Source organism: Camellia sinensis, chromosome 4, assembly GCF_055761805.1.
Source record: "Camellia sinensis isolate YWXY chromosome 4, ASM5576180v1, whole genome shotgun sequence".
Lineage (NCBI taxonomy): Eukaryota > Viridiplantae > Streptophyta > Magnoliopsida > Ericales > Theaceae > Camellia > Camellia sinensis.
The window spans coordinates 218,754,086-218,826,174 of NC_138964.1; the positions used below are offsets into that span (position 1 = coordinate 218,754,086).

The following is a 72,089-nucleotide window of genomic DNA, read 5'->3' on the forward strand; positions in this document are numbered from 1 at the left end:
GTCCATAAGCTGTATGCCAAGTTTGGGAAGTGTGAGTTCTGGCTAGGAGAGGTCAAATTCTTAGGCCATGTGGTATCCGGGGAAGGGGTGTCTGTTGATACATCCAAGGTAGAGGTAGTGCAAGATTGGGCACAACCTAAGAGTGTTTTTGAGATCTGCAGTTTTCTGGGATTAGCTGGGTATTACCGTCGGTTTGTGAAAGATTTCTCCAGGCTAGCTTCGCCGTTGACTAGATTGACGCGAAAAGGGGTCAAGTTTGTGTGAGGTGAGAGTTGCGAAAATTCGTTCCAAGAGTTGAAGGTTAGATTGACCACCGCTCCGGTTTTGATTATTCCGGAGAGAGGGTTGGGTTATGCAGTTTATTGTGATGCCTCACGAGAGGGTTTGGGTTGTGTGTTGATGCAAGAGGGGAAAGTGGTAGCTTATGGCTCACGTCAGTTGAAAATACACGAGAAGAATTACCCTACACATGATCTAGAGCTGGCAGCAGTGATCTTTGCCTTGAAAATCTGGAGGCACAACCTTTTTGGTGAGAGATTCGACGTGTTCTCGGATCATAAGAGTTTGAAATATCTGTTTACACAGAAAGACTTGAACTTGAGGCAGAGGAGGTGGATGGAGTTCATTGAGGACTATGATTTTGAGTTGCACTATCACCCGGGAAAGGCCAATGTTGTGGCCGATGCCCTTAGTAGAAAATCCATTAGTGATGTAGCTTGTATAGCCATCCGGGAATGGGAAATGTTGGGTGCACTTGGCGAGTTTGATTTGCTTCTGGGTGAATCTGTTGAGGCTGCGGCCTTGTTTTCTATTGTTGCGCAGCCTACACTTGTGACCCAAGTGTTAGAGGCACAGAGAGATGACCTTGAGGTAGAGTCCTTTCGAGAGAAGATCTCCAGTGGAAAGGTTGAGAAAGGTTTGACGGTGTATCCTGACCTGAGTGTGAGATACCGAGACCGTTTGTTTGTGCCGGAGTCTTTCCGAGAGGAAGTACTCTGAGAGTTCCATCATTCACGCCTTGCGGTGCATCCGGGAGGCACTAAGATGTATCGAGATTTGGGTCGCCAGTTTTGGTGGTGGGGCATGAAGAAAGATGTGGTTGTTTTCGTATCGAAGTGCCTTACTTGCCAGCAAGTGAAGGCCGAGCATCAGAGGCCAGCGGGTTTGTTGCAACCCTTGCCTATTGCCGAGTGGAAGTGGGAGCATGTCACTATGGACTTCGTTGTAGGTCTTCCGAGGACTCAGTGGGGTAGTGATGCCATTTGGGTGGTTGTAAACCGGTTGACTAAGTCGGCGCACTTCATTCCTATGCGCGTGAGAGATTTGGTAGATCATCTCGCCGACTTGTATATTCGGGACATAGTGAGATTGCACGGGGTCCCAGTGACGATCGTCTCAGATAGAGATCCTCGTTTTACTACTAGGTTGTGGCAGAGTTTACAGAGTGCCTTGGGCACTAAGTTGACCTTTAGTACGGCCTATCATCCTCAGACTGACGAGCAGTCCGAGCGTACTATTCAGATCCTTGAGGATATGCTTCGAGGTTGTGTCCTTGACTTTAGTGGGACGTGGGAGAGGCACTTGCCCTTGGTGGAGTTTGCCTACAACAACAGTTTTCAGTCTAGCATCGGTATGGCACCGTTTGAGGCCTTGTATGGCCGACCGTATAGGTCTCCAGTGTGTTGGGCCGAGGTGGGTGATACACCTCTGTTGGATCCGGAGTTGGTTAGGGAGACGACGGAGAAAGTTGAGCTTATCCGTAGGAGGCTTGTTACAGCCCAGAGTCGTTAGAAATCTTATGCCGACCGTAGGAGGCGACCTTTGGTATTTGAGGTGAGTGATCATGTCTTTCTAAAGATATCACCTAGGCGGGGATTGATGAGGTTTGGGAAGAGTGGGAAGTTCTCTCCTCGGTTTATTGGTCCTTTTGAGATCCTTGAGAGGATTGGCGAGGTTGCCTATCATTTAGCTTTGCCGCCGCAGTTGTCTGGAATTCATGACGTGCTTCATGTGAGTATGCTTCGGAAATATGAGCTGGATCCATCCCATGTGTTGGATTGGACTGACTTAGAGGTTGATGAGGATGCTTCATATGAAGAGAGACCAGTTCGGGTCTTGGATAGGCAGGATCAAGTCCTGCATGGCAAGACCATTCTTTTGGTAAAGGTTTTGTGGAAACATCATGGAGTGGAGGAGGCCACTTGGGAACGTGAGTTGGAAGTCTGCGAGAAATATCCGGACTTGTTTGTTGATATGTAACCATGCATTGGTAATTTTGTAATATCGTTGAACTTTAAGAATATTATATGTGTCTTAAGTTGTAAAACATTGTGAATGTTTGGTTAATGGAAATTTGTTATATCATTGCATGTGTTCAATGTATTATAGAAATAGAGATATATCATGAATGTTGAATATGGTATAAAATTGTGAAACATGTGTATAGAAATTATTGAATTTCGGGAAAAGCATGTCGTTAATACATATTGAGATATGTGGTGAATTGCCTCTTGAATAGAGATGGAATGACCGGTAATGGGTCGAGTTGTTGAATTTCGCCTGTAATACTGTTGGGAATTGAGAAAATCTTGTTTTTGAAAAACCTGTATTTAATTTCGGGGACGAAATTCTTTAAGAAATGAAGGTTATAGCGATTCCGATTTTACCTTTCTATACTTATTGCTTTCCGGACTTGGGTTCCGTGATGTTGGTGGTTGTATACCTTGTTGTCATCTTTTAATTCCGCTTGATTAAGTTTTAGGATGTATTTGGCAGAGTTGTTACAGGTTGGTTAGACTTTGGTTTCAATTCTTGTTGCCCAGTTTTTAAGAGGTCCGCTCGAGCGGGACTTCTTGCGCTCGAGCGGAGGTTGCACACCCCCAGTATGTTGGTGCTCTGCAGAACTTCTGCAAGCATGTTTTTCACGCTCGAGCGGGTTTCTTTACACTCAAGCGGTCGCGCTCGAGCGGGTACTCGGGCGCTCGAGCGGGTGGTACTTTTTGGGTGTAAGTTCTGGGAGGGGGAAATCTACGCTCGAAGGGAATGGTTTTCACGCTCGAGCGGATGTACTTTATTCTTGTGTCTTGGCGCTCGAGCGGGACTTCTTGCACTCGAGCGGACCTAGTTTTTTGTTCTTGGCGCCCGAGCGTTGTATTGTCCGCTCGAGCGGGAAAGTCGTATATCAGTTGGCTATAGGGCATTTTCAAATCACTTTCTCTCATTCTCTCTCTCTTTTACTTTTCCGTAAAAGCCATTAGAGAGCACCTCACACTAAAACTCAAACTTCTCTCTAAGTATTGATCTAGTAGGAGTTGTTCCCTCTCCTTTAGCCTTTGTAAAAGTTGGGTTGATCGTCGAGGGCTACATTTTGATCCGAGAAACTTGTGATTTGGAGCAACTTCGTTTTCGTCTTCTCTTCTCTTGGGCTCCGAATTTGAGGTAGGGATTCCTACTCACTATGGGTTTTGACCTAGATTTTTGAGCATTTTGTTAAATGGTTGATTTTGGGACTTAGGGTTTCCAAAAGTATAAATGGGGTGTTTGTCATTTTGATTCTTAAATATGTATTTTGGGTTTCAAAATTGTGTTATTGATGTTGGTTGTTGATATATAGACCATTGGGTCAATATTGAAAAATGGGGTAGAAAACCCTAATTGGTTGTATAAATTAATTAGTATGATTAATTTGGAAAAATTGTGGCTATATGGAATTGAGTTGGAAATAATAAAATTGGTTCATTATATGGTAGAATAGTGGAGTTAGATTTATTAATCACTCGTTTTTGAAAACATTGATCTTTTATCTATTGGAGCTTTTATTATCTGTTTAGAAATAATTGCTTAGGCTACCGGTGGAGGGTAGTTTTGATTGTTGTAGACAATGCATGATGATTAGGCAAACTAAAACTAATCAATTGGATATGTCATAGAGAATGACGGTTGATAGAATACATTAACGTTATGTATTGATTGATTGTGTATATGACCCATGTGTATATACGTTGTGTGTGTGGGAGGAGATAGGGGATGCACTCCACGATTTAGGGGAAGATAGGGGATGGACCTCTAAACCGGATGTTGTTTGGGTGGAGATAGGGGATGGACTCCACTGATACAGCTCATATGCTTATCAGATAACGTGTTGATACAGCTCATATGCTTATCTTTGGAAGTGTTAATATAGCTAATATGCATATCTGTTAAAATGTGGATACAGCTTGTATGCTTTATCTGTTGAGATGTTGATACAACTAGTATGTTTATCTATGGTAAAATGGGAAACGTTTAATATGAGTCACTGTCTCATAAAAATGGTTGGCCAGGTTCTGAGCCGTTGATGTAAATTGTGAAATTGGTAAGAAATGGAAACTGAAATGAAACGTAAACATAGTGGTTATGAAATGGAAATGGGTTATAAATTGGTTTATGGAAATTGAACATTTATCAATTGCTAATGTCTTAGTTATTGCTTATACTGTGTTTAGCATATTTTCTACTGGGCGTTGGCTCACCCTATATGGGATATTATTTTCAGGTACAGGTAGCATGCCACCTCCAGGGACATAGCTTGGGAGGCTAGAGGCAGACAGACTGCTTTGTTATTTGCTTTCTTTTGATGTATTACCTGTAAATTCAAGCCAAGGGCTTAATATGTATTGAGTTCGCACTCTTCTTTCTGTAACCAAGTGTTAACTTGGAAAGCTGTAAGCCCGTAGGGCATTTGCTTTTGTTGTTAACATGTAATCGTTTTGTAAGGAACTACTCTGATAAATAGAAGAATATTTATCTTTTATACAAATGCATGTCTAAGTTGATGGGTTTTAATGTTATTATTTTGAGGGCGTTACATATTGAAAATAATGCTTCAAGTGCTCGGCGTTCCATGGATGCGGGAGGTCTCGGCCGTCCATGTCCTGAAGTCGGTAAGTACCTGGACGAGGTCTGGCTTTAACAACATAGGGTCCCTCCCACTTGGCTGCCAACTTGCCCTCAGCCGGATTTTTGGTGGCAAGAGTTGCTTCGCGTAGAACAAGGTCTCCCACGGCGAACTCCCTCAGTCAGACTTTGCGGTTGTATTGAGTTCTCATTTTCTGTTGATATAAGGCCTGTTTGATAGCAGTGGTCTCTCGGAGCTCTTCAATCAGGTCTAAGTTGGGTCGATGCAGTTCTTCAGTGAGTTCTGGATTTGGGTGTAGAACCCTCGAGGTAGGCAGACCGATTTCCACTGGGATGACCGCCTCAGTGCCGTATGTTAAGCGAAAGGGGGTCTCCCCAGTGGGGGTTCGGGCTGTAGTACGGTACGCCCAGAGTACATTTGGTAATTCCTTAGCCCAGAGTCCCTTAGCAGCATCCGGCTTAGTTTTGATGATCTTCAGAAGAGAACTGTCATGACCCGAACCCGCCCCTATGGGTTAAGGACATAATCGGCCAGTAATCCTGAGATTACCTACGGCCTCAAACCAAAACAGACATAACTCATCAGAGTAAAGGAGCCAAACGGAAGCAAAATTTAAAACTTTATCCATAGAGCCGTGCTTATATGCACATCAAAACAAACCATACTCATATACGTTAATAACCCACATCAAAAGTACAGTGCCATAAAATTCTTTACAGACAGGATCATACAAACTAAGTCAACCCATAACAAATTATATACAAATATGCACAAAGCCCTTGCCAACGTGACAAAATACAATACATAACAAAATGGCAAGGTTGGGTCTCGTGCGTGAGACACAAGGGCTGACTCTCTAAAACCTTTGTTGTTCCTGACGGACTTCACTGGGGCTGGGCTTGGACCTCCCTTGGCTCACCTACAAACACATGAATAAGCGTGAGCGATAGCCCAGTGAATAATATCAAATACAGAAGTTACATAAACAATATATAGAACAACATGCTCCAAACGGCCTTGGGCCCAACTCATATTTCTACTTAACATATATGCACTTATACACAATTTTGATCAAGCGACTGTAGTTCCCAATATACTGGCCTTTGGCCCATTCAGATTTCCATTCATGTCAAAACAGCCTTCGGCCTATTCAGATTTCCATTCATGTCAAAACGGCCTTCGACCCATTCAGATTTCCATTTATGTCAAAACGGCCTTCGGCCCATTCATTTCTGTCAAAACGGCCTTCGGCCCACTCATTTATGTCAAAACGGCCTTTGGCCCATACATTTCTGTCAAAACGGCCTTTGGCCCACTCATTCGTGTCAAAACGGCCTTCGGCCCACTCATTCGTATCAAAACGACCTTCGGTCCGTTCATTTGTGTCAAAACGACATTCGGTCCAGTTCTTTAATTCACATATTCCTCTTTAGACTTTACTCTTATCTCTTTAACTCATTTATAATGCTTAACATATGCCTAAGAGTGCTTACAAGTGAAAGAGAACGGAAAACGAAACACAGAACAAACATACAAAATTTCAGAAAATAGGGTCCCCGCTCGAGCAGACCCAAGAGGCCTGCAAAAGTACTGGTTACCTCAAAATTACGCTCGAGCGTGAGTTAGGGCGCTCGAGCGGAAGGCCTGTCTACAAAAGCTCCCCGCTCGAGCATGAAATATCCCGCTCGAGCGAACATCCAACTCTACAAAAAGTGCTAGGAGCACGAAATTTACACTCGAGCAGTAGTTTCCCCGCTCGAGCGGACACCAAAATTCTGGAAATTCCAGATTGTGTTCTTGAGCTCCCTTCAAACATTCCAACCACATTTCTTGCATAACATGGCTCCAACTTCACCTATATTTGTACTAACATGATATAAATACCAAAACACATCATCATAGAGCTCAATTTCATGAATTAACCACATGCATGTCCTAAATTGGCACTAAACTTAACTCCAACATAACAATTTCATACATTCAAGCTCATATCTTCATAAATTGTACATGCATATGATGAATTAGCCACATTCTCAACTTAGACAACACAAAAGGTGATCAAAACATGAGTTTCAACCAAAACTCTACATGAATCATGTATTTCAAGCTTATATATGCTATTTCAAAACAATTTCTTACATACATGCATATATCAAGCTTTAATTCCAACAAAACCAACTTAACTCATGCTCTTGGTCACAAACAACCCTTGAACACACAAGATCACACATTAATTTCATGAATTCAAGAATCAATACTTACCTATAAGCCCAATCTATGGCTAATTCTTAAACTAAACTCCAAATCTCCAAGCTTGAGTCACAAATTACACAATTCTCTCCCTCTCTCTCTTTCACAGCCGGCTCTCTCTCCCTTTCTCAAAGTTTGGTCAACCAAAATGAATACATAGGAGAGAATGGGAAGTGTAGTGCCCTTACCCAACAATTGCCACTAACTCATAATAATAATAATAAATAATTGGGCACCAATTTACCAATTTAATCAACTTAATCTGGTCCGAATCAATTTTTCAATTAAACTTCACCGTAGACTCTAAAAATTATGCCAATCACAATGGCGTAATCGATTCCAGGTTCTGTGGCCGATAAGGCCCTCATTTTAATTTCCAAAATAGATTATTCAAACAGATATTCCTACGGTGAACAGATAAAACTTCAAAATCACATATATTCACATAATGGCACACAAAATCATATCAAAACATATAATCACATGCGTATTTGGGACCAATTAGCATAATACAGGACAGAGGTGTCACAAGAACGGTTGGTAACCTCAACTTGGCCATTGGCTTAGGGATGACCTGGGGAAGAGAAACATGGTTGGATTTGAAGTTCGGCGCAGAATTTCCTAAACTTGGCATTATCAAATTATTTTTCGTTGTCAGAGACGATGGCTTGAGGGATGCTAAATCGACACACGATCGACTGCTAGATGAATCTAGTGGTGTTCCGCTCGGTAATTGTGGCAAGGGGTTCCGCCTCCACCCATTTAGTGAAGTAATCAATGGCAACAATTGTGAATTTGGTTTGGCCTCGGCCAATGGGCAATAGGCCAACTAGGTCGATCCCCGATTTGGCGAATGGGTAAGGGCTGCAAAGTGTGATCAACTCTGTAGGAGGAGCATGAGGGATGTTGGCGAAGCATTGACACTTATCACATTTAAGCACGAATTCAGTAGTATCTTGGTTGAGAGTAGGCCAGAAGTAACCAGTGCGGAGTATTTTGTGGGCTAGTGACCTGGCACCCGAATGATTGCCACATATACCCTCATGGACTTTTCTCATCACGTAGGTCGCTTGAGCAGGATTGAGGCATCTCAGATATAAGCGTGAAAAATCACGTTTATATAAGAGACCATTGATAAGAATGTAGTTGGACGACCGGGCCCTAACTTTGGCAGCCTACTATTTGTCGTCTAGCAGTTCTCCCGTTGTCAGAAATAGAGATGTTGGCCACCCATGGAATAGGTTCATTTTGGAGGAAATGAACTTGTTGTTGGTTTGGGGAAATGGCAGGGTGGACCAGGTACTGAAGGCGGACACCGTGGCTGAGGTCTGACTGGTCGGCAGAAGCTAAATGAGCCATCTCATCTGCCTTGGAGTTTTATGCCCGAGGGATGTGCTTGATGTGGAAAGTGTTGAAGAGGCGAGCAAGGGGCAGTGCAATATCCCTGTAAGCCCGCATTGTGTCTTCCTTGGCATCGAATTCCCCTATGATTTGTCCGACAATGAGCTAGGAATCGCTGAACGCTTGGATATGGCTAACACCAATATCTTTGGCTAGGCAGAAACTTGCTATCAATGCCTCATATTCGACCTCATTATTGCTTGCGTCGAACAAGAAACGAAGAACACATTTGAAGTAACCACCCTCGAGGGTGGTGAGGATAAGACTAGCCCCACTGCCTTCTTTGCGGGATGATCCGTCGACGTTGAGGGTCCAAGAGTAGGGGTCTTCTGCCTCAGTCTGGGGTTGCGGAGGTGGTGGGGCCGTGGTCGGAGTGGGATTAGTGAATTCTAAGATAAAATCGGTGACAGCCTGCCCTTTGATCGCCGTTCGAGGTCTGTAGGAGATGTCAAACTGGCTGAGCTCGACTGACCATTGCATAAGTCGGTCGGACAACTCTGGTTGTTGTATTATTTTCTTCAACGGTTGGTCAGTGAGGACGACAATGGGGTGCACCTAAAAGTAAGGTCGAAGTCGTCTTAAGGCTATGACCAAGGCTAAGGCCATTTTTTCAAGCAATGGGTAGTTCTGTTCTGCTCCCCTAAGAGCCCGACTGATGTAGTAGATCGGTCGTAAGACAGAGCTTTCTTCCCTGATGAGTGCTGCACTGACTGCGGTGTTTGACACTACTAAGTAGAGGAAAAGGGGTTCACCCGTGATTGCCTAAGAAAGTAGGGGGGGTTGGCCATGCACTGCTTCAACTGCTGAAAGGCCTCTTCGGATTCTACCGTCCATTCAAAAGTTTGCCGAAGAACTTTGAAGAAGGGGAGACATTTGTCCGTTGCGCGGGAAATGAAGCGGTTGAGGGCGGCAACTCGGCCAGTAAGCCTCTGAACCTCTTTAACCGTTCTGGGTGACTGCATTTCAATTAAGGCCTTGATCTTTTCGGGGTTAGCTTCGATGCCTCGCTGACTGACCATGAAACCCAAGAACTTCCCAGATCCTATGCCGAAGGCGCATTTCTCCAGATTGAGCTTCATTTGATACTTTCATAGGGTGCTGAAGGTCTCTCGGAGGTCGGCTAGATGATCAGTGGAGAGCTTGCTCTTGACTAGCATGTCGTCAACATATACTTCCATGTTCTGGCCTATCTGATGATGAAAGACGGCATTGACCAACCGTTGGTAAGTGGCTCCATCATTTTTCAACCCAAACGGCATGACACAATAATGGTAGGTTCCCCGGTCGGTGATGAAGGAGATGTGCTCCCGGTCAAACGGGTGCATCAGAATTTGGTTGTATTCGGAGAAGGCGTCCATGAAGCTGAGCATTTGATGGTCGGCCGTGGCGTCAACGAGCAAATCTATGCGAGGGAGGGGATAACTGTCTTTGGGGCAAGCTCGGTTAAGGTCTGAGTAGTCGACACAGAGTCTCCATTTACCATTTTTTTTACGAACCAAGACCACATTTGACGGTCACCTGGGGTAGTCCACGTTTTTGATAAACTGTGCCTCAAGGAGCTTATCTACTTTGGAGACGATAAGAGTGTTGCGCTCCGGGTGAAAGATGCGCTACTTCTGGCAAAAGGGTCGGAAATGGGGGCCCAATGCTGAGACAATGGGTTATAAAGGAGGGGTCAATACCCGGCATGTCGGAGTGGGTCCAAGCAAATACGTCGTTGTGCTTAATCAAGAGGGCAGTAAGGTCGGCCTTTGCTTGGGAGGATAGTTGGCTGCCAATTTTGGCAGTTTTTTCTCGGGTTGGTGGGGTCGATAGGGACCTCAACAAGCTCTTCCACTGGTTCCCCTCTGACCAGCTCGTCCTCGTCTCTAACGTCGAGCCCTTCAATGATCATAGCCTCCTTTAGCTTGACCTCTTTAAGTGAGGCGACATAACATTTCCTAGCCATGGTCTGCTCTCCTCTTACTGTGCCGACTCCCAGGTCGGTGGGGAACTTGACGGCAAGATGGAAAGTGGATGTGATAGCTTGGAAAGCATTTAGGGAGGTGCGACTGAGGATGATATTGTAGGCAGAAGGACAGTCGACGACGAGGAATGTAAGTAACCTTGTGGTCTGCCGTGGGTATTCTCCGATTGTGATGGAAAGATCGATGGAGCCGATGGAGGTCACTCAATCTCCAGTGAAATCGACTAATGGGGTTGGAGAGGGGACAGACTTTCTTCCCCAATCTTGAGCTAGCGGAAGCAATTTAGGAAGATGATGTCTGAAGAACTGCCGTTGTCGACAAGAACCCGTCTGACCTTGTAATTGGAAAGGAGGGTAGAAATGACGAGTGGGTTGACATGGGGGTAACGGATGCCTGTGTAGTCGGCGTCCGTAAAGGTGATAGGCTCCGTCCACTGCTTGGGCTGTTTGGAGGATCAGTCCAATGTGGGAACTTCTTTGTCTGAGCCCTGCCTTATTTTTCTGAGTTCTGCCCGCTGAGCCGAGCGGGATGGTCCTCCACAAGCAAGGCCGCCGAAAATAACTCTGATTTCTCCAATAGGTGGGGCGAGGTTCCTGTAGAGGGCGATCATGACCTTGGTTAGGTTGAGCTGGTTGCCGGGGAGGGGTACGTCGGCTGTTGTTTTTGATGGGTTCAGTCCTTTGCCTCTGTTAAGGATGAGTTTTTGTGAATCGACTGAGGCGTCCCTGACGTATCAAGCCCTCGACCTGATCTTTGAGGTTAGCACACTCCTCTGTATTATGGTTGTGGTCCGGGTGAAAACGGCAGTATTTGGACTGGTCTTGCCGATTGGAAGGAGACCGTGATAGCTGAGGCCATTTTAGAGGGTAGTCTCGTTGAATCTGATTGAGGACTTGTTCCATGGGAGAATTGAGGGGTGTGTACCGTTCGAACCGGCCGGGCGGTCGGGTTGGTGCCGACCGGTCAGCTCGGGGGGATCGGTCGGTATACTGAGGTGTTTGGTTATTGTACTGGGTGTTTCTGGTTTTTGAGTCCTTTCTCTTCTCTCTGGGGGTCAGGTTTTTGGCTGTAGGGTCTTAGCGAACGGCTAGGGAATCTTCGGCGTTCATGTATTTTTGGGCTTTGGAAAGTAGGGTTGCCATGGAGGTCGGGGGTTTTTGGAGAGGGAGAAAAGGAAATCAGATGATCGTAGGCCGGCCATGAACACCGTAAGGATGACCTTGTCATCGTTTTCCGCCACTTGCAGGGCTTCAGTGTTGAAGCGGGTGACAAAACTGCGCAGCGACTCCCCCTCAGTCTGACGGATATTGAGGAGTTGGGTTGCCAGACGCCGCTAGTGCTGGACTCTAATAAAATGGCTGAGAAAGGAGTCACTGAGGTGCTGGAAAGTGGAAACAGAGTCTGCTGGCAGTTGACTAAACCAGAGTCGAGCCGACCCATTGAGTGTTACAGGGAAAGCCCGACACATGATTTCGTCAGGGAATGCATGGAGGATTATGAGGGTTCTGTAGGTCTCCAAGTGATCAACTGAGTCCGATGTACCGTCAAAAGAGTCAATCGTGGGCATTTTAAACTTGGGGGGTAGAGGCTTGTCCCTGATGGAGGCAACGAATGGGGAGTTGGCTGTGGTAGATGGTTTATGCTGTATGTTCTGCATAACTCCTTGGAGCTGGAGCTTCATAGCTCGGAGTTCTGCATCCCAGAGAGGAATGTTGTCACCACCAAAAGGCAGCGGGGGCTGGACGCTGCTGGCCTCTCCTTCGGGGGTTGCTGCCGGGACTGATAAATGCGGGGCTCGGGGTGGCTGGTTTACATCCGGGGAAGGGGCTCGCAGGCCTTCCAAGTTTGGTGGATGGGGCTATTGGATAGTGTGACTTGGGGCTCGTTCTTGGTTGGATGGGATATCTGGAGGTGGTGGAGGGGGCATAGGAAGGTTTCTTTGGAGTAGAGTGTTAATTAGGGCTTGGTTTTGTTCGGCCAGGCGATTAATGCTATTGGTGAGCTCGGTGAAATACTGTGGTGGGTTGTTTGGATTGGGAGGGTCAGCAACATTGTAGTGAGAAGCCATGGATCTAGTTGTGACCATCCACCTTCGTAGGTGGTAAGAAGGGATTATTGGGAAAGGGTCTCCAGCGACAATGAGCACAACTGCCGCGTAGAGCAAAAGGTTCCCACAGACGGCGCCAACTGATGATACAGCGTGTTCCAGATGGAACGGGTCGAACTGATCCACGCCTATCAAACCAGTGTCCGAATGACCAAGCCCACCAGAAGACCTGCACAAGAGTTCAACGGGGAACAGGGAATCTCCCAGCGAACTCTCTGACGAGCAAGTTAGAAAGAGAAGTGGAATGTGGAGATAGATTAGAGATAAAAAGCTTAACCTTCTTCTTGTCTTCGACGTCTGCTTATATCCTCTGGTAATCATTTCATTGTCCCTTCCGACCTGTCGCCATGGCCGAAAGTCTATACTCTAGCTTGCCTTGTTCATGGTGAGGCCGTTCTGTCTCGACGGGGAGGGCTTATCGCAATAAATACTGTAAGGGCCTTCATTAATGACGGATGTGCAGTGCAATAACTTTGCAGGATCTTTATCTGCTTAAGTGGCTTGTCCTTCACTGGCCATGTGTCTAGGTGCCATTAGTTCTTGATGCCATGTCAAGCTCCAGCAACGCTAGGCTTTAGTATTTGAATTATGTATTGGGGCCTAAGTAGTGGGCTATAACCTTTATGGGCTTGCCCATGTCAAAAATAATTGAAGAGTTGAAGTTCAATTTGGAAATAATCTATTTAATTTTGGAAGGATTATTTTTCTCTTGAATTATGTTCAATTTCTTAACATATTTTATGAATTTAATTAAATTGATACAATATGCAAGATTTAAAAACAAAATGGATATAATTAAAATTACAGGAACCAACTTGACACCAGAAAAGAATTATGAGGACTACAGGTGTAATTTTTACAGATCAGGTGAAGACAATTGATCATTGAATTAATCTTAAACACTGAGGGGGGCTGTTTGTAATATTCATTTTTGTCAAGAATTCTATGTGCATCATTCTATTCACAAAACTTTAAAAGGAGTTGAGGACAAACTATCCCCAATCGTAGTAACCTCAGTTCCCATGGATTCTGGTGATGTAGATCAGTCCTTTGCGAAAGATAATGCTGACATGGATGTACAGGTGGAGGATGAGCTGGACAAAGAACAATTCAATGGATTATTGGTTTGAAGATTCAAAGGATGTCTCACTTAATGACATGGTTATTATTAATCGTTTTTTTATTTACACAAATCAATTGTAAAATAAGATATAATCCTCTCATATGGGCGTAGATTCATATATGAGACTTATGTCTGGTTATATGATTCATTTATGTCTTTTTAAAGTTTTTCTATTATTAATGTACCAACCACCGTTGATGGTGAGCAACCTGTTGGGTGTAGATGAGGAAAAATTATCATATAGCTCTACCTCATATCTTACGTGGTGTGTTCTTACAATTCTATTAGTTATATACCTATTATTCTCCTATATATTATATAAAACAATCAATAAAATTAAAAAGATACACAGCCTAATTGAAATTCCTAGAAGACGGGATAGTAGATGAGGCTTTTTAAAGTCGGACTTATGAAAACAGGGGATATAATGCTCTGCTTTATGGGGTTTTGGTTACAGCTTGATTGTTTGTTGACAAAACTAGGTAATTTAATTGATTTTCAAGACTTGTCTGATCATGCCTATAATCATCGTGAGGGATAATGCTATGGCTACACATTCCTCAAAAGATATGTTACATATGTATGTATTTTTGTGGTAAATATTATGTTATTTATTTATTTATTTATTTATTTATTTATTTATAAATTACGAAAATTTATGTTTCAGAAATAAAGTTACACACATGTGATAATAATATTACACATTTTTTGGTTAATGTTACACATTTTATAGTTAGAAAATATTTAGATAACAAAAAGTGTAATATTATCACAAAAATGAGTAACATTATCACACAATGTGTAACTTCATTTTTAAATCATAAATTGTCATAATTTTATTAAAAAATTATGAAACATTTGCAACAAAAATACATAAATTATACCATAAAAATATATAACAAGTGCATATGGTTCATACCTTTGAAGGGGTGTATATCATGGTGTCCCTCATGGTGACTTATGTTGAATTTTGGACAAATTTCCTTTCATGTTTATTTATTTATTTTTTTAACTTTTTTTTTTTTTTTTATATTCTAGGACTCAGACTTTGGCCTAACCAGTTTTCTAATTTTGTGTGGTCTTGGCATGCTTGGGGCGTGTATTGTGGTTTGGTGACCAAACAATGTTCCCTATAAATTGAGGCGTAGGAGGCCTTTGAAGCTAATTAATTGATTTTGAGTAATAGAATTTTAGAAAAATTAGTCTCTTTCTATATTCTTCTTGTTTTCCTTCTGTTTTTCGTACATTCAACATATGCTTCCATGCCTCTCTATTGATTGGATTTGACTTTTTAGTAGTTTTTTTTTAGTTTTATATATATATATATATATATATATATATATATATATATATATATATATATTGTAGAATTTAAAAAGTTGATGCATTTATTTATTTATTTATTTTTATTTTTTTTTTTGATAACCGAGTGTCTGACCTAAATTAAAAATTGAGGTGGTAAGTTAGTGGTGGTAATGATTGTGTGAAATAAAATAGAATTACATAATAATTAAAGTTAAATTTTAGTTTCTTAATGACATCCCCCCCAAAAAAAAAAAAATAATAATAATAATAAACAACATCCCATTTACCTTATTAATTGAAAATCTTTTTAGTAAGTATCCATCTTTTAAGTTTCAGTGATAAAAGGGAAGAACAATCCACGAGTTAAAATCTAAATGAATAAAAACTAGCAATTAAAATTAAAAAAATGTTATAAATAAATGAATTTCTCACATGATATTCATATCTAGTGATAAAAAACCAATAAGAAATCTGTTCATATATAACATATAAAAGTCACATATGACAACAAATTTCGGAGTATATTACGGGTACACCATAGACAACATGTACATGAGCCTTGAATCAAAGACCACCAATACCTCCTATATGAGTATTAATCATACGAATAAATGGTAGCAGGTGATGAATATATGTAAGCATAGTTTTTTCAATATTGCTTATGACAAGCCTCTGCAACTGGTACTGGTGGATCAGACAAGGAGCCATTGACGACGAAATTCGCAACAAATCGGTTTGCAGCCTGCGTGCAGTGAATGCCATCCCAGTTGATGTAATTTTGAGGATCCTTACATGCAGTGCCAAGGAGTGTTTCATTAAAATCAACCTGGCCACATAAGTACCCATTCCCACAACAGAACTTGAATGGATCACCAAAACCTGCCAATCACATCCCCCAAAACCATTGGATATATCTACTTTCATGCATGTAATAACTAAACAAAGATCTCACTATTACTAATTTAGTTGGCTAAAATTCTTACACTAAAAGATCAAAAATTTAAGATGCACAAGAAAGGTTTCTTGGAAGATTTTTAGGGTATATGAGACCAAACAATTCAACCTCATGCGGTAACTTGCACAGGGGTTCCATGAGTTCAACAGACATGACCAATTCATTGGAAGACCTCAAAACCAAAACTAAAAACCCTTCTTATTTTAAGAGAGACATGTATTAGATTGAGTGTTAAAATCTGAGACCAGACAATCTAAATCCTTGTGTAGAAAGGTTTCAAAGGCTCAAGAACACTGATCGATTAACCATATATGAAGTCTTTAAACAATACCCAAATCCCTACCCAACACTATGGTGAAAGTGGGTTAATGGATGGTGCAAAAGATGCCAAAAATTGGTATAAGAGCCCAAGTACGGTTTCTTAGGAGATTGTTAGGGTATGAGACCAAACAATTCAACACTCTTGTGGCCGACTTACAAAGGGTGCCAAGAGTTTAAGAGAAACTGACCGGTCAATTGTAAACAGGGACGAATCTAAGATTTTATGACCATAAGGGTCAAAAACAAATAATATTTTTTCACCATATAGACAAATACACATATGTACAATACGATATATAAATTATATATATACACATTAAAAAAAATCAAATGTCATAGTAACAATCTCTAATAGGATGAAAAAAAATTTTAGTAGAAAATAAAAAGAAAATGCAATATGGGAGAAAAATGATATATATATCTTTTATAGATCATTTTATTTATGAAATAAGATATATATATATATATTTAAAAATGTTATGGCAAACATAATTTTTTACAGAAATAGGGGGTCATGCCCCCCATAGTCTTTACCTGGTTACATCTCTGGTTGTAAGACCTTATAACCAAAGTTAAAACCGTTCATATTTTAAGAGAGATGATGGAAGTAGAAGATGCAACGATCCTAAGGCCTCATTTGAAAACAGGTTAATTTAGTAACTTTTTGGTTATTTGGCTAAAATATGAACTAAAAAAACTAGTATGTTTGGGATGACTTTTTGGCTTTTTACGAAAAGATGTGCAAAAAGTAGAGAGAAAAGAGAATCATTGACTTTTTTGTATGGATTGTTAACTTTTTGACTAATTTAATAACTTTTGGACTTTTTAACTAAAAAAGAGGGTTCCCAAACGAGGCCTAACAATTGGGATTTGACATTGGAAGCTAAAATTGAAGTCGTGAGTTTACCATATTTTTTTGCATTGACTATCAGCTTGTGTTTAGCTGAATATATGTCGACATATGTAATTACTGCATCTGGGTACTGAGCCCTTAGCCTGGAAACCCTATCCTTGAGTAGTTTATTGTACGCCTGAGAATTCTCATCCCATTTTTTATCGCACCCATTTTGATCTAACACACATCCTGGCTCCTTCTTGCAGTTGATGTGACCAAAGGGTCCGCACCCATTTGGCCCTGTATTATGTATCCAAAAGTACTTTGCTCCATCCCCAAGTAGCCTCTGAAATTAACATTGACCATGAAACACGTGTTAGTTTCAGGGAAAGCGTGCTAGTTTCAGGGAAAGTGATCAACAAAAATATAAAATTTATAAAAAATTTCATACTTAAATAATTTGGTAATGATAATCTTAAAAGATGAATGATATACAAACGAAAAATCTATACAGGGAACTTAATGAGTTGGCTGGATTTGAATGCCCATCATTTTAGAACAAACAGTTCATTGAGATGCTTTTAATTATATAAATAACATTCCCACATCATTTTGGTGCAAAATTTTTCGTGGAATAGCATTCTCCATCTTAAAAATATAAGTGACACTGATGGACCTTTAAATAAAATGATAAAGAATCAAAGTTGCCACGTCAATTTTGATCAAAATTTTGTATAGATTTTTTGTTTGTTGGTGTAAGCACTATTCTAGTTTCAATCCTCATACAACAATGCTATATATATACTCAGAGAAAAAAAAAAAAAAAAAGAGTTCAGAAGGTGAAATGTGTGGATCAAGTTTATTTTGAATGTGATATGTATGTCAAGGCAAGTTTAAATCTTCACCGTGCAGTCAAATTCTTGACATTTTTCTTAGATACATTTTGGTAAAAATTCAATTTGATCTGATAATTATAATCATATGATTTCATCATATTTGTTTTGAAATAAATGGATGAAAAGTCATTTTTTTGAAAATAAACATAATCAAATTATGAGACTATATTTATCGTATCAATCTACTTTTTAACAAATAATTTGCATTGAATTGATTGAAACATTAAAATAGGCCTTAAGATGAGCCTACTAGATTGAACCGGACATATCTATTTTTTTACGAACAAAAAGGAAATTTACTTTTTTTTCTTCAACATTTCCCATCCTCAAATCAGAGAAAGACTCTTATACACACTCCTTGGAAATGTGTACCATAGAATTCTCAAATTAAACATCAAATGGTTACATAAATTCAACTTAGAAGTTAGAAATGAGTCGTGATGAACTATTATTATATCCCTCCAATCCAATTACAGGCAACAGATTGGAAGTTGGCTTACCTGTAGGGTATTGGTGAACTGGTCCATTGTAGTAGAGATGGTAAGATTGTTAAAATCATCATTACCCCCAATGTCAATGGTGTATAATGCCTTTGAAAAGACTTCGGGCTCTGGGAATTTGTTTTCAATTGGCGGGTTATTCTCTGAATGCCGCAAACAACCAACATTTGTTAGCATTATATATATTTATACTTAAGAGGTAAGGGTGTATATTGCGTGTGTAGCAATTAGATCAATCATAAAAATTATTAAGTTTAAAACAATTGAAATGAGTATTTTAAGCATAGAAAAATCATAAGGAAACTTTAATGCAGAGATCAATCCCAATTTCATATATTGCGTGTAATTATTCTATTCAATATCTGTAATTCTATACTTGAAGCATTTTACATGAATCAATTGAGATCCTCCAAATTTTAAAGTTGTTAATTTGAGTTAAATTGATTCAATTTCATATCATCGTCTCAATAGTTAGCAAATAATAATGATAATAATTCATTTTTATTTATTAAAGCATGTTGTATGTGTCACAGTGGTTCTAAAATTTTTAATTTTGTCAATTTCATTTCTAATTATTACAAGACTATGTTAGGAATTAAAATGATACTGAACACACTTTAGGGACAATACATGTTCTTTTAACTGAAAGTGTACAAAGGTTGTGTTTGTTTAGGGGGGATTAGATCATTTGATTAGACTAATATATCTTGGTTAATCCTGAATCTTATGGTTAGATATAAAAGTGAACATTTTGATTGACAGTTCTTCCAAACCACATATCCTCCATAAGAACGGTGGGATACGAAATGGGGGAAATGAGGGTATCCAAATTAGGTGGTTAAAACACCAAAATACTCTCAAACTGATTATTACACCATGTAATCCATATACAACAACATATGGTAATTAAAATTCTATTTATCCCTTTAATCCGAGGACATTCCAAATGTGAGATAGTATATATAATTCTAAGAGATTGATAATTCGAAAATTATATTAGTACAAGACTAATAATCTCAAATAAGCAACCATGGGTTGGGTAAGGAAAAAAAAGAGGTGGAAAGAATGAAACAAAAACTCACTGTTATTGAGGAGTTCCTTGTGTAGGGCAATGGCACGCGACTTAAATTGTAAGAATTGAGAGACTTGAACGCCTAGGTGGTATGGAGTGGTTTTTCCCATAATCACATCCGAACTGATCCTCGCTCCTCCTGTTGCAAAATTAGCACCATGCTTAAAATTTGTCCCTATTGAGTCCACTGGTGCATCCAAGTATGGCAATCCCAAATTCTCAGCTGCAACAACACAACACAGACAAAAAAGGCGATAATCAGTAGCTAGTTCGTGAGGAGCATGATCAATGACACTAGGATGGAGACACGACATGAGCATGATTTCAAATGAGTACTTGGTCAAATATCTTAATTAAAATCCGCTATTATCCAAACAGACTGTTATAGTTTAGGGTTAATTGGTGAAAAGCCCATACTTATGGGTTCATATGTTATTTGGTCCAAGATTTAATCTTTTTTGGTGATTCGCCGGAAAAGTCATTAATGCCAGAAAAATCATTGAAAAAGTCACCAACGTCAGAAAATTGATCAGAAAAGTAGCCAGAAAATTGCCCATGGCAATGGCGGCCAGTGGCGATAGGTGATATTGGATAGATAAATGACATTAAGACAAATAGTTGGACAAATCTGTGATATATGTACAAATATATTTGAACAAATAGACAAATAGGTAAGATTTTGGCATAGATGTGTTTTTTTGGGCTAACAACGTATTTTTGACCCAAAAAGATTTATTTTGGACATATTGGCCCAATTATTTCAGAAGTGAACCTCTAACCTAACTGTCTTATAGTTTACCTATGTAATCTATGATGAGACGACCATCGCTGCTCCTTTTAGAATAGTTGCGAAAACTCATCCCGTTGGGTGCCTGGAGAAAATTGAAAGTAGCTGAGGATGATCCAGTGTCGGAATGAGAGTCTCCGAAATTGAATATTGCAGGAAACTTGCAGTTTCTTGAACCATTACTAGTACTATTACTATTATTACCGTCAGCAACCACCAATGTGAAAAACAACAACCCAAGTGCCCAAATTGACAACCTAGACTCCATGGTTAAGGTTGCCTTATCAGCAACCTTCTCTCTCTCTCTCTATCAGTTCAAAATGGAAGAGAAGTTGCATGTGACAGCCCACTTGCTTGCTCAAGTTCAAGCAGATATATATATATATATATATGTAGAAACACACATGCATGTATGCAAGGAATGAGAATTTAAGGTGGTAGATCCACAAATTGAGGTTTGTTTGTGGGTACTTGGTTACCAAAAAAGTAGGAATTTAAAGAAGTTTTCCATGACATAAGAAGCATACTAGGGATGTTGAAATTAAGATTCATTACATTTTTAGTTATCAAAGTATGAATTTTGTCATTTTGGTATTAGAGGTTGTACTCCACATAGTGATAAAATCTAACCACTAACAACTAATTTTTATTGAATGATTTGTTTTTTGGTTTTAATTTAGTCTCCTGTCTATCTCTATTAATAAAAGGCATTGAAGTCAAAGGTAAATGCATAATTTTGGAGACCAAAATGACATAATCATATAATTTGGAGATTAAAAATATAATTTTTTCAAGTGAGTTTTCACATAAATAGCATAAATCATATATTTCGGAGGTTAAACATGTAATTTTCAAATTAAATTTTCACATTTATCTTTGATTTTAATAACATTTATCCCTGGAGTTAAGTTGGGAGATCAAATTAGAACACATTTTGTAGTTTAACTATTAAAAATCAAAATGACACACAACATAATTTGGAGACTAAAAATATCATTAACCCTATAATTAACACAAGTTAGTCCCCCCCCCCAAAAAAAAAAAAAAAAAAAAAAATCAAAATTTAACATATTTCACCAAGATCTTTGTTTCCCATTTAATATATGACCAAATCAATAGAAACCCCTAGGGGTTGGTCTAATGGTATAGCATTACAATATATGAGTTTTTAATCTCTAAAAGTGAAAATTTTATTACAAAAGGAATTTATCGGGCAAATTTCTATCGTCATAAGGATAGTTGTTAAAAGATCGTCTCGAAAAATAAAAAACAAGGACTTTAACAACAAATTTTTGAAAATGCCACTAATAAATAGACTTTTAGGAACAAAATAATTTGATCTCAAAATAGTTTATTTTTTTAGACAAAAAATTTGGTTCGAAAAGGATAATAATTCATCACTAATGTCCAATTTGCGTTGCTAAAAATATAATAACAAAAATATTTGGTCCCTAAAAAATAATTTTGTCCCTAAATTTTAGTCTCTAAAACCTTAATTTTTTGTAGTATACGTAGGCTTAAGATTTAAAAGTTTGTTCCTCTCTAAATCTCAAATTCGAAACCTTTAAAGTGATATCAATATTTGTTTTGGATCAGTTCAAACAAAGTTTTGCTCTGACTTTAATTGAGCTCCGCTAGTAGATGGTGGGATTAATCCTCCAAAAATTAGTTGAGGTGTACTCAAACTGATCCGAACATCTGAACTATAAAAAGGAAAAAAAGCCAATGGGATCAAGAGCCCATGAAAAGATCTTTGCTGCTAAATTGCAAATTTTGATTCCAAATGTTGTGGGTAACAAAACTTATCAACCGGCAAATATACAGCAGAAATTCTACAAAATGAGACCATTAGTGTGACCACTAAGATCAGTTATTAGATTAACATCTACAAAAATTACTTTTCCCATCCTTTATAACTAAGCCTTTAAGAAAATTATAGTAGTCAATTAGACTAAACCCAGTTGGTTCTACTAAGGTGAAGTTGTAATTAGTTTAAAGTTTGGAATAACAAATGATATAATGCCACGTGTTGTAATTAGTTTTAAAAAAATCTCTATTAATCACGTCAAGCGAATATAGAAGGATGGTTTTAAATGAATTTATTTTTAAAAATTATGATTTAAATTTAAAAAATTGAAAAATCAATTAGATTTGTTACATAGACCAAAGTCAGTTTTTTTTATTATATATTTTAATATGCAATTTCTCCTAAGATTTATTAGTTTAGTTTAATATAAAAATTGGATTAAGTGTTATATATATTAAAATTAAAAAAAATTCCCAATGTAACTATGTTAAAAATGTAAAATTTGACATTTTCTTCAAATCTCAGCAAAGGTCAATAAAATTTGACATATATATATATATATATATATATCATTTTATGTATAATATGGCCCTCATTTTGAAATATATATTCATTTCCCATTTTCTACTTATTAAAAAAGATCTCTCATCGTTATGTGAGAGATTAGTTCCATGATATTTAACTTTCTTATCTGTATATAAATAATTTAAAATTCATAATTATATATACACGTGCTTGGACATAATAGTTGACCTAGTGATTTATATAATTTATTTTTGAGACAGTGAGAAAGTTAGAAATTTAAGGTAGCATTTGGTAGAATTTTAGAATTATGATTTGAGAATAGAATTGTATTTTGAGTTTGTGAGTTTTGGAATTATGATTTGAGTATAGAAAATTTGTTTGGTTATAAGTTTTGAAAAGAATTTTAAATTGAGTTTGAAATGAATGATGTGACATATGATATTTGATTCAAAAACTTATAACTCATAACAAAACACACAATTCAAAATTTATTCAAAACTCATAAAAAAAAATTTAAAAAATTCCGAAAATATTTTTTATATAAAATATAAAAATAACAAGTGCACAAAAAAAAAAAACGAACACTGTTCCGGTCAACCAGCTGAACGTCCGGGAGGACGACCGGATTAACTAAATTTTCCCACCTGAAAAGGAGTTTTCAAAAACAGATGTAGAATAATAATTTAAAAACTCAAAATAAATACCACACTCAAATTAGTGGGTGTAAATATGTTTGGAATACCTTTTCAAACACAGATTCTCAAGTTAAAAGTTCGAAGATGTCAAGTTAGAAGTTCAAAGTTAAAGATATATTTACAACACAACGAAATCTTACTTACTACATAGACAACTACATACAAGTTGATGCAGGACAGATTCGAAATAGGCCTAAGTATAAGCAAACACACAAATAACAGGGCTGTTTTTTGGGCTGTGAACAGCATATATGAACAGTAGACGTGAACAGTGATTTGTAGGAAGTAAAGGAAAGGTTAAAGAAAGATAGATCTAGATATCACACCTAGAAAACCCAAGGCATCACACCAATGGACTCTTTAGCATCACACTAAAGAAAGATTGCATCGCACAATCATAGAAGCCTAAGCTTAATTTTCATTCATTACCTTTTTTTTTTGCCACCAGACTTTCAATATAATTTATACTCACTTCATCTTGACTCTAAAACTTTTCAAATTAAATGACGTGACTAACTTAGACTCCCTAGGACTCTTTGATGCATTAATCATGTGAAAGACACTGTAATAACCCTCATCACTGTTTACCGATTAACTACTAATTACTGCTAAACTGAGACTGATTATGATTGGTAATTGAACTGATTGAAATACTGAACTGACTGACTGAAATATGGAATTGAATTGACTAAGTATATCTGTTTAATTGTATGTCTATCTGTTGACTGTTTAATTATCTGTTCAGTTTTTATGTTTAAACTGTTAATTGAAGGCCTTATCGGCGGCCGAATCTGAAATTGATTGATGCTTTGTGATTCTTAGAATTAATGCGATTTTATGGCATATTTAGTTAAAATGTGATTTGGTATGATTTAATTAGATTAAATTGAGTAATCAAGAGAGTTAAGCTTATTTATCTAACTACCCCCTTAGTGGCCACTTTCTTACACATATTTGAGCCTTATTATATACTTAGGCACACAATTCATCAGCCATTCTCTTTGTTATTGCCGACCATAGAGAGAGAGAGACTAGAAGAGTTGATTTCATCTCACTTTTGCTTGTGAATTGCTTGGAAATTGAAGAAGAAATTGCATATTTGAGCTTCCCTTCCTTGAATTGGAGACTTAAGGTAGAAATTCATCTTCTCATTCTTGTGTTTAAATTGTTTCTTGCATGGTTTAGACCTAGGTTGGAGACTAGAGCCAACTTATGGCTCAAATTGTTGTGTTAAAGCTTAATTGTTGCATGCATGTATATATATTGAAGTTTTAAAGTTGTAGTTCACATTCCTCACATGCACGTCCATGTTTTAAGAGTAGTCCATGATTTCATCATGTTTTTAGAAAGAATTGGCTCAATTGAGCTAGCATTTGAAGCTTTGAAGTGTTTAAATTCATGCATGTTTGCACGTTCTTCATATTCATGAAAATTAGTTTGAATTGGATTTATTTGAAACACCCTTGGGCTTTGATTTTACAAATTGAGCTTTGAATCATGTTAAAGTATGAGTTTTGATGTGTTTTCTAGAAAATTGGCCCAAGATGATCGAAATTTATGGTTTAAAACTTGGCTTTGAGCTTGAGGTTCAAATCTGGAATTTCCAGAATTTGGACTCACGATCGAGCGGGGTAACTGGCGCTCGAGCGTGGAAATCGTGCTCCTAGCATTTTGTTCTGTTTTGAATTCCGCTCGAGCGGAATAATTGACGCTCGAGCGGGACATTGTGTCTCATGCTCGAGCGGGTGTCGAGCACCCAATCGAGAGTGATTTTCGCCTATCCAGCACTTTTGACTGTTTTACAGAACGCTCGAGCGGGTAATGATAAGCTCGAGCAGAAACCTTCGTCTACATGTCTGCGTGACCCCTGTTTTCTGAAAAGTCTGAAAATACTTTTAAAGTTCATCTTTACATCCTCATCTCATTCTAGGCATTCTTAGGCCTAGTTTAAGCCATCTTATTGAGGATATAGATGTAGAACCTCACCGAGGCAAATTAGAGATTAAGCTGTTATCTTTCCCAACTATGTAGCTTAGTGTGTGTTCAATCTGTAACTGTGTAGGGTTGGCGACGAGGGATGTGCTCTAGCTTTACTGTAGCCCAGAACTCTGTGAGTAACAACTGTGTAAGGATATGTTCAAAATGATTATCTTCTGAACAATTGAACCGTACTGCTTTCTGAACTGATACTGTTAGTTGAATGAATGTATGTCCTATATTCTGAACTGTATTGTGGCATCTTTAGCACCTACTGTTTACTGTTAGCATTACAGAGATCTCTGTCGGTTCCCTTGTTGGAACCACTATTGTTTACTGATTGATGGCCATCATTTACTGCTCGGTCTTTTAAGACCTACTGTTCACTGTACTGTTATGCCAATGGATGTACCACATATGACTGCACTGACTGAACGATTGAAATACTGATTTAATGAACTGTTTTCATTACTGTAAGGACATTCATTTTTAACCCCTTTACGCATTGTGTTAATCACTGGACTTTAGCTCACTGCTCGTATATATATGTAGGTGTACAGGCACCAGACCGCAGCTAGAAGCGTCGGGATAAACTCCAGTTTTGTCGAGCCAACCTATGTGCCTCAATGCGAGGTTTCGAGCCTGTCAAGTTCTGGCTTAGGGGTGTTTAGTTCCCCCTTCTGTCTCTGTAACTGTTTTGTTTACTGTACTGTACTGTTTAATAAGGATTAGGTCCCTGACTGAACGATCGTATATATGTACATACTGTTTTGTCTGACTGTACATATATTTGAATGAAAAGTCTTTTTGCATACAGATTATCACAGCTTATTGGACATTGTTTATTTACTGTATTGGCTTCCGCCAGCCCCTGTACTCTGTATTACTATATTACTGTTAAGCAGGCCTTCGGTAATCTCAGATTACTAGCCAGTTACGGTGCTAAACCCATAGGGGCGGGTTTGGGTCGTGACAGACACTAAAAGAATTATGATTTGAGAATAGAGTTTTAGAATTATGATTTGAGAATAGAGTTGTATTTTGAGCTTGTGAGTTTTGGAATTATGATTTGAGTGTAGAAAATTTATTTGGTTATAAGTTTTGAAAAGAATTTTAAATTGAATTTGAAATGAATGATGTGACATATGATATTTGATTCAAAAACTTATAACTCATAACCAAACACACAATTCAAAATTTATTCAAAACTCATAAAAAAAATTTAAAAAAATTTCCAAAAATATTTTTTATATAAAATATAAAAATAACAAGTGTACAAAAAAAAAAACGAACACTGTTCCGGTCAACCAGCCGAACGTCCGGGAGAACGACCGGATTAACTAAATTTTCCCATCTGAAAAGGAGTTTTCAAAAATAGATATAGAATAATAATTTAAAAACTCAAAATAAATACCACACTTAAATTAATGGGTGTAAATATGTTTGGAATACCTTTCCAAACACAGATTCTCAAGTTAAAAGTTCAAAGATGTCAAGCTAGAAGTTCAAAGTTAAAGTTATATTTACAACACAACGAAATCATACTTACTGCATAGACAACTACATGTGGGCAATATAGTATTTTTCATTTCATGGAGGCAACATGTACAGAACACATGGTAGGCCTATATTGATATACTATGATCATACATAGTGAAATGATCGAACGGTGACAATTGACTTTTATATACGACAAGCCTCAGCATATGAAACTGGAGGATCTGACAAGGAGCCATTAAGAATGTGTTTGGCAACAAGTTTGTTGGCGGCATCGGTATAGTGTATCCCATCCCAGCTTATGTACTTTGATGGATCATTGCATGCAGTCCCAATCAACTTTCCATTCGAATCTTGTTCGCCACACCGAATGTATTGGTCGTTATAACTACCGCAACAAAACTTCATTGGATCTTCAAAGCCTGTCATCCATAAATTAAATCGGTTATAATTATTAATTAATTTAATTTTATATATATATCTATATGATATACACGAAGGATCTAATAAAATAAACCGTTTAAATTATTAAAATGACACTTATAGTCGGATCCATGAGTTCCAACAATATCCTTGAGTCCCATATATAGTCTAGAGGGATCTTAACCTGTTCTTTTTTAAAATAACATTTGAAGTTTTTTTATTTTTTTATTTTTTGAGTGCATAGTATTTCTATTAGGAATGGCAATAGGGGTAATGGGGTGGATATTAATTTCTCATCCCCATTCCCCATGGGTACTACCCTTCCCATTTTTTAATGGGTATGGATTTTCCCCAACCTACTTTAATCCCTATTTTTATTTTTTATATTTAAAGTTAACAACTTTTTTTTTTTTAAGGTTCACAACAAAAACTAAATATAGCTTCAATTTTTTTTTCTTTCTTTTTTAATATATTTAATGTTAACATTTTTTTTTTTAAGGTTCACAACAAAAGTTAAATATACCTTCAATCTTTTTTCTTTCTTTTTTAATATATTTAATGTTAACAATTTTTTTTTTTTAAGGTTCACAACAAAAACTATATACCTTCAATCTTTTTTCTTTCTTTTTTAATATATTTAATGTTAACATTTTTTTTTTTTTGAAGGTTCACAACAAAAGTTAAATATATCTTCAATCTTTTTTCTTTCTTTTTTAATATATTTAATGTTAACAATTTTTTTTTTTAAGGTTCACAACAAAAACTATATACCTTCAATCTTTTTTCTTTCTTTTTTAATATATTTAATGTTAACATTTTTTTTTTTTTGAAGGTTCACAACAAAAGTTAAATATACCTTCAATCGTTTTTCTTTCTTTTTTAATATATTTAATGTTAACAATTTTTTTTTTTTTTAAAGGTTCACAACAAAAGTTAAATATACCTTCAATCTTTTTTCTTTCTTTTTTAATATATTTAATGTTAACAATTTTTTTTTTTTTTAAGGTTCACAACAAAAGTTAAATATACCTTCAATCTTTTTTCTTTCTTTTTTAATATATTTAATGTTAACAACCTTCTTTCTTTTCTTTTCTTTTTTTATAAAGGTTTTAGCTAAATATACCTTCAATCTTTTTTCTTTCTTTTTTAATATATTTAATGTTAACAACTTAATTTTTTATTTATTTTTTATTTTTTTAAGGTTCACAACAAAAGCTAAATATACATTCAATCTTATTTTATTTTATTTGGTTCAACAACAAAATCAAATACACATTAATTAATTAATTAAAAAGTTTGTTTTATAATAATCAAATATATAATTTTGAGACAATCAAAAAGTTTGTTTGAAGAAAGTATTATAAGACTCATATTAAATTGCATCAGGGCATAAATAAGGAATTGTTTGTTGATCTCTTAGCCACGGACATTTTAGACATTAAACCATCTTTCTCTTAGCAAATTTAAATCATTCATTTTAATTTATCCAAAATCTAATTATACCTTTAACAAATCTGAACCACTCATTTTAAGATATCTATGCATTACCACACTCAATCCATCCTCCATCTTCTTCCTTTCGTCCCCCACGAATTTTGTTGTTTGTTACTTTTAAAAAATAAAAAAATATTTTTTCAATTAAATTTTTACTAATTTCACAACACCATCACCATTATTCTCACTTTCACTGTCACACTACCATCACCATAGCCACTACCATCATCACTGCCGTCATCACCGCACCACTATGTAACAATCTCTACTTTCACCTTCGTTCCATCACCACCACCACCAAATATAAAAAAATATATTTTTAATTTTTTTTATAAAAAATATTTTCTATCTAAATAAATGAAGCATAACATTGAGAAACAAGCTGATTTCAGTTAAATCTGTTCATAACTAAGAAAAATTCTTTTAATTTAAAAAAAAATTATTTAGTAAGACTTTGTATCCCTTTTATGTTTTTCTAGCAAATAAATCTTTGTACCCATCATTTCTAACCAATCACGACTCATGCTTGTTTTGATTCTCTACACTTTCCTTATTTTCAAATACATTCATATATATATATATATATATATATATATTGTATAAATTGTGTGATAACATAAAACAAATAGATTCATACTCGTTAATTGAAATTTCAGAACAAGTAAACCATTCTGAAAATTACAATACACAACAAAATAAAATAACATAGAAAAGCAAACCGAAACATACACTAGACAGTGTACTTAATTTTTTTAAATAAATTTAAAAAATGTTAGATATGCATAAAATTTGACAAGAATAATGTGACAATATTAATTAATGTGTATTTGATTTTATTGTTGAGCCAAATAAAATAAAATAAGATTGAATGTATATTTAGCTTTGGTTGTGAATAAAAAAAAAGGATTAAATGTATATTTAGCTTTGGTTGTGAATCTTAAAAATTAAAAAAAAAAAAAAAAAAAAAAAAAAAAAAAAAAATTGGTTGTGAACCTTAAAAAAAAATTTAAAAAAAAGAAAAAAAAAAGATTAAATGTATATTTAGCTTTGGTTGTGAATCTTAAAAATTAAAAAAAAAAGATGGTTGTGAACCTTAAAAATAAAAAATAAAAAAAGATTGGAGGTATATTTAGCTTTGGTTGTGGATCTTAAAAAAAAAAAAAAAAAAAAAAGTTATGAACCTGAAAAAATAAATAAAAAAAAAAGAAAAAAAAGATTGAATGTATATTTAGTTTTGGTTGTGAATCTTAAATAAAAAAAAAATGGGGAAATTAGTGGGTACCCATCCCTTGTGGATATTTAAAGAATATCACTTACCCTACTCAATGGATAAGAAAAAGAGGAAAAAACCCATGTATTTAGATTGGGTCTCCATAGATACCCACAGAGTAGGTTATCCATTGTTATCCCTAATTTCTATATCATAGGTAGAGCCATGACTGGGTCAATGCAGGCAATTATGACTTTTGAAAATTTAATTTTTTTGTGGAAAGTTTAATTACCCTAGTAAAAGTTTAAAAAATACTAAAATTTATTCATTTTTAAAAATTATTTTCACTGTATTTATTATTCTTCAATTTTAACAATTGGTGGTTTTAATACCCATCTCTCAATCCCTCTCAAATAAAAATTTGTGCGTACAGTTTTCAATATGATTTCACCTCTACTAGACAAAAATCTTCACTTCTTCCAGCGAATCAAATAACTAAAAGAATTTGTGTTTGGTTCCTAATAAGATTTTGCCTCCACTAGACATGAGTACAATTTAGGCGAGTTCCATCTAAGCAATTCGAACCTAATTTTAAATTTTTTAAGATTTGGATAACATATTTTTGAATTTAGTATCGATTTGTACAAAAATTCAAAAGTGCAAATTAATTCTAGGTCGAGATTGGACAGAGATATCAAGAATTATATATTATAGTACTCACTGTAGAGTTGGTTTATTACATACCTAGGTTCTTTGCATTGCTGATGAGATTGTATTTAGCTGAATAGACATCAACATATGTGATGGTTGCATTGGGGTTAGCCTTCCTAGCCTCAGCAATCTTGAGTTTTAATTGTCTGTTGAACTCTTGAACCGCCTCGTTTAGTTCCTTGACGCACCCATATTGGTCCAAAGCACAAGTTGAATTTTTCTTTTGGTACGATTTAATGTGGTATGGAAGACAACCAAAGGGACCAATGTTATGTATCACTAAGTGCCTTGCTTCGTACCTTCCAATTAGAAACTACACGCATGAACCCAAAACACATGTCAGTATCAAACTCTTCTAATGACACATAATGATCACATAAGCTGCCTTGAATGATTAGAATTTATTTTGAATGCACATTCCATTCTATTAAAACTTAATTCCAGTCATCAATTGCATTTTATATGGATCATTCTGTGATTACAGCATTGCTAGAATTTGATATAAAATTAATGTGACAATGATTTTTTTTTATAAATATAATTGAGACGGGGGGTTTTTATTTTTTAAAGGGTTAAATGATTCACAAAATATGCATCATGTATGATTTTGGTTGTTGTTATTTAAAATGTGTCAATTTAATTCCCGACTTATTAACTGTCTTTAAATGGTTCTCACCTCTGTTTCTTTTTACGATTGGTAACGAGAATGGGGGTATTTTTGTTAGATCACACACTGAAAACCAATTAAATCCAAATTGAACAAATTCATAATTAAATTGACATAATTGAAATGTCGATAACTAAAATAAAACAAAACACATTTTATGGACCCACAATGTATTTAATCTATTCCACTATTTTATTTTATTTTTTTAATGTGAAATGTGATATACAAAATATGTCTTATTTTTATTGCTAATTGTCATTGGAAACGAAGGTGATGCCTATTTAAATTTAAAGATAAAATTAATATATTAAAAATTAAATTGACATATTTAAATTATTGAGGATCATACTAGAATTATTTATATATTTAATCATTTTGAAAATGAGATACCTCAAACATTGTCGTATAAAATTTTTAATAATATTAAAAATATTAATTAGTATATCAATATTATTAATATAAAATTATGTGTGTAATGAAATTTTTTATTTTGTGTAATGCTATTCTCTCACGAATAATAATTCTCTCCATTCCAAATATATATGTAATAAAAATAATTATTATAAAATATAAATATAATTATTTTAAATTTTAAAAAATTAATATATCGTCAATTAAATGATGTAATTAATGACTTACCGTTGAGATGGGCTCAACAAGACTTTTGACCATTTCAGGGATTTGTTTTCGGGTATCCTCGAGGGAAGCATGTTGTAAGTCGAAGGCAAAATCATTCTGACCAACGTCTATTATGAACAATGAATTTCGGAACTCCTCGGGCCTCGGGAGAATGCTTTTTGCTGATTGGTTCTTGGCTGCTCCCACATCATAGAAACATTGTAAATACCTTTAATTTAATTAATTTGAAAAAAAAAAATACTTAAGATTCAAAAAAAAAACTTTCGCAATTTGATTAACAATGATATGATAGAATACATGTTAATTTTTAATTTGTCATATATTCGATTGTGTAAGGTATATATCTCTTATCACATCATTGTGAGTAAATAAATTTAAAAATCCAAATTATAAGTCCCTAACATTACTCTGTTAAAAAAATTAACAAATAAACGTCATCTTTACATATTTTTATCTTCTCACACAGAATAATAAAACAATCGATGGTGTTACATGCATTAATTAGTGTATTAACTAGTGTACCAACACTAGTCATGACATTATTATTGACCCCACTTACTAATCACATTACAAATACCATGATTATGTCACATCATCAATTAGTATACTAATTAGTGTACTAATTAATACATATAACATTATTATGAAACAATAGTCCTAAGTTTTAGCCTTTTAGAATTACAAAGATAATAGTCCTAACTTTTAATCTTTTTGGGACTACTAAGGACAATAAAAATTTTAAAAATCATATTATCTTTATTTATTACCTATTTGTCGACATATTTATCCGATATCACTTATTTGTCCTTAATCCTGCACCACTTATTTGTCCTTAATCCAGCACCAGCACCAGCATCATCACCAACCACAATTGACGTTTGACTTTTTCAATGGTAAAAATGAAAAATATATATATCATTCTGATGAAATAATTTCATTAATTATATTTTTACAATAAAAAAAAATCCTTAATACTAATATCATAAAAATGAAATTTTTACTAATTTGTCCAATATTGAAATATAAGAGTAATAAGTTGAATATATGTGAATATTTTATTTTTTATATTTATTTATATAATTTTGAAGTATATTCATAAGATAAGTAAGGAGGATTGAAGGGAAGATGGAGAAGTTACGATCAGAGCCGAGTTTGTTAAAGAGGGCGGTGGTGCGCGTCTTGAATTGAGCAAATTGAAAGACCTGTTGAAGAAAGCTGGTGTGACTAAAGCCGTGTCCTCCACGGATCGCCGATCCTCCCAACGCGAAATTCGCACCGTGTCTGTAATTCGTCTTATATGAATCCAAATATGCACTTAAAAATGGAAATCCAAAAGCCTCAGCTGCAATCCAATCCAATATTCAACAATTATAAGAAGAAACCCATAAATAATAATTAAATGAATGAATATTGATGTACAAATACAAAATTTATACAAAAATTTCATGGTGTTCATGGGACCATATGAGATGCTTTTTATAAGCAATAAAGAATAATAATGTTTTAAACATTTATATTAGAAATCATCTTCATGCCAAGAAAGAAAAGAAAGAAAGTAAATAAGCATTTTATTTACCAATGAAATCAATGATAACACGACCATCGGAATATCTTCCAGATGGGCCGTGGAAAAAAGTTTGGCCGTTGGGCAAACCCACGTCGGCGAACATGGCAGCATGTTCGCCGGTGTCGGAATTGTTGTCTCCAAAACTGTAAATAGCTGGAAACCCACAAGAAGGATGGCCAGCCACACCGCCCACTAATATTAATGCAAAAAGCAAATTCCCGAGTCCCCAAATCGCCATAATAATAAGCTCCTAGTAGAGATAGATAGATAGATTATACACCAGTTGGGTGCTGAGGCTTTTCAGCAATCCCAGGTCTCTCAATTCAAGAAAAATAAGAGAAGTCGCGCATGGCCTATTCACTTTGCTTATTCAAAGTATATATAGCGAAAAGAGAGAGAGAGAGAGAGTAGGATTGAGGAGTGTGTGATGCAGCTTTTTGATGGGTTGTTGGTTGATCCGGAAAGTGAGTTTGCATGATGCCACTCAAAGCCCTACTCTCCCGGCTTTACTGATTAACGTACGTGGTTGTTGTTATCGGTTGGACAAAACGAGCCGGGTCGAGCTGGGTTTTGACTGGACTTACACCATATAGTTACGGCATATATTCTTAGGGTTATTTACACTAACATCTCATCAATTATTAGTGATTGTCACTTTATTTTTATTTTTTTATAAATTTGTACATTTTGACCTCTTCAACTATAAATATTTAATATCTTAAAAAGATAAAATTATAAAATATCTTAGTGATTGTCACCTTATACCTCTCCACATTACCATTTGAATCCCTTTTGGTTTTAAATATCCATTTACAACCTACGGGCTTCGCACCAACTGGTAATGAGACAAGTTCCCAAACTTTATTGTCTTGCATAGACTTATATTCTTCATTCATGGCTTCTATCCACTTATGAGAGTTGGAACTTTCCATGGCTTGACGAAAGTTGATTGGATCATCTTTCGACATTCCATTTTCTACCTCATGTGCCTGGAGATATACAATATAATCATCTGAAAATGCAAATCTCCTTTCTCTGGTGGATCGTCTTAATGGCACAGATTCTTGAGGTTGAGGTTGTAGAGTTTGTTCCTCAGGAACAATTACCTCATCTTGAATGGGGGTTTGAACTATATTATCTTGAACAACATTGTCTGGTTGAGGATCCGAAATTACTTCTCGAGCAATGACAGGTATAGGAACCTGTGATTGGTCAAAAGTAGTAGTAGGAAGTGGGATTACTCCTGCTTCCTCCTCAAAGACAATGTCTCTAACTGGATTTCTCCCCCCAAACTCAACATCCTCAAAAAATGTTGCAATTCCCGTCTCAAATATTGACCTATTTGTGGGATCATAAAACTTGTAACCCCGTGATCGTTTGGCATAGCCAATAAAGTAGCTGCTAATGGTTTTAGAGTCCAATTTTCGTTCATGAGGTTTATAAGGCATCACCTCAGCAGGACACCCCCACACATGCAAACGTTTTAGACTAGGCTTTCGCCCAACCCAAAGCTCATAAGGTGTTTTTACAACTGCTTTAGTTGGCACCCGATTTAAGATATAAGTTGTTGTCTTTAGAGCCTCACCCCAAAGGGACTCTGGTAAAGTAGAATGACTGATCATACTTCTTACCATATCCTTAAGAGTCCGGTTTCGTCTCTCAGATACACCATTCATGCTAGGTGATCCTGGCATGGTGTATTGTGGGACGATTCCACATTCCTCCAGGTATTTTGCAAACGGTCCTGGACGTTGTTCACCTGATCCATCATATCTGCCATAGTATTCACCACCACGGTCAGACCTGACACTTTTAATCCGTTTGTTGAGTTGTAACTCAACTTCGGCCTTAAATTTTTTGAATACGTCCAAAGACTGTGATTTCTCATGGATAAGAAATAGATACCCATATCTGGAATAGTCGTCTATGAATGTGATAAAATATTGTTGACCATTCCAAGACGCCATAGGGAAAATAAAAGGAATAAACAATTATGCTCACATTAAGTTACCAAACAGATAATCTCTAAATAAATTAATTTAATGACAACATCTCAAGATACCTAGCACAACATTAATACCAAGCCTTTGGGTAGTGATATTAACTGTAAGTGGTATTCTTGTTGTAATAATCAAACATTGACAATAAGTTATGTCAAATAACAAATCTATCTTTTGATGGATTTATTATTCACATTAGGTTTTCTTGACAATTGGCACATGTTTATCACCACAAAATGTGTGTGTAATTCTGCCAAGTCTTAATCATGTCTTTGGACCGATAAATACCCGCATGAGATACACAGACATGAACTTCAAAACATTCCATATAAAACAATCTAGACAAGAGAGATCACTTTTGTGACATCTTGTTTGAATTGACTTATATTGAGAATGTTAGAAAATTAAATTTCTGTAGACGTTGTATGAAATTACATTAAATTTAAAGATTTCTAAATTTGTGACCCCGTATATGTTATATAATCTGCAGCAATTCCAATTATATATATACATATATAAATAGAATTGACGGGTCCAAAAACAAATAGTTTTTTTTTTTTTTACGATGTTCAAAATTAAACCGATCAAATTGCAAGATATATCTATATATATATAAATACATGATGTTCATCCATTTGAGAGAGAAAAAAAAAACTGCCCACCGAATCATTTTACAATTCCAGAAAACAGATTGCCATTTTCACAGAACAAAACAGAGAAAAACAGAATTTACATCCATAAGAAAATTCAGAATCTGATTCCAGGAAACTAAATAGAATGAATAAAGCATATCAATTCTGATAAGACACATGATATGCATGCTCTGATACCAATTGTAAACATAAATTTCAGAACATAAACCTTACACTTTGGATCATTTACCATGTGTATTATCAAGAAATCAAGACAAAATGACATACCTGAATCCATTGATGAACGGTTAAACGGAAGCGTGATTATCAATGAACTCTTTGTTATTGATTATGTTATTGCCTTCTAATCCTTTCCCCTTTGGTGCCTTATGTTTCTCCTTGAGATGATTTAGGAAAAAAATGGCAGTGTTCTTATTTTCCACTTAGGAAGGAATAGGGACCATAACCTTTTAAAGGTTGTAATTGGTTTTCAAAACTGAAAGGTGTAGACACCTCATTTTTGACCGACCTTGAGACTCAGACGTCACCAGTTGAGCACTCGGTGATACTGCATATTGTGCTCGTTCAGAAGTCTTAGAGTCGCGGCCGTGAGCCCTGCCTCCGGATTTCCGAACCCTCTTCTGTGCTTTGCCTCGGTTTGCGAACCAGGCTCGGTTTTCTCTGTTTTCTCTTCGCGAAGGGATGGAGAGATCTTGTAGATCATCTCTCAGTGGCCGTAGGCTACGTTTTGTGGTCGTAGGCCATTTTGCCCGTTTAGAGTCCGGTTTCCGGTTTTTCGGAGCCGTTGGCCGTGTGCCTCGGTTCGGGACCGCTTAACCACCTCCATTTGCTTCGGTTTTTGGCATACTTCTTATTTGCTCCCTTTTGAGGGACACTGAGGTCTGAGAGACCCACTTTGTGGTCGAATGCCACTTTCGGTGCTTAACAGGCAGTTTTTGGGGCCCCGAATTGCGTGTTCTGGCCCCCGAACATTCGTTTTGCATCGGTTTTCATTCATTTTTGGCAGGTACCTCTGTTTCATCACCAGGAAGGCCGTAGAAGGGTGAGAGGCCAGCAATTGTTTCGGTAACCAATTATATTCCTCCGACGCCCTCCGACGCCCGTTTTTCTCACTTCCAAGCCAATGTTGAACACCCTTGGGCCATTTTCTTGAACTTTTAACCACATATTTGTGATGTACACACATGGGAGGACACCAAAAGTTTGTGGCCGGCCAGTAATTCCACCTGACCCTTTTGAACCCTTCCTAAAAATAGCCTATTCTCTCTCATGTTTTACAGTTGACAATTTTGAACCACAGGGTTGTGTTGAGGGCACCTGGGAGGACACCAATTTGTGGTGGCCGGCCATTAATTCACCTTGGCCCTTTTGACCCTTGGCCGGCCGGCCATGGGGGGTGGCCGGCCGGCCACCTACAGCTCCAAAAGTTGGCCGGCCATGATCCTCAGGGTGTGTACATTCCAACTGTATACTTTTTTCCCCCAAAAAATCTGTATCCGGGGGGGACAACTTTTAGGGGGAAACTTGGCTTGTTTTTCCCCCACTTTTTCCCTCCTTTTCTCCCCCTCTTTGGTCTATATAACTGGCCTCCAGCATTGGTCTTGAAGGTTGGAAGAAATTTGCCTTGAGCTTGCATATACACATCTCCCTTCATCTCTCTCTTTCAAGCTCAAACAACCAAGTTCTACCCCTTTACTTCATCACCACCTAGCACTACACTACCACTTCCATTTCCAGCAGCTTGGGGAGCTTTCCAGCAGCTAGGAGGCATCACTTCTCAAGCCAAGAAGCAACCAAGGGTTGGTCTTCAAGGGTAAACATCAATTCCCTCCTTTTGAGCTTAATTTTGTAACATTTTTCTAGCTATTTTGCTTGCTGTTTTGAGCTCCGACCAAAACTGAGAGTACCCCTTATTTGAGCTCTATTTCATGTTTCATTAAGGGAATTTTGTCATTTGATGTCCCCATCTTGCACTTCCTTCTTTATCTCTCCTTTAGGCCCTAATCTTGCATGTTATTTTTGGCCTATGTGTAATCTGTTTTGGGGCATGTCATAAACTGTAAGTGAGCTTATTTTGAGCCCTTCTTCAACATTGAAGAAGGGCTCATCACTGTTTAGATACCCCATGTGCTACTTGCTTCGAAATCCATGTTTTTGCCTCATTTTGCATGTTTTTTTTAGCCTATTTTTCTTCTGTTTTTGGACCTTGGTCCGAACTGAAAGTGGCCATATTTTGACCCCCTTGTCATGTTTCATTAAGGGTCTTTGGCTGTTTGATGAATGCTTTGTATACTTTGTGTTTTGACCTCTTTTGGACCCTACCTTGCATGGCATTTTGAGCATACTTGTATATTGTTTTGGGGGTTTCCATAAACTGTAAGTAGTCATATTTTTGGTCCCTATTCAGTTTTGCAGAAGAGTCTTTTTCTGTTTGGGCTTTGCATCTACCACTTGCTTCATTACCTCCCTTGCGGAGCCATTTTTGTATGATAATTTAGTCCCACTTGTGCTTACTGTTTGGCCATGATTTGAACTGTAAAAATGCTTATTTTGGAGCTGCCTTGCTTCTGTCTTTTCATTCCATGTACCAATTATGCATGCTTTGTATAGCTGTAAGCCATTTCATGTACCTAGTTTTGCATTTCGGGAGAAATTCCATGCATCGGGTGTCATTTTGCCTTGTTTCGAGGCTGTTTTGCCCCTCATTTTGCTACTGATTTTTGCATGTTTGCATATCATATTCCATGTCTTTGCCATGTCTCATTAGAGTGGCATTTCGGTGCTTGAGGGTCGGTCCTCGGTTTGCGTGCACGCGTGCACGCATTTCAAGTTGTCTTGTTTTCATCTGATGGCTTCCTATGTGAGTGTGGCTGAGGCTCTCTCATGTTGGTGTAAGCCCATTATTGCATTGCGTATGCCATTTCATCCATAGCATTGTGCATGCTCGGTTGTATATTACCTCGTGCAGCGTGTATGCCATTCCATAACATTGTGTATGTTAGGATTGTATGTTAGTTGCATGTCATGCATGTCATGCATATTGCATCGTGTTCAAGATAGGAGTTAGCCTGGGCACGGGAAACGAGGTACGTTTCGTACTCCGAGTGACGGAACGTGTCTCAATTCCCAGTCACCGACACTCCGGATTACCCATGATGGAGTTAGGTTCTTGTTTTGTTTTCATGCGCATTCATTTCATATTGAGTTGTGCAATTCGACTCCTCGGCCATCATGCATCAATATGAGTGATTGGTGGCACGAGGATCAAGACATGCTTACATTTGTGAAAATACATTGCCATGCCCCTTTCCTGCTCTCTGTTGCAGCAAATCAAGAATCAGCGGTCTTCCGAGGCTTGGCACGCATTTCAAGAACAGGTGCAAACAGAGGCTAATTGGGGCATCGTCATGGATTTCCGAGCAAAAGCAACCCGGGCATGCATCATTCATCATCCGGAATGGAATCAAGGCAGTCCTTGGCTTGCATGCCAGTTTATTTATTTTCTTAGTTAATTTGTTAATTAATTAGGAATTTGTACATATTTGGACTGTAATATTTATTTGGACTGTACTATTCTTTTATTCGGGACTGTATATTTATTCGGACCCTCTGCGCGAGGGCAATGTTGTAATAAGTGCGCGTGAGTGTGATGTATGTCTTCCAACCCCACGTCTTTCTTCCCTTTTATTTACCTGCTTATGATGGTTAGATTAGGGCATATTTCAATTAGCATACAATATGATAGCATGTTTGCATTCATTCATCTGTTTTGCATGCACCGGGCTCGGCGCATCATACTAACTGCATTTATATTTCAATTCCAAGTTGAATACATGTTAGCTGTAGCATTCCATATGCCATGTTTAGAATAGCCGAGCCTGCTATAGTTTGCATTTTTGCATGTGTTGCATTAGGCATTTCTGTATACTTAGGATCATGCATGATTTCTAATGTAGTTTCTGTTTTGGCTTGGAGTACTCGGTGAGTTTTTATGCTTTAGCATCCTTGCATGCGTGCGAGTGACTGCCATGAATAGCATGCTTACCATGAGGCTATATGCTTATGTGATATAACTGTCTGAATGCCTGTGGGTGAAGGTTGGGTTATTTGGATTGGAACAATTCATCAAATGTTTGCTTTAAGCCCACTAGATAGTGGCAAAACCATTGTTTTCTAAGCCCACCCGAGGGTGGCAAATTCACGTCTTAGCCTACCTGCGGGTAGCACCATCAAACCATTTTCAAACAAACAAACAAACATGAAATGTTTTGTTCCAATTCAGGCGACTCAGTCTATACTTGTATGTTGTGCGCATCACATAGTAACCTAGGCTAATAACCGGAATAAGAACACACAATGTTTTCAAAACTTGATATCATGGTTAGTAGAGGCCGATCTTTGATCGGGCGAGCGGGGGTGCTCACGAAGTGACCTTCCCCAATCGTACCCAAGTTCCCGAGCCGAGGCAACTTTGGTGATGACGGGCACGTGGCCTTAGGCAACGAGTCAGGGTTTCCTAAATTTCCCAAAATAAAATATTTAGGTGGCGACTCTGTATCTGGCAAAGCAGTCCATGTTTGGCACTTCTTTCAAAAATCTATTTTTCTCAAAACGATTTGCCGAATTTGGACTCTTTGGTTCAGATTTAGAACCGTGGCAATTTGAGAGTCCTGAGCTATAGTGACCCCAATATGAACAGAATGGGAGCACGTTCCTCCCGGGGCGTTCGGGGACGTCTACAAAAGGTTGTGGAAGTTCAAAATGAATGAAAACCAACTTTAACCAATATGTTTTAATTTCTATTTCTGCCCCTCATAGAAATAGAAATTATACAACTAGTATCTACACATTAGGTCCATAACACATATACCTTTAAGCCTATTAACTAAATTGAATCACTTAAATTGTAGGTTTCTTATAAATGATAACACCACATTTAATTATGTGGTCCCATTGAGACATTGTAGTAATGATTGTTTGATATGTTAAAAAAATTAAAATTTAGAAAAATATGAACTTTTTAATTTTTCCGTTACTTTTTTATTTATATGTATATATATATATATATTTTTAAGTATATCGAAAAACCAACAAAACAACACCTAAGCCCTTTCCCAAGGCGGTGGTCAGATAGTCAAATGAGGTGGTGGTGATGAAGTACGGGAGGCAACGATAATGATTGTAATTTGTGGTGACAAGGTAATGGTTACGGTGGCTGTTGTGTCATTGAAGATGAATTATTAATAAGTTATAATAATCGAACTTAATTTTTATGGAAAATAATAGTTTAAAATGAAAATAATTGTAGTAAGTATTCATCTTAAAATTTCAGTGATGAAAGCAAAGAACAAGCCACAAGTTAAGATCTAAATTGGATGAAAGGAATTTAGATCCTCGGCTGCCCTCTTTTGCGGCTATTCCTACGGCGTCCCAAAACGACATCGTTTTGAGGTAAAATTTCAATTAAAAAAAAAAAAAAGAGCAAGAGCAAATCAGAAAAGGAGAAGAAGGGAGAAGAAGAAAGGCAACGGCAGATCCAGACTCTTTCTTTGGGTCACCCTTGCAAATCACTAGCCTTTCACAGCCTTCTACGACTGCCTAGATCCTCTCTCTTTCTTTCTCTCTCATTGTATTAAAGTTGCAGAATTTTTTAGTTCTTTTCTTCAAGCTCAAAGGCAACTGGTTGGCGAAGATCATAGCTTTAATAAAGCTATGTATATATATATGGATTAGCATTGTGATATGAAGATCTGACAGTAGCATGCCAAGCCAGCTTAATTCAGCAGCAGTTTGAGCAAGGGCTCTATACTCAGCCTCAGTGGAAGATCTTGACACGGTAGGTTGCTTCTTAGCGGACCAAGAAATCAAATTAGGACCTAAAAACACACAATAACCAGTGGTTGAGCGGCGGTCAAGGGAACAGCCTGCCCAATCTGAGTCAGAAAAGGCATGTAAGGTAAGAGGACCAGGAGTAAAATGGAGACCTTGATGAAGAGTGCCTTTCAGATATCGGAGAATTCTTTTTACCAAAGCAAAATGACTGGTAAGAGGGGATTGAAGAAATTGACATGCATGATTAACAGCAAAAGTGAGGTCAGGACGCGTAATAGTAAGATATTGTAATGCACCAACAAGACTACGATAGAGAGAAGGCTGAGAAAAGGGTAAATCATCAACTGAATCAGTACAAGTTTTGAGAGGCAAAGGGGAAGGAGAAGATTTGCAGTTTGTCATACCAGCTTTAACCAAAATGTCAGTAGCATACTTTCTTTGAGATAAAAAATATCCTGAGGAAGAAGTAGTAACTGAGATTCCTAAAAAATAATTGATCAGCCCCAATTCTTTCATAGAAAAGGTAGAATGCATCTGAGTAATGAGAGTGGAAATATAGGAAGAATCACTTCCTGTAAGTAAAATGTCATCAACATAGATTAAAAGAATAGTGATAGAGTGAGAAGTCTTTTTAACAAATAGAGAGGAATCACAATGACTAGCCTTAAAACCTTGAGTAAGAAGAAAAGAGGAAAAAGTAGAGAACCAGGCCCTAGGTGCTTGCTTGAGGCCATACAAGGCTTTATTGAGTTTGCAAACTAGGGAAGGTTTGTTTGGATCAACAAAACCAATAGGTTGATGCATATACACTTCCTCCTCTAAAATACCATGAAGAAAGGCATTGGAAATGTCCAGCTGTTTAATAGACCATTGAAAATGAAGAGCCAAACAGAGGAGAATTCTGATAGTAGGTTGTTTGGCAACGGGACTAAATGTTTCAAAGTAATCAATACCCTCAGTTTGAAGAAACCCTTTTGCAACCAATCGGGCTTTATGCCGAGCAATAGTCCCATCAGAATTTTTCTTAAGGCGAAATACCCATTTACAACCAATAGCCTTTTTGTTGGGAGGAAGATGGACCAAAGTCCAAGTACCTTGTTTGATCAAGGCAGTGTATTCCTCCTTCATGGCAGTAGTCCATGCACTGGATTGAGAGGCCTCCTGATAGGATTGAGGCTCAGTATACCCAGAAGAGGTGAGAAAACACTGGTGCAAAGATTTAGACCTAGTGATCATGGGATGAATGTTAGGAGGAGAATTGGAGTGGATAGAATGAGAGGAAGGAATAGGAGGTAAAAGAACAGATAAGGAAGAGATGGGAATTTGGGGCTGAGAAGTAGGCTTAGAGATAGAAGAAGAAGGAAACAAATCAGCAGATTGAGACAGAGTAGCAGCAGACTTAGACAAACCAGTATCAGCAGACTGAAGCAAACCAGTAGTTGGAGCAGAAACAGCAGGCAGACTGCCAAGAGGAGCAGCAGTGGCTGGAACAGAATCAAAGTGACCAAAAACAATTGGACTTGGTGAATGTGGTGAGATCTGAGACTGTGGTAAATTTGGTGACTGTGGGGATTGAGTTGAAGCAGGACTTGGTGTTTGTGATTGTGCTGAAGTGTGGGACTGTGACTGAGCTGAAACAGGAAAATCTGCAGATGGAGCAGACCAGAAAAATGAGGTCAGCTGGGGCAAAGATGGAGAAGCAGGCTTAACTGATGGAGAAGAAGCAAAAGGAAAGACATCTTCATCAAAAACAACATGTCTGGAAACATGAATTTGTCCAGTAGTAGGATCAAGACACCTATAGCCCTTGGTAGATGGAATGTAACCAAGAAACACACAAGGCACAGACCTAGGTTGAAGTTTATTGGAAACATAAGGTTTAAGCCATGGATAACATCTGCAACCAAAAGTTCTGAGCAATGTATAATCAGGAGCATGGTGGTACAACATTTCAAAAGGAGTAAGAAAATTGATCTTAGCTGTAGGAAGTCTATTAATGAGATAAACAGATGTGGCAAGGGCATCAAACCAATAAGCAAGAGACAAGGCAGAGTGATGCATAAGAGCAATAGTAGTCTCTATGAGATGTCTATGTTTCCTCTCTGCTACTCCATTTTGAGCAGGTGTGTGAGGACAACTTAACTGATGTTGAATACCATGATGCTTTAAGAAATCATGAAACTTGGTGCTAAGATATTCACCACCATTGTCACTTCTTAACACTTGTAATTGAGTAGAGAATTGTGTTTCAACAAATGCTTTAAATTCCACAAACTTATGAAAAACTTCACTTTTATAATGGAGAGGGAACAACCATGTAAACTTGCTATAGTCATCAATGAACAACACATAATACTTGTAGGAAGAAACAGAGGAAGTAAATGGTCCCCATACATCAGAGTGAATAAGAGCTAATGGCTTATTAACTGTAGAATTGGACAAGCTAAAAGGAAGTCTATGACTTTTGGAAACACAACAATGAGAGCACATTTTATTATCAATACCAGATGTAACATTTACAGATAAAGAAGGTAACAAATGATGTGTAATAATGTGCTGAAGTTTCCTTGAAGAAGGATGGCCTAATCTAAAATGCCAATGAGAAGAGTTAACAGTGGACTGGAAACAAGCTGGTGATACAGATGCAGAAGATGGAGCAGCACTAGGGAGATGATAAAGACCATGGGAATGAAGACCTTTATATAGCACCTTCTTGGTACTCTTGTCCTGTATAATGAACATATCTTTGTCAAAAGTAATAGTGCAATGATTATCATAAATAAGCTGATGAACAGAAATTAAGTTGGAAGATATAAAAGGTACATGAAGCATGTTTGAGAGATGGAAAGGAAAAGAATGAGTGGGGAGAAGACCTTGACCAGTGTGATGAATAGGTAAGGCAGTTCCATCACCAACAGTAACCTGATCATGTCCATGATATGGTTGATAGGAAGATAGATTGTTCAAGTCATTTGTGATATGACTAGTAGCTGCAGAATCAAGAAACCAGTTGGTAGAAGCACTGTCAGCAGGAGAACTAGTAGCAACCTGATTTGTATTGGTAATATAGGCTTGATGAGTTTGAGGCCTTGAAGAGTGGAAAGAAGATGTGTCCAATCTGTACCAACACTCTAATGCTGAGTGATTCAATTTTCCACAGATCTGACAAATCACTTGAGAAGAATGAGAATGAGGATGAGAAGTAGCAGAGTGTGCAGTAGAACCAGTAGAACTTGAATGATAGAACTGAGGTCCTGTGTGACCTTGGCCTGTATGACCTGAAGTAGAAGATCTGCCTTTTCCTCGAAATATAGCATTGCTAGAACTAGAATTTCCTTTGAAGAATCTGCTACCAGGTCTTCCTCCTCCTCGACCTCTGTAAGAACCACCTCTAAAGCCACCTCTAGAAGAAGTGCTGGAAACATGATAAGCAAAAGGTAGTTCTGAAGCAAGAGCTTGCTTAGATGCAGCTTCAACATGAATGGATTCAGAATTTAATAGGGAACAGAGCTCTCCAATGGATATAGTTTCAACTCTAGTTCTGATTGCTGTTTTGAATGCATTATATTCATCAGGCAATCCATTAAGAATTAGGAGAACCAGATCCTCATCATCAACAGGTGATGCAGCTAAAGCCAATTGGTCAACAATAGACTTGATCTGCGTCAGGTAAGTATCCATTGTGTGGCCTTTTTTTACAATTTGACTAAGTTTATTCTTCAACTGGTGAATATGTGATCGTGACAAAGAGGTGAACCGTTTGAGAAGAACACTCCATACTTCATGGCTTGTGGAACAATGTAACACAGATGTGAAGATAGATGGTGAGAGAGTTGCAGTTAAGCAACTGAGAATATGAGAGTCTATCAAAATCCAATTTGTATAATCTGGATTCTGAACCTCATGATTGTGTGCATCAACAATAGTGGATGATGGACATTCCTGTGTACCATCAACAAAACTGAGAAGCTGAGTAGCTTTCAGAATATTGTGAACTTGATTCTTCCAGATAATAAAATTTGTGGCATCAAGTTTGACAGTGACAAAGGCATTCAGATTTGTAATGAGTAGTGCAAGATTTGGAGGTATAGAAGATGAAGAAGAAGATACAGCAGGGGAGGACAGATTCAGAGATGGCAGGGAAGATGCCATTGATGAATCCTCAAGCACTAATGCTCGCAAGAGATAATGGCTCTGATACCAAAACAGATAGTAGATATTTTGCAGAGAGTAACAATATTTGTTTTTTTATTATTCAGAAAGAATGAAATACAATTTACAGAAGTGAGGATATTTATAACCTACACAAACTAACTCTGGTTCAAGCTAACTAATGCATAACAAACCAAGTAACTCTAGTTTATGCTGTAACTACCTGACTACTCTGTTAACTATCTAACTGATCTGTAACTGTCTAACAAGATCTGTAACCATCTAACTGAAGCAATGATGTAGCTGTGATGTAGCTGTAGTCACAACTGTTGCAGGTGCTGATGAGGAGCTGGAGCAGCTTGATCAGGACTAGAAGCTTCTTGATCATGACTAGACTCTTTAACAGGTTCGAGGAATTATCATTGCGCAGAAACGTAAAGGTTGGAGGACTTTGATTTTCACAAAAAAAAACTAAATCTTTTGTGATGATTTTGATGGGTGTTAGTGTGAGATCTTGGAGGTTCTTGGGTTAGAGTTTTAGTTTAGTTTTGAAGAGGTGGTTTTTTATTTAATCAATTTCCTTTGAATTGGGATGATTGAGAAGCTGACAAACAAATTAATTGATAAAAAAAATTGGGGGTTCTTCGAGATTTATTGGCTGATTTAGGAAAATCTCATGTAGGTTTAAATAAGAGGACAGAAATGGCCTCATCGTTTCTTGGAGTGGGAAGAAGAGAATGCTAGAGAGGTGGGTTTCAGAGTTTGAGAGGTTTTGGAGAAGATGAGAGAGAGGGAAGAGACTCTGATTTGCTCCTATTCTATTTTTTTTTAATTAAAACGTTATCCCAAAACGATGTCGTTTTGGGGCGCTGCAGGAGAGGGCGGCTGAGGATCCGGACTCGGATGAAAGTAGCAAATTAAAATATGAAAATTTTATAAATAAATAATTTTTTTATAGGATTTTGTTATTAATAGACACAAATGTACGAGTTCCACATGATAATATATATAATAAAATTCATACGAGTTCCACATGATTTTTCATTTATGTATAGAATTTATTATAATAAATTAAGATTTTAGTGACAAAATTTAGGAACAAAGTCACTTTTTAGTGGCGAAATATTTTTGTTGTCAAAAATGTTATTATTGTATTTTTAGCAACAAAATTGGACATTTAACAATGAAAAAATTAAAAAAAAAAAACTTTTTGGAAACAAATTATTTTGTTTCTAAAAATGCATTTATTAGAGACATTTTCATTGTCGCTAATTTTTTTTTTTTTTTTTTTTACTTTTCAAGATAACTTTTTAGTGACTATTTTCACGATGACAAGAATTTGTCCCAAACTTTTTTTGCAACAAAATTTTCATTTTTAAGACAAAAAAATTTAGTCCCTAAACTCTTATTTATTTACTCATTAAAATATTAAATGATAATACATATAAAAGTTACAAGTGATGACAAATTTCGGAGTATATTATGGAGATACCAAAGACATGTACATGCCTTTAATCAAAGATCGTCAATACCTCTTCTTTGAGTATTGATGGATACATATACATATAGTTTTTTCAGTATTGCTTATAACAAGCCTTTGCAACAGGTACTGGTGGATCAGAGAAGGAGCCATTGACAACAAACTTTGCAACAATCTGATTGGCAGCCTGGGAGTAGTGTAGACCATCCCAACTAATGTACTTTTGTGGATCATTGCATGCATTGACCAAGAGATTTCCATTAAAATCTACAGCACCGCATGTGTGAAACTCATTGCCACAACAGAACTTGAATGGATTAGTGAAACCTGCCAATCACATCCCAAAAGCAATTAGATATACTTTCATGCATGTAACAATTTACAACTCACAAATACTACACCTCATTATGAGGTTAAAAGTTCAAGTGTGACACATACAACATTCTAAGCATACATTAGAGAAAAGGGGAAAAAAAATTATATGCAGCTTTAATAAGTCGCCCCAAATTGGGAAAACATTTCAAATGTTTGAAAGGCGCTGATTGTTGGTGGTCAAAACCCTTGTTAATACCAATTAGATTTTGGAGAGATGGAGAAAATGGACTTAGTGGAGAGTGCAAAGATGCCAAAAAGTTGGTATGATATGAGGTGGGTTCAAGATGCCCAAGAATGGTTGCTTAGAAGATTGTTAGGGTATAGGACCAACAATTCAGCCTCATGCAGCGACGTGCACGGGGTTTGAAGGGTTCAAGAGACATGACCAATTGATTGCAAGACATCAAAACCAAAACTAAAACCCTTCTTATTTTAATGTAGACACAAGTATTAGACTGATCAGTTAGAATGTGAGACCAAACAATCCAAACCCTTATGTGGTAAGGCTTGGAAAGCTAAAGAGATACTGATCAATTAACCATATGAGATCTTAAAACAAAATCCAAAACCCTAGCTAAACACTAATTAATTTCAAGAGAGATGATGAATGTGGGGTAATGGAGTGTGCAAAGATGCCTAAAATTGGTATAAAAGCCCAACTACGTTTCTGAGGAGATTGTTAGGGTATTAGACTAAACAATTATGCGATGAATTGCAGAGAGGTTTCAAGAGTTCAAAAGACACTGACCTGCCAATTGTAAGGCCTTACAACCAAAATTAAAAACCCATCATATTTTTAGTGAGATGGTGGAAATAATTTGAAAACCTAAAATTAAAGTTGTGAGTTTACCATAATTCTTTGCATTGACTATAAGCCTGTGTTTAGCTGAATATATGTCAACGTATGTTATTACTGCATTTGGGTACTGAGCCCTTAGCTTATAAACCGTATCTTTCAGTTGTTTATTGAACTCCTGAATCGACTTGCTGGATTTTATATCACACCCATTTTGATCTAGCACACATCCTGGCTCATTCTTGCATGTGTTATGACCGGAGGGTGTGCAGCTAGCCGGGCCAATATTATGTATCCACAAGTACTTTGCTCCTCCCCTAAGTAGCCTCTGAAAATAACATGAACCATGAAACACGTGTTAATTTCAAGGAAAGGGTGCACAAACAAAAAATTTATACATAATTTTATATCGGAATAATATGGTAATGATAATCCTAAAAGAGCGATGATATATTGACAAAAATATTTGTATAGAGAACCCATACATAATGGGTTTTAAGCCTATCAGTTTAGAATAAAGGGGATGCCTATAATTACACAAACAACACTGCCAAAATTCTGATGGAATAACATCTTAAAAATACAAGTGACATTGATGGACCTTTTAAAATTCTGAGGGTTTTTTTTTATTATTATTATTATTGGCAAAATAAATTTTATTGATTACTTCAATGTAAGAACATGGATACAATCAATAAAGAAGGGAGGTGCAAAAAGTATCATAGGACTCGAACTAATCCAGAGTAGGTTGACACCCGAAAGAGAGTTCAATCATATGCTAGCACACCATCAAATGAGAATCAAGTTGCCACATCATTCTTGATCAATTTTTTTTTTTTTTTTTGAATAATTGGCCAAGGGAAAAGTTGTACTGATTAAAATGTAGTAAAAGGTCTACAACCAAAAAATAAAAAATACAGAAAAAGCCTAAGGATGAATGCATCAATTGCTTATGGAAAATCTAATTAGGTTGGCACATAGTTTATCAATTTTTTTGATTTGTACAAAATTTTTGATCAAAATTTTGTATAAATTTTTCGTTTGTATAAGCACTATTCTAGTTTCAATCCTTACAGAACAATGTTACATACTCAAAAAAAAAAAAAAAGGTTTAAAATTTGAAATATGAAATATGTGGATGATCAGATTTTATTTTGAGGGTGATACGTCATACCAAGTTTAAATCTTCGGCATGCAATCGAATTCTTGACATTTTTTTAGATTTAATTTTTTGTTGTGAAAATTAAAATTGTTTTGATAATTATAATTACATGGTTTTATCATATTTATTTTGAAATGAATAGATGAAAAATATGATTTTAAGAATACCGTCCATTTCTCTAAAAACAAATATAATAAAAATAAAAATAAAAATTTGATGACTGGATTTACGCACACCTCAACTAATCTTGAGACCCACACAAAACACTCCCTCCTCGTGGATCGAAAAAATCCAGAGTAGAGTCACACGGGCATAGCCCCAAAGAGCAAATTGCTCCTAATGGTAGTTGAACCTAAGACTTAAAGAGAGCACACCCCTAGGTTCTAAGTTGCAACCATTAAACCAACCCGTTGGGGTTAAATATAATCAAATTATATATGTGACTACATTTATTATATCAATCTAATTTTTAACAAATAATTTGCAGACAAGGACATAAATTTTGAATTGATTGAAACATTGAAATGGTTCAGAGCCTAGTGGGTTGAATTAGACAGATCTAATTTTTCTACAAATAGAAGAGAAGCTTACATTTTTCTTCTTGAACATTTCACATCCTCAAATGAGAGAGACTACTATACACAATTCTCAAATGATCAAACATCAAATGGTAACACAAACTCAACTTAGAAGTTAGAAATATGTTTTTACCTGTACGGAATTGGAGAACTGGTTCATGTTCTTAGAGATGGAAAGATTGTCAAGCTTGTCATTTGACCCAATGTCAATGGTGTATAAAGCCTCTGGAAAGACTTTGGGCTCTGGGAGGTTGTTTTGAATTGGTGGGTTATTTCCTGAATGCCACAAACAACCATCATTGTTAGCATTATATAATACTCTTTTTCTTTTTTTTTTATCGGCGAAAATTAATGATTAGTTGCTAGATTAACATCTTAAAGAGTTAAAACTTATACTCATACACCTTACAAAAAAATCTTACTCTCCCATTTCACCCCCTAAGAGTAAAACTCAAGATCTTCCCTGATGAAAAACTTGGTGACTAAAGAGTTAGCCAATTAGGGTAGAACCCCTTGATTTAGCATTATATAATACTTATACTAAAAGTCTGGATAAATATTTACGTGTGTAACAGTTTAGATCAATCATAATAATTATCAAATTTAAAACAATTAGAATTAAAAGAAATAACTTCAGTAGGAAAGATCATGACAAAACCTTACGATAGTATCGATGTAGAGATCAATACCAATTCCATGAACTACACAAATTACTCTATACGTTCTATACTCAACCCTTTTTACATGAATCAATTTAGTCCTCCAAATTTTAAAGTGGTTGATTTGAGTTAAATTAATTCAATTTCAAATCATCATCTAAATAATTAACATAATAATGATGATACAATTCATTTTTATTCTCTAAAGTATGCAGTATGTGTGTCACACTGGCTCCAAATTTTTAATTATGTCAATTTTATTCTGAAATACTATAAGGCTACGTTTTGTCCTTTTTCATTTGTGTTTTAGGGTTGGAATTAATATAATTAGAAATATTAGAAATCAAAATGACACCAAACTAAGGACAATACTGATGAGAATATAACTGTTTACTGTTAGAGTTAGTGTGTAATCTCTCTTAGTTAGGTCAAGTTTGGGATGTTCTAAAAAAGCCAAAAAGTCAAAAAGTTACTCAAAAAGTTAAAAAGTTAACACTATTCACCAAAAGTCAACAATTACGGCTGCACAACTTCCAATTCAAATTTTTCCCTACAAATCAATTTTTATAATTTTTTATTACACATTTTTCAATAAAAAGTCAAAAAGTTAACCCAAACATCCATATTTTCAACCTCAATTTTTTAGTCCAAAAAGACAAAAAGTGCACTTATTTAGTCTTCCCAAACTTGGCCTTAGTTTGACTCAAGTTGGGTTAACAGTTGTAACAAACGTCTATATAAAGTGTAATAGCTTAGTGATGAATGACAAGTTGAATTGAATCAAAATATTCTTGATGGTATCGAAGTATATGAAAATTAGGTGGAAAGAAAGAAACAGACTGTGATTGCGAAGTTGCTCATGTTGGGCAATGGCGTGGGACTTTAATTGAAAGAACTGAGAGACTTGGACATCTAGGTGGAATGGGACGGTGGATCCATAAACGACGTCTGGATTGATCATCGTTGATCCTGTTGCAAAATTAGCACCATGCGTAAAATTTGACCCTATTGTGTCCTCTGGTGAATTCAAGTATGGCAGTCCCAAATCCTCAGCTGCAACAAATAAAATAAAATAAAATAAAATAAATGATTGGACGCAACAATCCTAACAATTGTGATTTAACTTTGAAAACGTAAAATTAAAGTTGTAAGTTTACCATAATTCTTTGCATTGACTATAAGTCTGTGTTTAACTGAATATATGTCAACATATGTTATTACTGCATCTGGGTACTGAGCCCTTAGCTTGTAAACCCTATCCTTTGTAAACCCTATCACTAGTTATTAGTAGCTACTTTGAGAAGATGATCAGTCACACTAGAAAGGAGACGAGATTAGAGTTGACAATTTTAATCCAAACCCATAAATCTATGCAATTATATTAATTTAAAACATATATTAATCGGCCCAGATCAATAAATGAGTTTGAATGGACTGCTCATTGTTAACCCAATTATAATTGGATTTACATAGATTAGATATGGGTACATATTTAAATCCGTCTAAATGGGCACCTTTCTACCATCAATTCTAAAATTTTATAAATAATTTTTGTTAATAAAAAATGAAAATAAAAATTTAGAAAAAAATTAAAAATTAAAAAAATATTTTAAAAAATAATATATATATATGTTTTAGAAAAAAAAAATATTTTTAAAAAATAATAATAATAAAATAATTTTTAAAATATATATATATATTTACAAAAAAAAATGAAATAAATGAGTTGGTTGGGTTTATTTGTCCAACTTGTATCTAATTCAACCCAACTCATTTAAGCTCATTTATTAAATAGGCGGGTTTGGATTGATAGCTCTAAATTTGGAGCTCTAACAATGGCTCTAATGATGTGGCATGGAATAAAAATAATAAAAACAAAAAAAAAAAAGACATGTATATCAAATCATTCATAAGTGAGACTCACTGTTACATAAGTAGAACTCTCATTAGAACTTTACTTTTAGTGTTCTTAAATATTTTTCTTATTTTAAATGTATAATTCATTTTGATCCGTCCATACCTGCCACCTCTAAAATAAACATTGGCTAACTTTGTGCCAACAATCATAATAATATAAAGGATGAAAGCGTTATCCAAAATGATTAAAAATTATTTAGAAAATTAGTAAGACAAAAAAATAAAAATAAAATAATTACAAGCAATTATATGTGTTTCGATACGGAGTCTTGTATTTTGAAATAAACTATCACAATAAAATACATAGTTCTTCCCCAAAAAAAAAAAAAAAAAAATTATGTAATTTTTTTGTTATTTGTTGAGACAATCCAGAAGTAAATTGTACATTTCGAGGCGTTTTTAAAGATAATCTCTGTAAAATGTAATTTGCTTCCACGAAATCCTTTCTCGTCTACAAAAACTATTCTAAGGGAGAAAGAGGGACTATACAAAAAAATGTTTAGACTGCAAGTATTTTTGTAAATACAAAATTATCTTTTCAAAAAGAGTAATGACATACATACAGAATATATGGATAAAACAATCAGGAAGATGAATTTTAGCTACAAAAATGACATTATTCTTGTGCTGTTGTTTATATGAATAGAAATTTTCTTTTCAGAAAAACACAACCCATAAAACACACGCCAACACTTGTACTTTACCTATGAAATCTATGATGAGACGGCCGTCGCAAGCCCTTCCAGGCAAGCCGGGAAAACTCATGCCGCGTGGTGCACCAAGAGAATCAAAGGCGGCCGATGTAGTTCCAGTGTCCGAATGAGAGTCTCCGAAATTGAATATTGCAGGAAACTTGCAGTCCCTTGATCCATCACGCTTACTATTACTACTGTTAGCAACGACGCCGTTTTCACCAACCACCAATGTGAAAAACAACAACCACCCAAGTGCCCAAATTGATGACCTAGACTCCATGGTTAAGGTTGCCTTGTGAGCAACCTTTTCTCTCTCTCAGTTCAAATAGAATAGAAGTCCTGTTTCACCGCCCAGTTTCGGATTGCAAGGTCAAGGCATATATATAGAGACAGAGAATCACACACATTCATGCATGCATGGAATGAGAATTTTAAGGTGGTAGATCCACAAATTGGGATTTGTTTGTGGTTACTTGGGATGCCACATGTCATAAAAATGGACCCAAAATGTGGGAATTTAAAGAAGTTTTCTTTGGCTGGCTGCTTAGATCATCACATGTTGAAATTGTGTGAATTAGTGTGTTGTAACTTGAATGAAACTTAATTTTGTTTGTTAAAGTCAGTTAGTTTATTTGTTTGTTTTGGCAAAAGATAAGAACTTCATTCAAATATAAAAGAAAGCATTCAACAGAGTTTCATAATATATACTAATATTCACCAAAAGAAAAAAGAAAAAAAGAAAAAAGCAGCAGCCATTGAACTTCATGAAAATGAGTTGGATTATTTACAATGGAGGAATTTAATTGGGAGGAAGTGAGTGATCTCATAAAAATGAGTTGGATTTTCTCTAAGCTATGATGCTCTTCTTTCTCAACCTATTTTGTGTTTGTACTATGTTTTTTTTTTTTTTTTTTTTCCCTTTTTTTAAAAAAAATTTAATTTTGTGAAAAATCTATTTGCTTAACATTAGGATCAGGGCCTTCGTGAAGGACACTCTTGTCATGCTTTAAAAATATGAGAAATTACACTGATCTCACTTGAGATTTTGAAAAAATACATGTAGCTTCACAATTTTAGTATAATTACACCAACATCCCAACAAATTAAGGTATTAGAAACAAAATTACAATAATGGACAAAATATTTTTATTGCTAAAAGTGTCATTATTTTATTTTTAGCAACGAAATTTGAACATTAGTGATAACTTATGGGATCAAATTATTTTTTTCTTAAAAATACATTTATAAGCAATGTTTTTAAAATTGTCGCTAGAAACTTACCTTTTAACTTTTCGGATCGACTTTTTAACAACTATCCTCGTGATGATGGAAATTGGTACTCCAATATTTTTTACAACAAAATTTTCACTTTTATGAATAAAAAAATTTAGTCCCTAAAACTCGTATATGTTTTAGAGCGACCTTCCTTTTAGTAAGGCTATAACTAAAGTAAATAATGTGAAAACACATATATAAACAAGAAAAAATATATATTTCAGTGTAAAAGATATGACAATATTATTTTTCATTAGTCGAGATGCATATAAGCCGGTCCGGACATCTAGTCATCAAAACATTATTTTTTCATTCATACGACTAACAAATTACTAATGAAAATAGAATTAGTGTACTAAAAAAACACTCTCTCATCCTCTGAGCTGTTCTATTACATCACCATTTTTTTTTTTTTTTTTTTTTGGGGGCTGCCGTGGGAGAGGGGGGGGGGGGGGGGGGGGTGGCTTTGTTAAATTTTTAGAGATGGCCACTGAGAGCAGACTGTAATGCTAGTCAGTTGCATCCTCTTTTCTAATGCCAAGTCAATTACCAGTTAAAAACAACACGTATATACAACATAATTTAGCCTCTGCAAACGGATATGCATAACAATGAATACATTGATTGATATGCACTTCAACAAGTTTAATGGTTACACAATTAAATTGGAACACAGAAAATAAGATTTCAATCAGAAAAGTAACTGTACAAAACACTTTTTTTTTTCTTTATTTGTTGCAATGAATCAAAAAAAATCAAAATCAATATCAAAACAAAAATACTTTTTTTTCCATATTTGTTGCAATGAATCAAGGAGGAAAAAAAAAAAAATCAAAATCAAAACAGAGAAAAGGGAAAACCTAGTGAGCTCCCTTCAAAGGCTCTAATCTGAGACTGCTGCAACAATGAAGTTCAATGTTTCGCATTTCTATCTCATGTGTTGATTCTGAAGTTGTCGTGAACTCCAAGTGTTATTCACGAGTGCACAAGGGAAGATAACTGTTGGCAACCTCTTGCTTTCCACAACATTGGGGAAATCGATAGTGTAATGTAGTCCTCGGCTTTCATGCCTAGCAAGGGCACTGCTAACTACAAGCTTTGCGCAACAAAACAAGTTCCTCATTTCACAAGCCTCAAGCCCTACCATTGTTGGTTCCCAACCTTGCTGAAACAAATATGCTTCCCATTTCAACTCCAACTCCCCAATCCTCTGCTCTGCAGTTTCTAATCTTGTCGTTGATCGAACAATTCCAACATACTCCCACATGATCGATTGCAATTCCTTCCTCACCTCCCTCGTTCTCCTCACAATTTTTCCCAACATGTCGCTACCAAGTGACAAGGGCACAACTGGTCGATCCCACCAATCTGAAGCAGTATGGTCAATTTTAGAACTCTTTGTGTGATCTATCGAAGGCTGCACTGCTCTTCGAGCAAAAACTAGTGCCTCAAGCAATGAGTTGCTAGCAAGTCGGTTAGCTCCGTGCAATCCTGTGCAAGCAACCTCACCAGCCACATATAGACCACGCACATTTGTCTCCCCTTGGAGCCCTGCACGAACTCCTCCACACATGTAATGAGCAGCAGGGACTACTGGAATTGGTTGGTGAGTTATGTCTAGGCCATAGCGGAGGCACTCAGCAGCTATGTTGGGGAAGTGGGTGAGAATTTTTTCCCGGGGTTTGTGGCTTATGTCAAGTAACACGTACTTCTCGTTGCGCTTTTTGAGTTGATCATCAATGCTTCTGGCTACCACATCCCTAGGAGCAAGCTCTGCCCTCTCATCGTACATGGGCATGAACCTTTCCATGTCTAAATTGTAGAGGATACCTCCATCGCCTCTGACAGCTTCAGTGATCAAGAAAGCATTTTCTCGGATCTTGCTTGGTGTGATGGGAAGGCCTTCATCAGCTAAGGCAGTTGGGTGGAACTGAACAAATCTGGCAACAAAATAATGCAACAAACCAGAGTTACTAATACAAAAACATGACAATATGATTTCATTTCACGGCATATCCACACTTCGGAATCATTACACATTTCAGAAGAGTAGTCCAACTGGCATAATATAATTTTTATTTTTTTAAATGGAATGAATTTGACATGGGAATGATGAGGAATGAACTAATTTATTTTTTGGGCAATGCATTTATCATTACTTACTCCATGTTGGAAATTACAGCTTGAGCTCGATGGGCCATCGCCATTCCATCACCGGTGGCTACCTATAAGTACATATCAAGAAAGAATCAAACAGTGAGGCATTTTACAAAACCGACAAGTTTATTATTTTCATTCTTTAACCAGACAACACACAATTTGAAGTAGAACTGATTATAGGCAATTAAAGCTTGTATTAGGAAAGGAAAGAAGCATGGAAAAAGAAAGCTCCAAATTCATTTCACCTTTAAAATTTGTGAAACAAGCAAGACCATCTCCATTACTCAGTTGTGTAACTTTAATTTCATGATGCCAGTCAAAAACAAGTTCAATTGATGTTAAGAAAATTTCAATGAAAGTGAGAATCTCAAATGGTCAAACTCAGTTGTCAAATATAGGATGGTTGCTAGGCCTTAATTATATTGAACCATGTAATGTAAACACCTTTCAAGCAACCCACGAGAGGGATGTTTGACATAGCTAGCATCGGAATTCTACATTTTGCTGTTTGAACGATGAGAACAAACTTCAACTTTGAGTGACAAGCTTCATTTCTCAGAAATATCCCAAAATATAGAAGGCAACGACAATCAAAAAATAAAAAACAACGCCCAATAAGTACACATTAATGTGTGTTTGGGAGGGGAAAGATTCAGTACACACCTAACCTTTGGCATAATACGTAAAGTGGTGGTTCTAAGACTTGAACCCATAACCTCAAGGTTATGAGGCCAAGTCTTAACCATTAAACCAATGGTCACCCCTGCAGAAGGCAACGACAATCAATTAAAAAAATTGAAAACAAAAAATTACCGGAGGATTTGTAGTAGTCGGATAGATATGTCCAGCCCCACCAGATGCAAGCAAGGTCACCTTAGAAATGAACCGTATGACCTACGAGTTGAGAAAAAGCAAAATTATAGTAGAACAAGGTAAGATCAAGATATGAAATTTCCTGAAAAGATAAATTATCACCTAAAAATATGTTTTTAAGAATGAATGATGAAAAGAAACTATATAGCCAAGAGCCACTGTACTCACCTCTTGTGTTTCAGTATTTAAAGCGTCAACGCCATGGCAAACTGTGTCAGAACCATTCTGTAAGCCCAGCAACACATATTTATGTTAGTAAAAACCTGTGGAGCATTTCCTCTTGAAGGTCTAACTAAAACCATCAAACAAAACACTAATAAAGCTTTCACAGATAACACTCATCTTCACATGGTGATACAGCATCTTAAAATGTGCATTCACTCATGCCAACCCAGAATGGGAACAGATACAATTCAGGGTGAGACTAATATTTGAGCAAATAAGAGGAAGCATATTATAACGCAAACCTGAGAAGTCAGCAAATCTATTGCATAGTGGTGTTCAAACATGAAAATATTAGGGTCGTTGACAACTGCTTGCAATAGTGCCCTCTCAATCTCCCTCCCTGTCATATCAGCAGCGTGAACAATCCTGTGATGCGAGTGGCCTCCTTCCCTTGCTAAATGCAAGTTTCCATCCTCACCATGATCAAATGACGCACCCATAGCAATCAATTCTCGAATTCTATCAGGTCCTTCAGTACACACGACCTGGATAATGTAACTAAATCTGAGATTAAGCTCAACAGTAAAGCCTGGGAGGCCTCAAATAATCTATTTGGCATTGCTTAGACATAGTAAGAACATGTACATTAGCATAAGCTTGCAAATTCCAATTCAATGAGAATGCATAAGATATACAACTGTTAAGTACCCACATGTTAATATTACAGGAGTAGATGTAACTCAAATAACTATTCTCAAAAAAAGTGTGCATCATGACAGTTAAATTTGTTAGAAAAGTTCACAAAATTGTCAAAACAACCATTTTCTTGATATTTCATATGCCAATGAACATAAACTACCCCTAGTAGCTTGTCATCATAATCACATAAGGATAGTATGTGAATCGATCATCGTAGATTTTCCATTTTTTAACCCAATTCTTAAGACCTGATGTGTTCTTATATCGCCCGTAGACGTGGATAACACTTTTCATACAAGACATAAGAGGAACTGAAGAATGACTTTGGGAAAAATCAGTGTTTGAAGCTTACTCTAACAGTCTCCTCATCACATAGATAAGCCCCTGCCACAATTGTATCCCGCATGTGATTCTCCACTGAATCTGAAGGGCACAACACAGCACTTACACCACCCTGGGCATAGTTTGTGTTGCTTTCATGAGGCTCAGCCTTGGTTATCACCGCAACAGTTCCATGTTTTGCAACTTCAAGAGCATAGCGAAGGCCAGCAACTCCACTACCAATCACAGCAAAATCAAAATACTTTGTAGAACCATCTCTCAAGCACGATGTAGTGACTGTTCTGAGGGGTTTTGAATTCTCTTCGATTGGAGAGCGGGAGAGGTTACGTCTCTGGACTTGCAAGAACTTGGACACTCCACATGACCTGAATGTATAAAACACGTCTCTGAACTTAGAAGTATGTATAAATGCTGAAAATTTGGAAACTCTGCTTTTTTCGTGATACGGAAATTAATCTAGAAAAGGACTGCAAATTCTGCCATGAGGTATAATGATATAAAGTGCATTTTTGATAAGCTATACAATAGGACTTTAGTATGTGCACAAAATAAAATGTATGAGCAATGTCTGGCCCACTTAATTCCTGTGGGGTAACATGCCACTGAGTGCCGGTGTTTTTGCAAAACCAAAGAATGATTCTTGATGTGATCTAAGATTATGGAAAATTCTTAACTTTTGTATAATTCCTATCAAAAAATCTATATATAAAAAGACAATTTATTTGGTGCAAACATCACAACAATAATGTTTCCCGGTTGAAATCAATTAGGACTTAAAACAAAACAAATTTTGGGCCAAAAGGACACGTTATCTCAGAATTGAAGACAGAACATTATTGCAGTAAACACATTAGAAACTAATGTAAAAACTAAATCATTAGACAAGATAAACACTATAACCATGCTCCTTATCACCTTACCTTGAGAGGTCCTTCTGTATGGATCGCTGAAAGGCAAAAGCAGAGACACAATAAGTTTGTCTGCGACCTTGTCCCCCGCAGATCTTTTTGAAATGTAATTTGCCGCTTCCAGTAGCTATACTAGTAGCCATTGGAATTTCTGGCAAGATTAGAACAGTTCATGAGTAAATACAAGTTGTAAAGTTCATTTTCAATTTATTTTATTTTTTTGTGTGTGGGCACTAGAAGAGTACTTCAACAAAATAACAAAAGACATGTCATTTTCAGTTTTTCTAACTGCCAGTAACCATATATACCACAAAAGCTTCCTGATTGAAAATTTTCCACCCTTTGCTTGGTTGGTGAGAAAAGTGAGGAAAAAAAATTTAAGAAATGGGAAATGGGTTCATATGAATCTTATGTTGACTATCATTCTGGCTTCCAGGGATGGAACTGAATTATAAAGTTTTATTAGGCTCATGTTTATGGATATATTTCTCAGTAAAAAGAGAAAGAAAAAAAAAATTACAGTAGTTAAATCAATTTTTCTTTCTTTCTTTCTAACCCTTTTCCAAGCAAACAGTTGGATCTTCAAGTAAAATTAAAAATATAAAAAATAAACCTCCGAAATTTCTACGATCAAATCAAGGGATATAAAATATATATATATTTTTTTTAATAATAAAAACTCCCTATGTTCCAATCAAAAGAGGGGAGAAAAATTACACACAAAAAAAAAAAAAAAAAAAAACCCACAAACTAAAAACTAAAACATTGAATGGAGAAATGCAAATCAAGATTCAGGAAGTTTCATAGAGACATTAAATCAAACAGAAACAATAAATCTCTACAGAAATGAACAAATCTTACAGTTACAAGATCTTTTTCTTGTCCGAAACCGTGGTTGTACGATTGTTGTTGTTGTTCAGAGGATCTGAAGCAAAAAACTAAGAAAAGCACGGAGAGATTCGATGAATATGATCGAAATTGTAGCTTAAAGAATTAATTGATATGCATGTATATATATACATATATGTATACATTGTTATAGAAGAAGACATACAGAGAGAGAGGAGAGAAGAGAGAGAGGCGATGAAGGAGGAAGGAGCAGCCTATATTTCCGAGGGGCCACAGCTGACTTTAGCTTAGAAGAAGCATCGTTGAAGTTCGCGCCATACCCTCCTTCATGCTTCTAATCCTATTGAGCGCCGTTGGTTTTTCTGTTTCTTTGCATTTTAATTTTATAATAAATCCAAATAAAATCACTCTACAAAAGTTCAAAATATAATGGTGGATTTTGTAAAATAAAATGTTACATGTAATTTTATTTTTTTATTTTTACATGTATTTATTCATGAAAAAATATTAGAGATTCACATATTTATACTCATAAATTCACCTCTTATGTGATGAGGGAAGTGAGCCCACCATTATTAAAGATAATTAATCAAAAATTAAAACATATATTATAACGTCATTATGCTTTTTTTTTTTTTTGAAAATATCGAACATTTTCTTTAGCCTCCGTTTGGGAAGTGGGTTGGCTTTTTGACTTTTTTGACTATTTTAACCTGGGCTAAAAAGTTTGGTTTGAGAAGGATTTTTTGGCTTTTTGGCTTTTTTGACTTTTTTTGTGAGAGAAGAATATAATGATTATGGGTTAGATGTGATATTTTATTTTTTGTGACTAAAATAGCCTATTTTATCTTTGCTCTTGCCAAACGGAGCCTTGGTGATGTGAGCTCCGTTAATTTGTTAGTAGATGGTATGCTCTTTCCTACCTCATTTCGCACTTTTAGATACAAAGTGAATAGGTCACACGTACTTGTTTGGTTATCTCTATTTTATTTTATTTTAAAATTGATTTTTTTTTTCCATTTTTTTTATTTTTAGTGAATTTTTTAAAAACTCTGTACCTAATTTTTTTTTCTTTTTCAGAAACACTTATCTAATATACTTTAAAAAAAATACAATATTTGTGAAAAAAATTTAAAAATTCACCAAATACAAAAAAAAATTAAAATTAAAAAATATCAAAATTAATTACATTTTTATATTTTATTGTACACAGTGAATTTTATATAAATTTTATACATTTTAAGTATATCGAGATTAAGTGAATCTAAAAAATAAAAAAAATAATAATAATTAAAATATTTTTAAAAAATTGATAAAAATACAAAAATACGAATTCAAAAACTCAAAAAATTATTTTTTAAAATTTGAAACCAAACATGTTATTTTGTATCTCGTTTTCTCACTTTTAGACATAAGCAAATAGGTTTTACCTATATTTATTGACGTGAGCCCCATTATTTTGTATATTTGAGTGAGAACATAAAATAAGAAATATAATTATGAATAACATCACTCTTTTGTAAATGAGTTTAAAATCATATTTAAGTCAGAATAATTAAAAATAATTTTATTTTTATAAAATAATAAGTCAGACTAAATGATAGTTTGAGATGATCTAAATAAGTGAATTTTTTGACTTTTTAGAAAATATGGGTTGAGTTTGAAGTGATGTGGTAGAGAAGTGATGTGATTTAAATAAGATAGTGATTTTTTGACTTTTTAACTTTTTTAGAGTGGCCCAAACAAGACATAAGTAAGAGTTATATAGGATCATTTATATATCTGTTACTGTTTCATTTTATGGAAACTATAATTATTAAAGTATTGTTTTCAATACTTTCAAGGTACTCATTAATAGGATCAAGATCACTACTGTACAGTTTGCCGTTCATAGAAATTATTTCATACTTTATTTTCATCATTCGGATCATTCAATTTTTAAAGAATATTGAATAGAATATATTTATAAAAAATTAAGTTAATTGAATATCGATAAACCTCTCATCAATATGAATTTGTATATATAAAAAATAAATATATAAGTATTAAACTGAATACAAATGTGAGTTGATGAAGGATCTATCGATATCTGATCAACTTGATTTTTTACAGATATATTTTACTCGATACTCTTTAAAAATTAAACGGTTCGAATGATGAAAATAAAGTTCAAAATAATTTCCATGAACAGCAGAATAATCACTGTTGTGCAAACTGCACAGCAGTCACTCAAACTCTTCATTAATAAGACCTTATAATAATTTATTATTTGTAATAAAAGTCAAAATCAACTCAAAATATTACTATCTATAATTGTGATAAAAAGATTCATTATTCTAATAAATGTAAAATTAAATAAAAGTTTAATCAATTACAAATTACTGAAAAAAATCAAAATAAAATATTTAAAATATTCAAGTTAGCTAATACTCGGGGATCAATCAAGTAACCCATCTAGATAGTAACCCATCTAGTGATACCTCTAAGGTCATGTTTGTTTGAGAGATTAGGGAGTGGGATTGGAGTAGTAAGGAGGTGAGTCGCACTAACCCTTGTTTCGTGGCTTCCTTGTGGAGGGGGAATGCTACTTCAAGCGGCTTGCTAACCCCCCTAAGTAAGGGGATTAGCTTGGGTGAATTTTGGGTGGGATTAGGAAAACAGTGAGGGGATACAATCTATTTTATATAAAATTTTATTTTTTTATTTTTATTTTTTTGACCAAGTGCACCTATTTGTTTTAATATTTGTTTTAGTTTTTTTTAGGGAGCTTTTTTGATAAATCTCTTTTTTAAGAGTTTTATTTCATCTAACCCATATTCTTTTTGGCTATTCCATTAGGTCCTATTTAAGGTAAGAAGACCAAAACACCCTCAATCTCTCTTACCCCTATTAATGTTGATATTTAATGTTGATTTTTATTATGTTTTGGTAGTTCTCATCACCATCTTATTCCTCATATCTTCACTCCAAAAAAATACATTAACTACCATCACTATTTTAATGTTGATATATATTAACACAAAAAATTAAACATGATTCTTTATTGATTGTCATTATGTTTTGGTAGTTCCCATACATCCAAATGTTAACTGTACGTGATGACGTGAATGTGAACGTTCATATCAAATGACGTTGTAATAAAGGTGATATTAAGGTTTACATCAACATTGCATCTAATTACACAACCACAAGTCTCAACTTTTATTTTAATATAAACATGATTGTACGTGATAACATGAATATTTACACTAGATGACGTGAATGTAAATGTTCACATCAGATGACATTGTGATAAAGGTAATGTTAAAGTTCACATCAGATAAGAAAGAATGTTTACATTATTTTTAATGTGTTGTCAATTAAAAATATATTCACATCAGATGAGAGAGAATGTTCACATTATTTTTAATGTGTTGTCAATTAGAAATATATTCATATTACATAATAATATAAAATAATAACATCAATATTATTTAATTTGTATATAAAATTCCATATGCCTTGATCCTTTCCCTTCTCTCTTCTCCCTCAACATTAAATATCAACATTAGATATCAATATTAAGAGCATAAGAGCCTAAGAAAATAGTATAAATCATGACTTTATGGAATAAAAGTATAAATACACGGGACTAAGTAGGTTAAAAAATTTCTCATGTACTTCTTGGGTTAGAACACTTCTAAATATGATTTATCAATAAAAATCTCTTTTTTTTAATATAGAAATAATTTATTTATTTATTTTATATAAAAATAATTTAACAATCCCATCACTAACCATCTCTCACACTATCATCAAAACCAATACACTTTTACTTAATCCCCTCACTAACAATTCCCACATTAACAATCTTTTCACTAACAATCCCAATTAACCTAATCCGCCAAACAAACATAACCTAATTATTATTCTCTAGTAACCCATCTAGTGAACCTCTGACTATTATTTTCCTAGTAATAATACTGATAATGATAAAATAGAATTAGAATGTAATGATACCTGTTGTAAATAAGTTAATGTCTTCTATAAATCACAACAAGAAGAAAATTTATTAATTGAATTAATTAGTAAATTAAACAATCTTGAATTAAAAAGAAAATATACTTATAAATTAAAATCTTTATTAATTAACAAAGAAAATAAACCTTCTACAATAATAATAAATTGTTAGTGTGAGAAAAAAAAAACTCAAATAAATGAGCTTGCGAAGCGCATGCAAATATATTTTTGGAAATTTATAGAAAAATCCTATTTTGAAAACTTCTATACCATTTGGTCTTATGTGCTTGAATGGATGATTAAGGAATCTTTATTAAGTGTAGTGTGGGACTAATAAGTCCTTTTTCAAACATGAATAAGTATTGGTTAGACAGATATACCCTCACTAGTTAATTGTGGAATTTTTTTTTTTTTTTGGAATGTGTGACAAGTATGGTGTGATACTTCAATGTAGCAGGTATTAATGTAACACTCTAACGATAAGACAACGTGACAGGTATGATGATACTCTAAAATTTTTGGTCATTCTTAGTGTACTTTTTTCATATGTGACAGTTTGGTAGGTATGATGTGTCACTCAAAAAAAAAAAAAAACTCTTTAGTATATTTTTTTTCAAATGTGATAACGTGGAGGATATGTTGTGACACTCTAAAAAAATAAAAAACTTCTTAATGTACTTTTCCTAAATGTGACATGTGACATTCTAACGTGACGTACCCAATTTGATTAAAATAATTGTGTGTCTTCACGTCATGCGCCAAAAAACAATTAGTAAAGAATTCACGTCTCACACTACGCGTGTTAAAAACAACCAAACTTTACAAAGCTACTAATTGCGTTTTTTTGAATAACGTGACACACAAACACCCCACCACCTTCCCCATATATAAAAACTCATTAGTGTATTTTTCCTGAATGTGACATATGACACTCCAAACGTGGTGGACCAAATTTGATTGAATTTTTGCGTGTTGTCACGTCACACGCCAAAAAATAATTAGTAAAAAATTCACGTCCCACATTGCACTTATTAAAAACAACCGAACTTCAACGTGACACACAAATACTCCACCACCTTCCCTATACATAACCACGTCACATGTTCCCAATTGTACTAATAATGGCAAAACGGTCAACAAATAATTTAAGGGACCACTCAATCAGAAAAAAATATTTAGAACTTTTTGGATTACAAATCTACAAAAAGGAATTTACTAGTCAATTCTCCTATATTTTTTTTTTTATAAAAGTTTGATTACAAAACTAATCATAAAATTGAAACAAGTGATAGGATGGAAATATGAGCTGCATCACATGTGACTCAAATTAAGATGCAATTTCTTCTTTTCTTTTCTTTTTTTTTTTGAATAAAAAAAATTAAGACGCAATTTCAAATTCCTAAAAAAAATAATGTACCAAATTAAGATGTAATTTCAATTTAATTTAAATATATATAGTTAATATGAAAATATATATATGACTTGTTAGTATAAACAAAATGTGTGGGACTCATGCATAGTGATGGTTATTTTCTTCTATGCTATTCTGCTTCTGAATTTTTTGTCTTGTCTCATGTAAATTTTTTTCGCCTCTGATAAAAAAGTGGAGCAAGAGCGAATTTTGCTCTTCCTACCTTATTCTTCCCACCTTGAGGCCCCGTTTGTTTTGGGTTATAGCAAGGGGATTGGGATTATTAGTACCTTAGCATGTTTGATTGGGTGGATTAGAGCATGGGATTAGGATTATTAATCCGTGGGCCCAATTATCTCATGTTTGTTTTAACATTTTGGTTTAGGATTATTAATCCAATGGATAATTAATCCAACAAATTTGTAGGATTATTAGTAATGGGGTAGGGGTGGGATTATTAATCCAATGGATATTAATCCAATTGGATAGTGAATCCTACACTAATTTAATAGGATTATTAATACTTCACTATTAGTCTTTTGAATCAAACATGACCTGTGATTAGTATATGGGGTGTTTGTTTTGAGAGATAGCCTTGGGACTATTAATACCTTGGGACTAACTAATACCTTGGTGTTACTAATACCTTGTTTGTTTTGAGAGATAGGGAGGGTACTACTAATACCTTGGTATTACTAATACCCTTGGGGAGGGGATTCATAGTGAGGAGGTAGAGATGGTATTAGAAAAATAGTGAGGGGATTAGAAATTTTTTTATTTTTTTTATTTTTTATATATTGGAATTTTTTTTAAAATATAATTTTTAATTTTTTATATTTTTTTATTTGTTTTATTATTTTATATAAAAATAATTTAACAATTCCTCACTACTAATCCCCTCACTATCAATCCCTTCACTACTAATCCCCTCACTATCAATCCCCTCACTAACAATCCCCTCATTATTAATCCCCTCACTATCAATCCCCTCCATTCTATCTCTGAAAACAAACGACTCTCACTAACAATCCCCTCACTATCAATCCCCTCACTATCAATCCCCTCCATTCCATCTCTGGAAACAAACGGGGCCTGATTGTATTTATTATATATAAATAGAAGTATTAGTAACTTTTCTCACTAAACAATTCATTCAATTAATATGAAAAAAAATAATCTTACTTTACTTCCAATAAATTAGACGTTTCCTAATATTTTAATGTAAGTTGTAAACGAATATCTCAAATCTTTGCCTTTCGAAAAGGTCAGGGCCAAGGCCAAGAGACAGTCCACCATGGTCAAAAAAGGGATTAAAAAACACGGGACACCTACTCACCTACTAGGCACATTCAAGATTCAATGATTCATGCACCAGTCCCATGAATCATAATCACCATCAACAGTGATCAACTTTACCTTAATATTTTCTTCTACTTTTTTATAGAATAAAGTCAAGAGTCATTATAGGTGGGATTTTTTTTTCTACTTTTATAAAGCGAGCTTGCTATTTTCCAAGAAAAAATGGTAAAGAAAAATATAATTCACCAAACTCTAATTGTTTATTGTTATGAAATATTTAACTTGTAATTAATAATCAGAAAATGTCATCGCCTTTAAAAATAAAATATCATAAAGTTTTTTTCAAACAAAAAAAATATTTATTTTCAGACTTTTTGTCTGTATCACACGCGTCATCTGATATTCGTAAATACTTCACAGAAATATTGGGTGAAGAGGGGCCACAGAGAATGGGAGCTCTCTATTGAATTGAAAAGTAAGGCTAAGTTTGGAAAGACTAAATAAGTATATTTTTTGAATTTTCTTGTATTATGTGTAAAAAAAATAAAGAAAATATATTGATTAATGTGACTTAAAAAAAAATAAAAAAAAAAAATAAATGTACTTTTTTTAATTTAGTCAAATTTGACCTAAAATAAAAACATGAATCGGAAGCTCCACTGGATTGGAGGACGGTCGGCAGCCACGTGCACTTTTTCATGGGGTCCCCACCTCAGCTCAGATGGGGCCCACCCTGGACTAAACTACTACGTGGCCAATTCTTCTTCAACTACTCAAGCAACGGTAGTAGACATTTTACCTATCCAAATATTACTACAAAGTATGTATTTTATTTTGCCTATCAACTGTTTTATGTTTTTACTCCAACCATGCTCTTTATTTTAGCTATTTATCCAAATACTATTAATTTTATAGAATGTCACGTCAACAACAAAGATGGAGGGAAATGATCCTAATGATTGAATACATTTTGCCTAGCGTTGAAGGCTAGCTACATGTAGCTAGTGAATATGAGTTAAGCCAAAATGCCTAATCATATGCTTAGTGCATTGGAATTGAAAAAAGTGAATCACACTAGGCATTTTAACTAACAAGTATTATATGCCTAGTGCATTGGAGATGCTCTTATTTAGAGTATTTATTTGAAAAAATGTTATAATTCTTAAATTTTTATTAAATAAATAATTAAATATTTTATATGGATGTAGGGTTATTAAAATTTACATAGATGTAGGGTTTATAATTTGTAAATTTCACATTTATGTAAGATATTTGGTTATTATTTAATAAAAAATTTGGTATATCTAATATTACCCATTTATGAAAAATGCTTCAAAATTTTTATCAAATATTTTATCAAATGTCTTATATAAATACGGACCCAACACTTACGTAGGACCCACCCCATATAAGACATTTGAAAAAATATTTGATAAAAATTTTAAAATCCCTAACATTACTCCCCATTTATTTATTGTCGGGTATATTCTCTTCAATTAAAAATTATAACAATTAATTTCTCCTATTTATTATTATTATTTTTAATTTAGATATTTATGACTGAAATGCCCTTTCATCAATTAGTTAAATTACATTATCCCATTAAATTATTACTACCTAATATCACTTCTAATTTCGACTTTCATAATTGTTTTCCGGGTACCAAAATAAAAGTAATAATATTTTTTTCACTTTATCACTAATTAATTTTTAATTTGTTATAAAAAAAATTGAAAACTAAACAACGAAAATATTTTGAAAAGATTTTTAAAAATATTTATTAAAGATAAGAAATATAAAAATATACCACTTTTTTATGTTTTTATTTTTTTCTTCTTTAGTATTTTTTTTCATTAAGGTCAAAATTGAAAAGAATTAATAGATGAGGGGGGTTGGGTGTCATAATTTTTAGTTCAATGTGGTAAAGTGACATGAGACAATAGTTTAGGAGAGCAAAATTTAATTTGTCATTTTATTTATTTATGTATTATTTTTTTATCAATTCATGTAAGATGTTAGTTTTTCTTTTCCCAATTATACATATGTTTTGAAAAACATATGTTTGGTATGAATGGTTTGGGCTAAAATAATTACAAAAAGAGAAAATAGGTTAAAAAGTCAATAAAATAAATGTCACATTTAAATTATAATCATTTTATTTTTTCTCCCACAAAACTCCAAAAAGCCAAAAAATTAACCACATCCTAAATGAAGGCTTTATCTATATCAAGTCTATTGTTCTCTTTATAATAATATAAAAGGAGAATTCTATTACTCACACTATATATTATATACACCCTTAGTTATGTTATTTTCGTCTTTAGGTATGACATTATTTTGATATTTTGATATGACTTTTTTGTGTTTAGTTATGACTTCTTCTTTTTTTTTTAATTATGATGTTGAAAGTATGAAATTATGACATTTTCTTCTATAATTATAAGGCGTATATGGTACACATTCCTTATTTTGAGGGGTGTGTACCATTATCTTTTCCTAAAAAGGTGTTTGGTGAATAATTACTTGCTTTGCTTATTTGGCCTATCAAAATGAAAAGAAATAAAAAATTGAATTACACGAGAATTTTATACCAGGGTAAATTACAAATACATTTTTTGAGTTTTACTTAAAATACGAATTGTCCTCTATAGTTTGAAAAATTATAAATACCTCAATGTCAGAATTTTTTATTTAACAGAATTAATTGAAAAATTGAAATTTCTAACTGTTTACCTATATAATAATAAAATTATCTGAATTATTAATTGAAATAAAATTTTAACATTATTAAAAACTGATAATTAACTTGATGATTTATTAATAAAAATGACCTATTTGTTATGAAATTAAAAACCTTAGGGGACATAATGTAATTTTTAAAATTACAAAAAATAATTTGTAATTTAAGTAAACTTGAGGGAGTGTATTTGTAATTTACCCATTATACAAATGTTGTGTAAGTTAGTAATAATTTGGAAGTGTTTGGGATGCAGTTAAAATATATACATATATATATATATATATATATATCTATATAATAAAGCAGGACGGATTTTAAATTTATCCTAGAGACATTTGTCCTACTAAGACATTTTAAGGGTCATGATTCATTTGTATATTCACATAGATGGCTGAGATTACCCCTTAAATATATATCAATATTTACCTACACTTGCTTCCCGCCCAAAAACAGAGTGAACTTCCTACTTACCCACGTCTCCCCTCTATTCTATCTTTATCTCACTCTACTCACCTTCCCGCTTGCCCACGTCTCTCCTCTCTTCTATCTTTATCCCTCTCCATTCTCTATTCTCATCAGTTTGTTCTTGCGATCAGATTGTAACCGACACTCCTCTTCATCACAAGGTATTCCTGTCCTCCTCCCTCACTCTGTTGTATTTTTTTCCCCAAAATACAATCAGTTTCTGAATGATATCAGATTGTAGAAACTGATTAAATCAGAAAATAATCCCATTTAAGTGAATCAATCTGCAGAAACTGATTCAATTCCACTTTAATCAGTTTTTTCTTGCGATCAGATTGCGCTGCTACTTATCATCACCACTCGCAAGGTTCCCTCTCTCCCACCTTCGGTTGTTCCCTTCGCAAGGTAATTTTGGTCTCTCTCTGTTGTATTTCACATTCGGAGGAAATAGGTTATGCTTTAGGGTTCAGATCTAACTACAATTTGTATCCCGAACCATTATCTGCTCCAAAATTGAATTCTGAAATCGTGATTTCCTTTTGAATTGAAATTCTGACAGATCGAAATCACGATCTGCTCCAAAATTGAATTCTGAAATCGTGATTTCCCTTCAAATTGAAATTCTGTTTTCTCCTCTTCATAACGTTTCTGATTCAAAATTGCCTTTTTGTACCAGTTTACAAATGTTCACTTTAATCAGTTTAAATGGGATCAGATTCAAAAAATACTCAGTATTAGAGAAAAGATATGATCCTTCTTCAATTGTCATTGCCTCTTCTCTTATAACCAAATCTATGAGGACTTTTTTCCTTGGATATTGTGAAAAACATTTTTTTTATGCTATGGGATGAAGTGATTGATGTTAAAGCTCATGGATATTATATTGCCCTTAATTATAAAGTTTTATGTCCACTATTTTTGTGATACATTTGTATTGAACATTTGACGATCTTTGGTTGGTTGCTGCATCCTTGCAA

At 35.1% G+C, this 72,089-nt stretch overlaps 4 protein-coding genes across 5 annotated transcripts; all 4 read right to left on the minus strand.

Annotated features, from left to right (window-relative positions):
• Positions 1–15,699: 15,699 nt before the first annotated feature.
• Positions 15,700–20,684, minus strand: LOC114277229 (GDSL esterase/lipase At3g27950). Its single transcript, XM_028219101.2, has 5 exons — positions 20,429–20,684; positions 19,640–19,852; positions 18,558–18,700; positions 17,234–17,507; positions 15,700–15,929 (listed from the first exon to the last, which is right to left on the minus strand). The coding sequence occupies exons 1-5, from the start codon at positions 20,682–20,684 to the stop codon at positions 15,700–15,702; spliced, it is 1,116 nt and encodes a 371-aa protein (XP_028074902.2).
• A 6,310-nt stretch (positions 20,685–26,994) lies between these two features.
• LOC114277226 (GDSL esterase/lipase At5g14450) lies at positions 26,995–34,184 on the minus strand. Its single transcript, XM_028219100.2, has 5 exons — positions 33,638–34,184; positions 33,200–33,403; positions 32,062–32,237; positions 30,789–31,068; positions 26,995–27,339 (listed from the first exon to the last, which is right to left on the minus strand). The coding sequence occupies exons 1-5, from the start codon at positions 33,864–33,866 to the stop codon at positions 27,104–27,106; spliced, it is 1,125 nt and encodes a 374-aa protein (XP_028074901.2). The 5' UTR covers positions 33,867–34,184; the 3' UTR covers positions 26,995–27,103.
• A 7,167-nt stretch (positions 34,185–41,351) lies between these two features.
• Positions 41,352–54,207, minus strand: LOC114277225 (retrovirus-related Pol polyprotein from transposon RE1). Its single transcript, XM_082924123.1, has 7 exons — positions 53,937–54,207; positions 52,156–52,368; positions 50,790–50,932; positions 48,971–49,244; positions 47,861–48,072; positions 42,037–46,307; positions 41,352–41,496 (listed from the first exon to the last, which is right to left on the minus strand). Exons 1-7 carry the CDS (start codon positions 54,205–54,207, stop codon positions 41,352–41,354), a joined length of 5,529 nt encoding a protein of 1,842 aa, XP_082780249.1.
• A 1,597-nt stretch (positions 54,208–55,804) lies between these two features.
• On the minus strand, positions 55,805–61,706 carry AO (L-aspartate oxidase). 2 transcript variants are annotated; one of them, XM_028219141.2, is made up of 9 exons: positions 61,404–61,706; positions 61,211–61,287; positions 60,362–60,500; positions 59,452–59,806; positions 58,703–58,945; positions 58,404–58,460; positions 58,176–58,256; positions 57,366–57,427; positions 55,805–57,142 (listed from the first exon to the last, which is right to left on the minus strand). In XM_028219141.2, exons 3-9 carry the CDS (start codon positions 60,490–60,492, stop codon positions 56,131–56,133), a joined length of 1,941 nt encoding a protein of 646 aa, XP_028074942.2. In that variant the 5' UTR covers positions 60,493–60,500; positions 61,211–61,287; positions 61,404–61,706; the 3' UTR covers positions 55,805–56,130. The 2 variants fall into 2 exon arrangements, with proteins under 2 accessions (XP_028074942.2, XP_082723727.1); XM_082867601.1 differs by lacking the exon at positions 61,404–61,706 and having other exon boundaries at positions 61,211–61,401.
• Between the last annotated feature and the right edge of the window lie 10,383 nt (positions 61,707–72,089).

What these genes read in the sequence shown, in the direction of transcription:
- LOC114277229 (XM_028219101.2), bottom strand. Translation starts at nt 20,684, where the DNA reads ATGGAGTCTAGGTTGTCAATTTGGGCACTTGGGTTGTTGTTTTTCACA. An exon ending in CAAGGAACTCCTCAATAACA is followed by an intron (nt 18,701 to 19,639) that starts GTGAGTTTTTGT and finishes TGCGGCATTCAG; the next exon opens with AGAATAACCCGCCAATTGAA. An exon ending in AGTTCACCAATACCCTACAG is followed by an intron (nt 17,508 to 18,557) that starts GTAAGCCAACTT and finishes TGTTAATTTCAG; the next exon opens with AGGCTACTTGGGGATGGAGC.
- LOC114277226 (XM_028219100.2), bottom strand. Translation starts at nt 33,866, where the DNA reads ATGGCGATTTGGGGACTCGGGAATTTGCTTTTTGCATTAATATTAGTG. An exon ending in TGTTATCATTGATTTCATTG is followed by an intron (nt 33,404 to 33,637) that starts GTAAATAAAATG and finishes ATTGGATTGCAG; the next exon opens with CTGAGGCTTTTGGATTTCCA. An exon ending in CAGCAATGCAAAGAACCTAG is followed by an intron (nt 27,340 to 30,788) that starts GTATGTAATAAA and finishes TATGGATGACAG; the next exon opens with GCTTTGAAGATCCAATGAAG.
- LOC114277225 (XM_082924123.1), bottom strand. Translation starts at nt 54,207, where the DNA reads ATGGAGTCTAGGTCATCAATTTGGGCACTTGGGTGGTTGTTGTTTTTC. An exon ending in AGTCAATGCAAAGAATTATG is followed by an intron (nt 48,073 to 48,970) that starts GTAAACTCACAA and finishes TGTGATTGGCAG; the next exon opens with GTTTCACTAATCCATTCAAG. An exon ending in AGCTGGCTTGGCATGCTACT is followed by an intron (nt 41,497 to 42,036) that starts GTCAGATCTTCA and finishes ATGACACAACAG; the next exon opens with CCACCGTAACCATTACCTTG.
- AO (XM_028219141.2), bottom strand. Translation starts at nt 60,492, where the DNA reads ATGGCTACTAGTATAGCTACTGGAAGCGGCAAATTACATTTCAAAAAG. An exon ending in ATACAGAAGGACCTCTCAAG is followed by an intron (nt 59,807 to 60,361) that starts GTAAGGTGATAA and finishes TTATACATTCAG; the next exon opens with GTCATGTGGAGTGTCCAAGT. An exon ending in CGACTACTACAAATCCTCCG is followed by an intron (nt 57,428 to 58,175) that starts GTAATTTTTTGT and finishes ATGTACTTATAG; the next exon opens with GTAGCCACCGGTGATGGAAT.